At 42.2% G+C, this 72,089-nt stretch overlaps 2 protein-coding genes and 2 long non-coding RNA genes across 8 annotated transcripts; 2 read left to right on the forward strand and 2 right to left on the reverse strand.

Annotated features, from left to right (window-relative positions):
- The first annotated feature begins 13,752 nt into the window (after positions 1-13,752).
- On the forward strand, positions 13,753-17,077 carry LOC311116296. Of its 2 annotated transcripts, none has more exons than XR_014611393.1 (3): positions 13,753-13,881; positions 14,267-14,326; positions 16,003-17,077. It is a non-coding gene; the product is annotated as an uncharacterized lncRNA (long non-coding RNA). The 2 variants fall into 2 exon arrangements; XR_014611394.1 differs by lacking the exon at positions 16,003-17,077 and adding an exon at positions 14,862-15,064.
- A 6,049-nt stretch (positions 17,078-23,126) lies between these two features.
- On the reverse strand, positions 23,127-32,384 carry LOC311116295 (uncharacterized protein). Of its 2 annotated transcripts, none has more exons than XM_084191399.1 (3): positions 31,967-32,384; positions 26,426-26,591; positions 23,127-24,936 (listed from the first exon to the last, which is right to left on the reverse strand). In XM_084191399.1, the coding sequence occupies exons 1-3, from the start codon at positions 31,973-31,975 to the stop codon at positions 23,393-23,395; spliced, it is 1,719 nt and encodes a 572-aa protein (XP_084047525.1). In that variant the 5' UTR covers positions 31,976-32,384; the 3' UTR covers positions 23,127-23,392. The 2 variants fall into 2 exon arrangements, with proteins under 2 accessions (XP_084047525.1, XP_084047524.1); XM_084191398.1 differs by having other exon boundaries at positions 26,414-26,591.
- A 17,152-nt stretch (positions 32,385-49,536) lies between these two features.
- On the forward strand, positions 49,537-51,894 carry LOC311116298. Of its 2 annotated transcripts, none has more exons than XR_014611395.1 (3): positions 49,537-49,665; positions 50,051-50,110; positions 51,790-51,894. It is a non-coding gene; the product is annotated as an uncharacterized lncRNA (long non-coding RNA). The 2 variants fall into 2 exon arrangements; XR_014611396.1 differs by lacking the exon at positions 51,790-51,894 and adding an exon at positions 50,646-50,848.
- A 7,357-nt stretch (positions 51,895-59,251) lies between these two features.
- Positions 59,252-67,354, reverse strand: LOC311116297 (uncharacterized protein). 2 transcript variants are annotated; one of them, XM_084191401.1, is made up of 3 exons: positions 67,204-67,354; positions 62,467-62,632; positions 59,252-60,977 (listed from the first exon to the last, which is right to left on the reverse strand). In XM_084191401.1, exons 1-3 carry the CDS (start codon positions 67,210-67,212, stop codon positions 59,275-59,277), a joined length of 1,878 nt encoding a protein of 625 aa, XP_084047527.1. In that variant the 5' UTR covers positions 67,213-67,354; the 3' UTR covers positions 59,252-59,274. The 2 variants fall into 2 exon arrangements, with proteins under 2 accessions (XP_084047527.1, XP_084047526.1); XM_084191400.1 differs by having other exon boundaries at positions 62,455-62,632.
- Between the last annotated feature and the right edge of the window lie 4,735 nt (positions 67,355-72,089).

The raw sequence follows: 72,089 nt of genomic DNA on the forward strand, positions 1-72,089 counted from the left end.
AACGATTAGCAAAGCGTCAGCAAGCAGCAGCAGGCTGTTTACAATGAGAGTGGGCTCCTGAGTGCAAAGCTGTCATCCAGGCAAAGGGTGGCTACTTTGAAGAATCTCAAATACAAAATATATTTTGATTTGTTTAACACTTTTTTGGTTATTACATGATTCCATATGTGTTAATTCATAGTTTTGATGTCTTCACTATTATTCCACAATGTAGAAAATAGTTTAAATAAAGAAAAATCCTGGAATTAGTAGGTGTGTCTAAGCTTTTGACTGGTACTGTGTATATATGTAAATTGCTTTATTATTGTACATGTTTTGTTGCCTCTTTGGCCACCCACGGGCCAGGGCCCAGGGGCTTCAGTCCCGGTAAGCCCCTGCATTAATCCTGCCCTGATGGCGTCACACAATTATGCCAGGACCACAGCTCATGAAAAAAATCTATCTTCACAATAATTTAAGGGTTTCTTTGCAGTCTCTGTCCGCTGAAGAGAGTCTAGAGAAGTTAAATGGAATTTTGAAGTCGAAAGGAGATGGTTCCTCAATGTGGAAAAAAGTTAATGGATTAAATCGGGTTTTGGAGTAGTTTCTACCAACAGTCTCCTTTTTCTAGTGTTATGTTTATCCTAGGCTGCCTGTCATTTCATATTGTTCATTATTCCTAATAATTACTCTTTAGCTCTTGGAGTCCTGTCACGCCCTGGCTCTGGGGACTCTGTTATGTTGAGCCAGGGTGTGTAGAGTCTATGTTTTGTGTTTCTATGTTCAGGATCTAGTTCATTGTGTTTCTATGTTGGCCGGGGTGGTTCTCAATCAGAGGCAACGAGAATCAGCTGTTGCTTGTTGTCTCTGATTGGGAACCATACTTAGGCAGCCGTTTGGGCATTTGTGTTTGTGGGATCTTGTTCCGTGTAGGTTTGTGTATGACCGAGGACTTCACGTATCGTTTTGTTGTTTTTGTAAAGTACCTATTAAAGTATGTACTCATATCACGCTGCGCCTTGGTTCACTCATTATGACAAGTCCCAGGAAAAGCAACACTTATTTTGAGCTTTTTTGTTTACTACTACAGCTTGGTCTTGCTTGCTGAATGTAAAATAAAGAAACCAAAAGAACTGTGGCATATTCATTCCGTTGATTCTGTTGCTAAATGTTTCTTAATCGGAAGCAAATGAGACGGGGAGGAACCTACCTGAATTTGTCCAATAGAAACTCTAATTTTGCTCTGTTTGCTGTTTGGTTATAAACGGTTTCAGTAATAAATAAGCCCCTGGCTGTGAATTTGAAAGGAAAGGGAGAGAGCGCGATGGTGTGATCAAAGTCCATCATATGAGTAGCCTGCAAATGTACCTTTCTGGACCTTGTAAACTGTGGAGAATAGACCCATAACTGATCCAAATGGTTGCATAATCAGGCTAAGGCTGTACGGTACTCCCTGTATAAAGCTCCATCTTGTGTATTTTATTCCTTTTGTGTTACTATTACATTTTTAAACACTTGGCTCATAAGCAAGCATTTCACGGTAACGTCTACACCAGTTGTATTTGGCGCATGTGACGAATACAATTTGATTTGATTTGATGCAGTTATTTCGTCATGAATTCAAAACAGGATGCTTAAGCAGTTATAGTCATTCTCTTTACCGTAATCCGAGGGCTAATATCAATACTATGCATGCCAGTCTCTCTTGGCTAAAAGTAAAGGAAAGACTGAGTACAGCTACATGCACTAAATAATGCCATTATTGTGGATATAACAAAATGGCCGCTACTGACCAATCAGCATTCATTTGGGCGTGGTGTGGCAGATATACGCTTATAAATCAGACATGGATATTGATACACATGTTCCAAATACTGTCAAGACTCAACATATCTAAGCACATTCAGATCGACCACACGGTGGCGCTACAACAACCACATATTTATATCTCTTGATAATAATAATAATAATATGCCATTTAGCAGACGCTTTTATCCAAAGCGACTTACAGTCATAAGTGCATACATTTTTGTGTATGGGTGGTCCCGGGGATCGAACCCACTACCTTGGCGTTACAAGCGCCGTGCTCTACCAGCTGAGCTACAGAGGACCACATCCGTTTGACTCAGAGTGATGGAATATGGCACACGTTCTCAGGGGTGTGAGTATAGTTACCTGTAGCATATTGTTCTTTTTGACGTAATGGGGCCACCCTCCAGAGGACCTGGGCCTCCCTTGAAGAGACCCAGGACTCCAACCACAATGGATACATGGATACGTGGCTGGCACACAATGTGAGGAACCCGGAGGAGAGGGTACTCCTTTGTCATTCGCAGTCGGGCCATGTAAATATCAGGCAGGAGCTGTGTCCAGTGACGGGATGCTCCACCCATTTCAGCAGGCTGGACCGGCACATGGACTCACACATAGAGCTCAACAGAGCACAGAGGAGACAGGCTTTAGATGCGGTTAGGAGACGGCTGACAATGGAGCGGCTGGTGACGTTGAGAGCTTCGATCCCTGTCATCCCACTGGCGACCGACTTGGATATTGTGAAGGTTGCAAGGCATGAAGAGGAGGAGGACTTTTTAGATTCACCTCCTTTGGCAGAGGAAGAGGAGGACGTTGGCTTCAAAGTTTATTCCTGCAACTGCCAAGCGCCGATCCTGAGTGAGACCATCCAATTCATTAGAGGACCACCTGAAGCTGACCTTTGAGATTGCTTTTATACAGCTTTTTTTATATTTGTACCTGTCTATAGGGCCTGTATCGTGGTTATTATAGACTAGTATCATCATTAGTCCTGTACCAGTGTATAGGGCCTGTATCGTGGTTATTATAGACTAGTATCATCATTAGTCCTGTACCGGTGTATAGGGCCTGTATTGTGGTTATTATAGACTAGCATCATCATTAGTCCTGTACCGGTGTATAGGGCCTGTATCGTGGTTATTATAGACTAGTATCATCATTAGTCCTGTACCGGTGTATAGGGCCTGTATCGTGGTTATTATAGACTAGTATCATCATTAGTCCTGTACCGGTGTATAGGGCCTGTATCGTGGTTATTATAGACTAGTATCATCATTAGTCCTGTACCGGTGTATAGGGCCTGTATCGTGGTTATTATTACATTTTAGTCATTTAGCAGACGCTCTTATCCAGAGCGACTTACAGTTAAGTTAGTGAATACAATTTTTTTTTTATACTGGCCCCCCGTGGGAAACGAACCCACAACCCTGGCGTTGCAAACGCCATGCTCTATCAACTGAGCCACATCCCTGCCGGCCATTCCCTCCCGTACCCTGGACGACGCTTGGCCAATTGTGCGCCGCCCATGAGTCTCCCGGTCGCGGCCGGCTGCGACAGAGCCTGGATTCGAACCAGGATCTAGTGGCACAGTTAGCACTGCGATGCAGTGCCTTAGACCACTGCGCCACTCAGGATTAATATAGGCTAGTGTACCAGGAATGGTGAGGATAACTATGTCATGGTTATTTAGGCTAGCTTACCGGGAATGGTTAGGCTATCTATATTGTGGTTATTTAGGCTAGCTTACCGGGAATGGTTAGGCTATCTATATTGTGGTTATTTAGGCTAGCTTACCGGGAATGGTTAGGCTAACTATAGCATGGTTATTATAGGCTAGCTTACCGGGAATGGTTAGGCTAACTATAGCATGGTTATTATAGGCTAGCTTACCGGAAAGGCAGCTATAACTCTGAGGTAGATGCAGACGTCTCGCTCATTCAACTTCCGCATCTAGTTCAACATGCACTCAAGGGCTCCCCCTAGTGGGTCCGTCCAGGTGCGCTATGTGGTCAGTTTTGCAAGGACGTCTCTGTGAGGGTCATGGCTAGCATTCTAGCTAACCATCCACTAGTGGATAAAAAAACTGTAGTTGTGGTGTTTTGAGTCAGGTGTAGGGAGACCACTAGTGGATTAATAGACTGTAGTTGTGGTGTTTTGAGTCAGGTGTAGGGAGACCACTAGTGGATTAATAAAATAACTGCAGGATGAAAACAAGCCAACCAGATGACCTTTTCAGTTTCACTGAGTAACCCAGTGTGAATCATGTGTGTCTGTGTGTGTGCGTGCGTGTATGTTTGCGTTTGAGTAAACTATGTTTCCATGTGTGTACTCTGTGTGTGTTAGGTTAAAGCTATGATAACTCACACACCTCTTCTTTCAAGTGTTCCGACTGAAAATGTGTTGATGATGATGACGACGATGCTGGTTTGCGTGGTGTTGCAATGGTGTGAGTGTGAAGCATTGCCATGGTAGCTCGTCTCTCTCTCTCTCTGTGATTCTCAGTGCAGAAGTCCGGAGTGACCCAGCTCAAGCTTGTGATGTCCTTTTCTATCTAAGGACAAGCCATGCTGAAACCAATGATGTGAGATACTGATCCTTCTCTCTCAGGGTGTTAGGGTACAGGAGGATCCCTCCAGCTGTAGGGAGGTTGGTTGACGTGGTAGCAGAGATCAACAACATCACCACAGACCACAAACTGACCTACTTTTATCCTATCCCAGGTATTCCTTAAAGAGGTGGGGTTTCAAGTGTCTCCGGAAGGTAGTGAGTGACTCCGCTGTCCTGGCGTCGTGAGGGAGCTTGTTCCACCATTGGGGTGCCAGAGCAGCGAACAGTTTTGACTGGGCTGAGCGGGAACTGTGCTTCCGCAGAGGTAGGGGGGCCAGCAGGCCAGAGGTGGATGAACGCAATGCCCTCGTTTGGGTGTAGGGACTGATCAGAGCCTGAAGGTAAGGAGATGCCGTTCCCCTCACAGCCCGTAGGCAAGCACCATGGTCTTGTAGCAGATGCGGGCTTCAACTGGAAGCCAGTGGAGTGTGCGGAGGAGCGGGTTGATAACCATTACTATAAATGCTAAAAATCCAATCTTACTCAAACATATATCACTTGTTGACCTATCTCTCTGTGCTGGTACAGATCTACTACTCTCACCATTCCTCCCCCTTGACCCATCTTCCTCTACTTTCTTCACTGCCTCAGCATATGACAACTTCTGCACTACTCTTACCCTGGAAACCTCAACCTGCCTCTCTCGCACAGGACATTTCTGATCCCCAGCCCCATGGGCACCCCTGCAATTAGCACATACGACTACTTTCCCCAATGCTCCACATTCCTTTGTCTCATGCCCTTCTGTACACTTCTCACACCTTGGAACCTCCCTCCTACACACTGCTGCCACATGACCATAAGTTTGACACCTGTAACAACGTAATGTATTCGGCACATAAGCTCGTACAGGATAACTTATACAGTGCCTTGCGAAAGTATTCATCCCCCTTGGCGTTTTTCCAAAAAATTGATTTTTATTTTGAGTTCATGTAATGGACATACACAAAATAGTCCAAATTGGGGAAGTTTAATGAAAAAAATAACTTGTTTCAAAACATTCTAAAAAATACAATACGGAAAAGTGGTGCGTGCATATGTATTCACCCCCTTTGCTATGAAGCCCCTAAATAAGATCTGGTGCAACCAATTACCTTCCGAAGTCACATAATTAGTTAAATAAAGTCCACCTGTGTGCAATCTAAGTGTCACATGATCTGTCACATGATCTCAGTATATATACACACCTGTTCTGAAAGGCCCCAGAGTCTGCAACACCACTAAGCAAGGGGCACCACCAAGCAAGCGGCACCATGAAGAGCAAGGAGCTCTCCAAACAGGTCAGGGACAAAGTTGTGGAGAAGTACAGATCAGGGTTGGGTTATAAAAATATATCCGAAACTTTGAACATCCCACGGAGCACCATTAAATCCATTATTAAAAAATGGAAAGAATATGGCACCACAACAAACCAAAACACACGAACCAGTGAATAGTTATGCACGCTTATTTTTTGTTTGTTTAACAATAAAAAATATTTTGCATCTTCAAAGTGGTAGGCATGTTGTGTAAATCAAATGATACAAACTCCCCAAAAATCCATTTTCATTCCAGGTTGTAAGGCAACAAAATAGGAAAAATGCCAAGGGGGTGAATTCTTTCGCAAGCCACTGTATATCCTAACTTCAGTTTGTCGGGCAAAGACTCAACTTCAAAACTCAAAAGAACAGACAATGACTCTTCTGTTTCCCCACTCTCGCCACCCTGTTTGCGTCGCACCAAACGATGAGCATCACAAACACCGGGAATCTTCCCATTCAGTTGGTCAACTTTTACATTTACTGCTACCCCAGTAATCACTCCTTTCAATGGTGCCCTTTTCTTGAGAGCGAAACAATTCACATTTCTTGCCCCCATTTGTTTAACTCAGAGCGCCTTCTCCCTCTGACCAGCAGAAACACAAACAATTATCACTAGACCACTTCTGATTACCCTCACCGATTCCACTGTACCCAAATCAGTTTTCACCCACCCTGAAACCACAAATGGATCAGCCAAAAGACAATGGTCCATTTTTTCCAAAAACTTTACTCCTACTGTCACAGACTCATCTTTATCCTGACCCTCGGTGCAAGCCTCGGCCTCCGAGTACTTCACCACACCTACCACCTCCAATACTTAATCCTCATTCACTTCCATTTCTCCTCCTGTCTTCAGCTCACTTTGCTTACATTTCCTACCATTCTTCTTTAACAAACCTTCTCCCTTTTTTCTGCCATTTTTAACCCACTCAAGCTTACAATCTTCTTCCCTCTCTCTCTTAGATCTCCTCTGCCTCTCTTTTTCCCTCCAATATACGTCTCCTTATGATAATACTGCACTTCTCCTGACATACATCTTGTTCTTGCTTTCTCAAGGGATGCCATTTACAAGGCTCTCCAACCGAATCTTTGTCTAAAGTTAATTCCACCGTACTCCTCGCACCAGGGGAGTCTGGCATCGCTGCCTCAACCATATAGAGTTACTTTGTTGTCACAGTGTTCAGATAAGGATTAGGGGGTTGCCGGGAGAGAATTCCAGTCTCAAGGCTCCAATTGATGCACTCCTAGACCAGAGCAATCAAACATATATTTAAATACCGCAGAATATGCAGACATTTCCTGGATAACATTTTACGTGATCTGTAAAAGTCGAGTAATGTCAAAATAACGTTCAACAACACCCCCTTTCACTAAGACTCCTGTTGTCTGCTATCATCTACTTTAACCTGACAGCCACTTGGAACAGATGAGCAAAGAGGGAGTATCTCAACAGGCCTTTCTCTAGTGAGGGGATGTCTGGGAATTACTGGTTCTGTTTTTTTCAATGCTTCTATAATGGCAACTGCTGTACACTACCAGCACAGATATGACAAAGAGCTATTTATGCAAGTCTTTGCAACTTGTGAATCAAACCTAATTCAAAAGTAATTCCCTGGTCAAAAACTAAACTAAGCTACAGCCAAATATACTGTACTTATAACTAACCCCCTTTTATCAATGTATATAACTTGTATACAATAAAATAAAGATGTAATTTCAAAATAACAGTAAACATAATGCTTTATAGCTACAATATAGCTAACGTTCGCTAGCTAATGACAAGCTCATCTCTGCTGCCTGGATGCTTTCATGTTTCTCTCGTCTGGGTTTCTGCTGTTAGCTAGCACATGGACAAGCAGTAGCCTACTGCAGTAGTCAGACTACACCAATTACCAACATTTAATTTTTACACTGCACAAATATTTGAGAACAGTCAACCCTCGAATGTTAGCTAACTAACGTTACTTGATTGTAACATTGACACTGTCTGTTTGCGGACTACATGTTAACTAACGTTTTGGGGGTTTTCTTCATGTTTTTCACACAAAGAATGAATAAATCATTTAATAACAATCAAGTTAGTAACAAATAAAAATGATAAAGTGAAAGTCTTAGAAAGATGCTCACCTGAACCACATGAAGCCAGAGAGACAGAGGATGAGAACCACAACTACAATTCCTATAGATGCATTATTCTGTACTTCTGTACAGTGAGGGAAAAAAGTATTTGATCCCCTGCTGATTTTATACGTTTTCCCACTGACAAAGACATGATCAGTCTATAATTTTAATGGTAGGTTTTTTTGAACAGTGAGAGACAGAATAACAACAAAAAAATCCAGAAAAACACGTCAAAAATTGTATAAATTGATTTGCATTTTAATGAGGGAAATAAGTATTTGACCCCTCTGCAAAACATTACTTAGTACTTGGTGGCAAAACCCTTGTTGGCAATAACAGAGGTCAGATGTTTCTTGTAGTTGACCACCAGGTTTGCACACATCTTAGGAGGGATTTTGTCCCACTCCTCTTTGCAGATCTTCTCCAAGTCATTAAGGTTTCGAGCCTGATGTTTGGCAACTCGAACCTTCAGCTCCCTCCACAGATTTTCTATGGGATTAAGGTCTGGAGACACTCCAGGACCCTAATGTGCTTCTTCTTGAGCCACTCCTTTGTTGCCTTGGCCGTGTGTTTTGGGTCATTGTCATGCTGGAATACCCATCCACAACCCATTTTCAATGCCCTGGCTGAGGGAAGGAGGTTCTCACCCAAGATTTGACGGTACATGGCCCCGTCCATCGTCCCTTTGATGCGGTGAAGTTGTCCTATCCCCTTAGCAGAAAAACACCCCCAAATCATAATGTTTCCACCTCCATGTTTGACGGTGGGGATGGTGTTCTTGGGGTCATAGGCAGCATTCCTCCTCCTCCAAACACGGCAAGTTGAGTTGATGCCAAAGAGCTCGAATTTGGTCTCATCTGACCACAACACTTTCACCCAGTTTTCCTCTGAATCATTCAGATGTTCATTGGCAAACTTCAGACGGGCCTGTATATGTGCTTTCTTGAGCAGGGGGACCTTGCGGGCGCTGCAGGATTTCAGTCCTTCACGGCGTAGTGTGTTACCAATTGTTTTCTTGGTGACTATGGTCCCAGCTGCCTTGAGATCATTGACAAGATCCTCCCGTGTAGTTTTGGGCTGATTCCTCACCATTCTCATGATCATTGCAACTCCACGAGGTGAGATCTTTCATGGAGCCCCAGGCTGGGGGAAATTGACAGGTCTTTTGTGTTTCTTCCATTTGCGAATAATCGCACCAACTGTTGTCACCTTCTCACCAAGCTGCTTGGCGATGGTCTTGTATCCCATTCCAGCCTTGTGTACGTCTACAATCTTGTCCCTGACATCCTTGGAGAGCTCTTTGGTCTTGGCCATGGTGGAGAGTTTGGAATCTGATTGATTGATTGCTTCTGTGGACAGGTGTCTTTTATACAGGTAACAAGCTGAGATTAGGAGCACTCCCTTTAAGAGTGTGCTCCTAATATCAGCTCGTTACCTGTATAAATGACACCTTGGAGCCAGAAATCTTTCTGATTTAGAAGGGGTCAAATACTTATTTCCCTCATTAAAATGTGGATTTGGACAGCCAGTTGAAGCAAAAAGTAAAGTCATTTATTGCGTTTTCGGTTGCAATTGATGAAAGCACGGACATTACAGATGTTGCACAACTGGCCATTTTTTCATCCGCGGAGTTGATGACACATTGACCGTCACCGAGGAGTTCGTGGAGTTGGTGCCGATGACAGATACAACGACAGCAGCTGATATTTTTACCGCACTCGTCGGCGCGCTGGACAGGGTCGGAGTGGAATGGTCCCGCGCTGTCAGCCTGGCTACAGATGGTGCGCCCTCAATGATCAGGAAAAAAGCAGGCGTTGTGACAAAGTTCAGAGAGAAAGTGCAATCTGCAAATGGAGGACATGATTTTTTGACTTTTCACTGTATTTTGCACCAGGAGGCTTTGTGTTGCAAGTCATTAAAGATGGATAACGTCATGAAGGTGGTCATCCAAACTGTTAATTTCATCCGATCCAGAAGCCTGAATCACCGTCAGTTTGACAGCCTTCTCAGAGAGAAAGACCACATCTATGGCCTGCCATACCACACTGAGGTAAGATGGTTAAGCCGAGGTGCTGTGCTGAGGCGTTTCTTTGATTTACAAGAAGAAATTGAACAGTTCAAGGAAGAAAAGGGCAAACCAGTGTTAGAATTTCATTCCGCAGAATGGATGCCGGACCTTGCATTTATGGTGGATGTTACAGAGCACCTGAATAACTTGAACAAACAGCTGCAAGGGCGCAACAAAGTTGTCACGCAGTATTATGACAGCATACGTTCTTTCAAGTTGAAGCTGTCATTGTGGGAGACGCAACTTGCCGGTGGTGATGCAGCTCACTTCCCCTGTCTGAAAAATGTGTGCGCGACCCAACATGTGGCAGACATGAAGCGGTTCAAAGATAAAATAACTGGACTGTTACGGGAGTTTGAGCAACGCTTTCAGATTTATGTTTATATGTTTTTATGTTGATGTGCTATTGTTTTTAATTGATTTTATTTTATTTGTATATTTAAACTATTCTTGACTCTGTGGTTCTTGCACTTGTTTGGGGAACAGGATTTCATTATTTTTATCTACATTTCTGCCTGAGAAATGACACCCTGATATAGTTCTGTGATCTGTGAAACAGTTCTGTTAATCACTGAGGCATTGTGTGTTTGTGTGTTCTTTTTCTTTAGAATTTTCAAATAAACTTGACGTGTTTTATGATTAATAGTGATGTTGTGCTTGTACTATTTTGGACACACTGTCCTCAGGCTCCAGCTTTATGTTGTATCTTGATCGTATTAAAACAAAGAAAACAATCTGAAGTTGTTGTTTTTAAGTTATATATACCATGATTTTTCCGGTCCGGCCCACTTGGGAATAGATTTTCCTCCATGTGGCCCCTGAGCTAAAATGAGTTTGACACCCCTGTTTTAGATGCAGCGAAACGATTCCCACGCTGAGAGCAGTGGTACGGTTTCTCTCCGGTGTGAATCCGCTGGTGAGCTATCAATTCCTTCTGCTTAGCAAAACTCTTCCCACAGTCAGAGCAGCAGTGGTGAGGTTTCTTCCCTTTACGTCTCTGCTGATGTTTCTTGAGGTGTTCTGATCTGGAGAGACTGTTCTCTGTCTTGTCAGCATCGTGATGTTGTTGAAGCTCACCAGATGATAAGCCCCTGCCACTGAGAGGGCAACGATTAAGGCTGTCCCCTATGAACCGAAGACATTGAATAGTTAGGTTTTGCAAACATTGGTCCATAAACAGATGGGTCATTCCACAAAATGAATGTCTTTTGCATCCCTTTGATATTCTTTCAGTAGAAATTGTGCACCAATATTCAATTTGAAATCTCTGTTATATTAAATAAAGTGCCCTTTAATACAGAACACATGGAGAATTCAATTAATACGATTTTTCATATGAATAAAGACTTGCTAATGTGACAATTCTGCATTTTGAAAAGTCCCTCCATCAAGCCTGTGTAACTTCTAGAAAGATTTTAACCCACCTAATACAATCATTTCTCCAAGTTTTACCATCATTGAGTACGGTTACAAGTGCAGAATAATACGATTAATTTAAATAGTCAATTGGTATAAGAATTTGATTTAAACCTTGACATGCTTTGAATGAAGAACAATTTTCCTAATAATCCTGTTTACATGGACTCATCTGAAATTGCCAATCAAAATAAACATTCTACCACAGCCACCATGTATTTTTTTTAAGCATATTTAATTCTGAGTTTGGACAAATAAAGTTTGTATGTGAAATCTATTTCGAAGCTGCATATTTTCAGTTTTTCCAAACTCTATGCACTCGATCAAATGAAGGAAGCTTGCGCGGCTTGTGCTAGCACATGCACAGATTAAATACACAGCTATAACTCTGATTAAAGCGTTTACATGTCCTAATAATTCTAAACATTGCTCAGAAAACCAGGTGTCTTTAAGGCGTATGCTTACTTCGGTTATGACCTCACGGCAATTAAGATAAGCAGAGTAAGGTGTTTACATGACTAATGCCATACTCGGCCTACTGCCATAATCAGTTGAATCGGAAATTATTATTAGTGTGCATGTAAAGCCCTAGTTATTTGGTTACTTTGAAAGTCATTTCTAAACATTATTTATTTCATGTGATTAGTTATTAATTTACGCCTGTCCCCTCATGTTAAGGTCAACCCTGTTACATGAACTGAACACTTGTTTTAAACTGATCCCAAAATTTTTTTGCAAAATGCTTTTTTATTTAGTTGAACATGTGCTCTTTATGACAGAATGTTAAAATGAAGTGAAATCTTTCTTCTTTTTTACCACGTTACACTTCTCAAAATTGGGTGGAATGACCAGATATTTTCATCAATATATAATGAATCAATGAATTGTTACAGAAGCAGACTGTAGTCTAATCCATACACCATGGTTCTTACTTAATGAAATCAAATCTCCATGTTCCTCTTCTCCTTCTCCTCTCTCAGTTCCACTCTGCCCCGGTGTTTTCCTGCAGTCGACCAGACACAGCAGTAAAGTACCGGGAGGCGGTCGACCTGGGGTCTCCGGGAGAGTGGAGGGGGACGGGCTAGATTTGTCCTGTTGGCGGCAAGAAGTATTCTACATAGATTAACACTAAACCAAATATTTTATTAATTCAGTCTAAACCTCTGATTTGGGTGTATCCCTCGAATATCTAATTTTTCCTGAAATGTTCAATTGTTCACTACAACCCACAAATCTAAGAGCATTGGATTGGTGGAGGCATGGGCTAGTTTCCACCATATTTCTTATACCAGTCATTTCCTTTCAAACAGCGACTAAGAGGCAAAGCGAGAGGGATAACTGGGCCCAAAATCTGGTTTATGCCTTATTTGATCGAACATAAATTTCGTAACGATTAGGTTGTTAGGAGTGTATTGGTAAAAGTAGGACACCTGACATCCTGGCAACTTTGAGGGGGAAAAAACACTTATCTGGGAGTAGTGCCTGGTCGTCACTAGTTACCACAAACAAAGGTATAAACCACGCCCATTACTACAATCAATTTTACTAAAATTAGATTATAACCATAACCTTAACCAAACTTCTAACTTCATGCCTAACACTAAATAAATACAAATACTATATATTCGTGGCTGTGGTAACTAGTGGAAACCCGATTATCTGCCCTCTCATCGGCTCATCTTGCCTCTTCCCCATTCCATTTTTGAAGACATTTATTTTCTTCGTTAGAGCGGCCACTTGAGTATCTGGTCAAATAATGGATAATGTGTTCGAAATCAGTGAAGGAATGTGAACACTTTGGGAGAAAGGAGAGATAATAAGGTCAGAGTCACAGATTCCTAAATATGATATAGTAGTAGGCTACTTTGTTGAAGGAAAAAAAATCCCAACAACCGTAATTTTTTGTGTGCAGCCGTTTAAACCGAACACAGGAATGTGGAGGATCAAATTTGATGAAAACTAGACCTAGACATTTTATACAATACAGCAGGCCTATACTGTTAAAACCAGACTTACCCGATCCATTGTGGGAGCTACTGTTTCTTTGTATGACATTAAATGTTGTAGGCTACAGTACAGTTAGACTACTTTGTTGTAGTGTTCAGATAATGACTAGGTAGTTGCCGAGAGAAAATGACATTCTCAAGGCTGCAACGGATGCGCCCCTAGACTAGAGCAATCAAACATCAAAACTGAATTAAGTTAGGACAAATAAACGTCTCATGTAGCCTAATCTTACTTCAGAAAGTTCCTGGATAACATTTTACGTGATCTATAAAAGTCGAGTAATGTCAAGAAAACGTTCAACAACACCCCCTTTCACTAAGAATCCTGTTGTCTGCTATCGTCTACTTTAACCTGACAACCATTTGGAACACATTCACAAAGAGAGAGTATCTCAACAGGCCTATTTCTCCTGAGGGGGTGTCTGGGAATGACTGGTTCCGGTAATTCGCTGCTGCTATAATGGCAGCTGCTGTACACTACCAGTACAGATAGGACAACGAGCTATTTATACAAGTCTTTACAACGGGTGCATCCGTTTATTAATAAGTAATTCTACGGTCAAAAATAAACGTAAGTCTTTCTTCTAAAATAAGCTACAGCCAAATATACTGTATGTATAACTAACCCCCTTCTGTCTATGTATATAACTTGTATACAATAAAATAACGTTGTTATTTCAAAATAACAGTAAACATAATGCTTTATAGCTACAATATAGCTAACGTTAGCTAGCTAATGACAAGCTCATCTCTGCTGCCTGGATGCTTTCACGTTTCTCTCGTCTGGATGTATTGCTGCTAGCTACCACATGGACAAGCAGTAGCCTACTGCAGTAGTAAGACTACACCAATTACCAATATTTTACTTTTACACTACACAAATATATGAGAACAGTCAGCCCTCGAATGCTAGCTAACTAACGTTAGCATTGACACTGTCTGTGTGCGGACTACAGGTTTGGAGGCCACTCTAAAGATGAACCCTCTATCCTGACACCTCTGGAGCAGTGCTGCAGGTAAAACATGGGTGCATGCAGTGACATGTAAATCTTGAGGGGGTCAAAATAAATAACAAAGTGGGATGCATGTCAGCAAAGCCACAACACTAAACAATACATTAATTGCACTATACCTGTGACAAACGGTGCCCACAAACTGTTAGGGCCTGCATAAAGCTGTCCCAACAGCAGAGTCCCAACACCTTACTACTGCTACACCTGGCTATCACGGAGCCTTGTCTGGCAGCGATAACAGTTCATTCAGCCTCATTTTCTGCCTTTAAAAAAAACAATGAAAGCTCTTACAATATTTGATAACATTTCCCAAAAACAGGTTATAGGCTACATGGGCACGCCAAGTCAGATCAGTAGGTGAAAATAGACCAAATTATTAGGGTGAGACACGTGCTACTAACAGCTTACTGCACAACATACACTTAGTATTACTTTCTTAGCTACAGCATACATATCTCCCTGGCATATTACATCATTTATGCAGCAGCATAGAATACATTTTTGGACTCGCCTTGTTGTGTTTTGCTCACTTGAACAGGAAGGTGGCGCGGCGGTCCTTCGTGGGATTTTGCAGTTCCGAGTTAACAGTTGTTTTGAGCGCGACACAAATCATGCTTAATTGACAGCATGGCCAATGTTGAATGTTTCTAATCTTAGACTTGGGACCACACAGCCACTCCACTGAATAGCAGGCTAGTGATTGCTTTGCAATGCTTGCAGTTAGCCACTGATTCCTTCCAACTTGTGTAATGTTTATGTCCAATGGCCGATGAGCACCGATACGTTGAATGTTTCTAATCTTAGACTTGGGACCACACAGCCACTCCACTGAATAGCAGGCTAGTGATTGCTTTGCAATGCTTGCAGTTAGCCACTGATTCCTTCCAACTTGTGTAATGTTTATGTCCAATGGCCGATGAGCACCGATACGTTTTATCTATAATTTCTCTTCATTATTTCTCTTTCTATGACAAGGATTAAGGAGGATTTGCCAGTAGATTGTCGACTTGATTCATGATGATGACTGCTAGCTAAGATTTTGAAAGTATGATGTTGACATGATCAGTCCAATCAAAGCCACTGTAGATATAACGTGTTTTGACGTCATTTTATCTGTGGCCAATGACCTTGAGCGTTCTTGGATGGGCACTTCTAATGTAACTCTATGGCAGCACCCAAGGGGCTTGAATTTGAGGTCTATGCTTAGACTTGGCGGTGATGTAGTGTCCCCATGAGTGACAGAACACTGAGCCAATCACGGCGCAACGCTCCGTATTTTCTGCACTGCCTTACTTAAGAAAACAAAAAAGAGACCATGTTAGTATGCAGCTTTATTAACTCAATTATATATTTTACATTGTTTGCAAACTGATATTTAACACGTATTAATGCCAAAATAACATGTAAAACAGGCTAGCCCCCCCCCCCCCAAAAAAAATTATATTTACGTTTATTTTTTGAGTGGGGGGTTAAAAATGTGGGGCTCAAAACAGGCTCTGCCCCACCTGCCCTGAATGACGGGTCACCACTGGGTGCATGATTAAGTTGTGTTATAATGAATATATATACTCATATGTATAGCAGCTAGAGGAAAGAACATGATAAATGTAAAATATAATTTATTCCTCTTCTTTCTCAACTTCCACTCCATTTCTCTCTCGCTCTCTTTCTCCCTCTAGGATTCATCGCTCCACCCTCCTGCGTGTCTACGTCTCCTCTCCCTGCTACAGTCTCTGTGACGTCATGAGGGATTCTCTTTTCCACGATCCTCTATTCTCCGTGGCCCCTCTCTGAGCTGCACCTCTCTGCCCTGGACCGTCGCCTAGCGACCGTGCTCAGAACTGTGAGCCGTTGCCAGGAAGGACAGTGTAGCCGCCATGGAGGGGGCGAGGATGATGTCACTCATTATATGACCTTCGTTACACCTGTGACACATGCAGGGTACACTCTTAGAAAAAAAGGGTTCTTCGGCAGTCCCCATAGGAGAACCCTTTTGGGTTATACATGGAACCCAAGAGGTTCTACCTGGAACCGAAAGGGGTTCTTCAAAGGTTTCTTCTATGGAGAAAGCCGAAGAACCCTTTAAGGTTCTAGATAGCACCATTTTTTTGAAAGAGTGTAGTGTTGCCACGCACACTTCACGACAACACTTCAACCGTCAAAAGAAATTGTCACGACGCATGACTATGTCGATTATGATTTGTGTGACTTCATTGCGTCGGCAATCCACAAGAGTGACACGATGACATTTGGAGTTCCTGGTATCATTTGTTTGGCTTCTAACTGTTAGAGAAGATAGCTGCATCCCAAATGTCAACCAACATTATATAGAGAGTAGGATGCCATTTCAGACAGACTATGTGTAGGTCTATTCTAGTCTGGTGAATGGACGTGATGTTTAAATCACTGTGCACATTTATTGTTAGGCCTCATTAAATAAAGCTGATTATATTGTGTTATTTAATACATGGAGCGTATGTAGTGTATTAAGATTATGACTATTCTAGGGGAACCTGGGGGGGGATGTTTATCTTAGTTCAAATATAACCATTTGTAGGGTGACGCCCCAGGGGAGACAGGTGATTGGACAGCAGAGGGAGCAACCCATATTTTTGCATTCTTTATAAGTATAGGCTGGAGGCAGAGGGGGTTAGAACAGACAGATTATCTTTGGACACTGTTCTCCAGCCCTGCAGGGTCTGTAAACTTATGCTGACATCTTGTGATATAAATAAAACTTATGATCAAGGTTCAGTATGAGCGGACTCCTTTGTTTGACAGCAATAATTACCAGCATCGACAAGAGACGACACGCACTTAGTGAAATCAAGCCCAGCATATACTTTGGTTTAAAAAGGGATAGTTTCACCCAAAATCATTCTCATGATAAATATTGCATTTTGCAAAAAATCTAAACAATTTCTATGTTAATTGCTAGATGTGTATGAAGGCCAGATTCAGACTTGATATTTGTAGACTTAACATGGACAAGTCAATAAAACATGGACATTAGGCAATACTTTGGGACTTAAGTCGATGTTAAGTTCTCAAGTCTGAATCATGTCTGACGTGAACAAAAGTGTGGGTTTATAGTCTTGTACATTAATGAAGTTACAGAAATTATTTGCCAGTTTGTTTTGCCATGACCCATCACACTCTACAACATTATGGGCAACAGTTTCCTCTTGCTAAAACACACACAGAGCTAAAAAACAACCAGCGCAATGACCAGTTTGGTATATTATCTTGTCCCCTTTCAGATATACAAAGCAAAGCTTTTAGCCACAGCTCAGTCTCAAGCCATGAGCCTGCAACCCATGTAGAAATGTTCCAAGCTCTATAGTATACTATATTAAACCCTATAGTAGACCCTATGGTATACTATATTAAACCTTACTGTAGACCCTATAGTAAAATACACTGCTCAAAAAAATAAAGGGAACACTTAAACAACACAATGTAACTCCAAGTCAATCACACTTCTGTGAAATCAAACTGTCCACTTAGGAAGCAACACTGATTGACAATACATTTCACATGCTGTTGTGCAAATGGAATAGACAACAGGTGGAAATTATAGGCAATTAGCAAGACACCCCCAATAAAGGACTGGTTTTGCAGGTGGTGACCACAGACCACTTCTCAGTTCCTATGCTTCCTGGCTGATGTTTTGGTCACGTTTGAATGCTGGCGGTGCTTTCACTCTAGTGGTAGCATGAGACGGAGTCTACAACCCACACAAGTGGCTCAGGTAGTGCAGCTCATCCAGGATGGCACATCAATGCGAGCTGTGGCAAGAAGGTTTGCTGTGTCTGTCAGCGTAGAGGAGGCGCTACCAGGAGACAGGCCAGTACATCAGGAGACGTGGAGGAGGCCGTAGGAGGGCAACAACCCAGCAGCAGGACTGCTACCTCCGCCTTTGTGCAAGGAGGAGCAGGAGGAGCACTGCCAGAGCCCTGCAAAATCACCTCCAGCAGGCCACAAATGTGCATGTGTCTGCTAAACGGTCAGAAACAGACTCCATGAGGGTGGTAAGAGGGCCCGACGTCCACAGGTGGGGGTTGTGCTTACAGCCCAACACCGTGCAGGACGTTTGGCATTTGCCAGAGAACACCAAGATTGGCAAATTCGCCACTGGCGCCCTGTGCTCTTCACAGATGAAAGCAGGTTCACACTGAGCACGTGACAGACGTGACAGAGTCTGGAGACGCCGTGGAGAACGTTCTGCTACCTGCAACATCCTCCAGCATGACCGGTTTGGCGGTGGGTCAGTCATGGTGTGGGGTGGCATTTCTTTGGGGGGCCGCACAGCCCTCCATGTGCTCGCCAGAGGTAGCCTGACTGCCATTAGGTACCGAGATGAGATCCTCAGACCCCTTGTGAGACCATATGCTGGTGCGGTTGGCCCTGGGTTCCTCCTAATGCAAGACAATGCTAGACCTCATTTGGCTGGAGTGTGTCAGCAGTTCCTGCAAGAGGAAGGCATTGATGCTATGGACTGGCCCGCCCATTCCCCAGACCTGAATCCAATTGAGCACATCTGGAACATCATGTCTCGCTCCATCCACCAACGCCACGTTGCACCACAGACTGTCCAGGAGTTGGCGGATGCTTTAGTCCAGGTCTGGGAGGAGATCCCTCAGGAGACCATCCGCCACCTCATCAGGAGCATGCCCAGGCGTTGTAGGGAGGTCATACAGGCACGTGGAGGCCACACACACTACTGAGCCTCATTTTGACTTGTTTTAAGGACATTACATCAAAGTTGGATCAGCCTGTAGTGTGGTTTTCCACTTTAATTTTGAGGGTGACTCCAAATCCAGACCTCCATGGGTTGATAAATTTGATTTCCATTGATAATTTTTGTGTGATTTTGTTGTCAGCACATTCAACTATGTAAAGAAAAAAGTATTTAATAAGATTATTTCATTCATTCAGATCTAGGATGTGTTATTTTAGTGTTCCCTTTATTTTTTTGAGCAGTGTACAGTGGGGAAAAAATAGTATTTAGTCAGCCACCAATTGTGCAAGTTCTCCCACTTAAAAAGATGAGAGAGGCCTGTAATTTTCATCATAGGTACACGTCAACTATGACAGACAAATTGAGAAAAAAAATCCAGAAAATCACATTGTAGGAACTTTTATGAATTTATTTGCAAATTATGGTGGATAATAAGTACTTTTTTCCCCACTGTATATTAAACCCTATAGTATGGTCCCATGTAGTTCAGTTGGTAGAGCATGACGCTTGCAACGCCAGGGTTGTGGGTTCGATTCCCACGGCGGACCAGTATGAATAAAAACGTATGCACTCACTAACTGTAAGTTGTTCTGGATAAGAGCATCTGCTAAATGACTAAAAAAATGTATTAAAAAAATATTAGACCCTATAGTAAACTATATTAAACCCTATAGTATACTATATTAAACCCTATATACTATAGTATATTATATTAATATTTTATTAAATATATTATATTAGTGGTAATAATAAAAAGTAAGAATAAAAATATAAAGACTTTTACTTCTATGCTGCCGACAACACAGCTTTTAAAGACAATTTCCCTGATTACAATCACATTCACGGTAAATGCTGCGAATGCCAGCTTAAGTGTTATTTCCTTTAAAATTCAACACCGCACCATAATGCAACTTTGACTGAATCCCAGGCAGAGTCATCTTATGTTCAGGTCTTCTGGTGTTCAGAGTGCATCCATAATGGAACCCTATTCCCTACATAATGCACTAGAGGGAACAAGGTACCATTTGGGATGCAAACAAGATCATCTTCTATTCAGGTCTGGTTGTAGTCTTCTTGGTTCTGGGTTTGTTGACTGTGCTATAGAGCACAGAGGGGTCCTCCTCAGCTTCTTGTGCCTGAGGTCTGTTATGAAAGGAGACGCAACATGTCATCATCAATCTTCACTTCTGGGGTCTCATTTTAAGTCATCATGTAGATGTTAATACATTTAAACCAAACAACTGCTGGTCTGCTTAACATACAAGTGTTGTATGCATTCCTAATTGTCAAGCACAAGTACCATTTCATTTTAAAATTCTCTGAGATGTTGTAATGGCTGGACTTGCTCACCGAGTGGCAGCCCTGGGGCAGTTGAATTTCATAGCATCATACTGGACATCCTCATCCTCTTTCTGGGGTTGAGGCAGTTGGACAGTGGAGTACAGAGGCACTTCCTGGTTATTGGAGCAAGAGAGGTGGACATTGGCATAGTGAACTTCACCCTGCCCGTCTGTGCTGCATTAGGGGCCATGGACATGCCTGAGACATTGTCATACACTGGACTGAGTCTCCCTGGAGAGGAGAAACGACAGACAATAGAAGCATACCTTGGGACTATTCCATTGGTTCCATTGTGTCAGGCAAGATTAATCGAGCACTGATAAAAAGTTCTGAAATAAAACAAATACTTTTTGACCTCAACTCACCTGTCCATTCCCTGCTGTGTCCCTTGTGTCAGATTTGGAGTCTTTCTTCATGTTAAAAATGAATAAATAATGAATGAATCATAGAAAAACAATCAAGTTAGTAACAAATCATAATGATAAAGTGAAAGATAAATCTTAGAAAGATGCTCACCTGAACCACATGAAGCCAGAGAGACAGAGGATGAGAACCACAACTACAATTCCTAAAGCTGCATTCTTCTGTATGTCCCATCAGCTGCATTAAAACCTGGTAAAGGGGTTTACAATAAATATGTCTAGATCTTTTTTGAGCAAATGTATTCTAGAAGAGGCCTCTGGTCCATATAAAAAACAACATATAAATAAAATTAGAAGCAGATGTTGTTGAGCAGATAATGGATTCATTTATTGATCTATTGAATACATTAACACACACCTAGTATTGTTGAAACATTACTCTACATTATACAATTATTTAATGGATAATAAATCACATTTTATTTGTCACATACACGTGTTTAGCAGATGTTATAGCGGGTGTAGCGAAATGCTTGTGCTTCTAGCTCCGACAGTGCAGTAATATCTAACAAGTAATATCGAACAATTTCACAACATATACCCAATACACACGAAACTAGTAAGGAATGGGATTTAGGAATATATACATATATGGACAAGCAATGAGTTAATTAAATAAGATACAGCCTGAATACCCCCCACCCACCTCAACATCCCCCTCTACACACAAAGGCTTCACTATGACATTTTCCATGAGGACATTTGGCCATTTAAACGACACGTGTGTGCTTTCTGGTGTTTTTTCAGTGACCCTGAATGAGCGAATACAGAAGTAAGGTTTCTCTCCAGCGCGTGAGAATGAATTGACTTTAATAAGCATACTGAGTAGAACATCGTTAGATACAGTCGCAAATAGTTATATTTTTTAAGAGAAACGGGGCTGGCTGATAGGATTTAGTTCCTCGATCGCTGTTGCTGCCCAATACTCCAGTACAGTAGGTGGCCTCATGCACCATAACGTTGGATGACAACCGCCGATAAACCCCACAGAAGATGATCTATTTTCATTGTTAGGGTGGCCACTTGAGTATCTGGTCATATAATGGATAATCCCAACAAGTTTTACCGTCATGTTTTTTGTCCAGCCATTTGAACCGAACAAAGAAATGTGGAGGAGCAAAAATGATGAAAACTAGGCCTAGACATTTTATACAGCACAGCAGACCTATACTGTTAAAAGGAAACCAGACACACCGGATCCATCGTGGAAGCTATTGTTTCTTCAGCGTTTCTTCCTAAGACAAGAAATGTGTAGGCTACAGTACAGTTACTATGTTGTCACAGTGTTCAGATAAGGATTAGGGAGTTGCTGGGAGAGAATTCCAGTCTCAAGGCTGCAACTGATGCACCCCTAGACCAGAGCAATCAAACATCTATTTAAATATCCAAGCTCAATTACATTATGACAACATAACGTCTCACATCTCATTTAACTGACTTCAGAAAGTTCCTGGATAAAATTTTTCCTGATCTATAAAAGTCGAGTAAAGTCAACAAAACGTTCAACATCAACCCTTTCACTAAGAATCCTGTTGTCTGCTATCGTCTACTTTTACCTGACAGCAACTTGGAACAGAGTTCTATATTAGTCCAGATGTTCTCAAGGCTGTTGTTGCATCTCCCTCCCTTCAGCCTTAGAAACATAAAGATAGACAACAAACACACTTTATAACTGGTGAAAAACTACAACTGATACTTCAATTAAGCAGGAAAAAGTACTTATTATAACAGATGTGTAGCACTGTAAGACACGTGTTTCTCTGTTAATATACAATAAGGAAAGCTGAAAGAAATCCCAATTAAAATACGTTAAAATAAATGCAACAACATCATTTGACCACACTAATAGGCCTATGGCTTCTGTATTTCTATATGTCCCATCAGCTACACTAAAACCTGGTGAAGGGATTTACAATAAATATGTGAACATCTTTTAGGAGCAAACTAATTATACAAGAGGCCTATGGTCCTTAAATTTTGTTGATTATTATTAAAGTTTTAAAAAACGTTGACGTTGTTGAGCAGATAATATATTTAATTTATTGATCTATTGAATACATGAATACACACCTAGTATTGTTGAAACATTATTCTACATTATACAATTATTTAATGGATAATAGGAGTTAATGAAATAAGATACAGCCCTGAATACCCCCACCCCACAACACACATAGCACTCCTACTCCTAGACGCTTGACACATATCGATCCAGAGCTTCATATTATGCTACACAGGTTACCGTGGTAATCAGACATAGTAAACTGTTAGAGAATGGGAGATGGATGACTCTTTACAAGATGTTTTCTATTGAAACTTTATTTAGGGATCAGGAACTGTTGCCGGAGAAGAAGGAGATGAAAGAAAACATGTTTGTGCTTTCTGGTGTGTTTTCAATGACCCTGAATGAGCAAAGCTCTTTCCACATAGACAGGAGTAAGGTTTCTCTCCAGTGTGTGTGAGCTGGTGTGTTGTCAGGTGTCCTGAATTCCTGAAACTCTTCCCACACTGATCACAGCTATAAGGCTTCTCTCCTGTGTGTATGCGATGGTGTGCAGTCAGGGATCATGAATGATTGAAGCTCTTCCCACACTGATCACAGCTATAAGGCTTCTCTCCTGTGTGTATGCGATGGTGTCTAGTCAGGGATAATGAATGATTGAAACTCTTCCCACACTGATCACAACTATAAGGCTTCTCTCCTGTGTGTATGCGTTGGTGTGCAGTCAGGGATCCTGAATGATTGAATCTCTTCCCACACTGATCACAGCTATAAGGCTTCTCTCCTGTGTGTATGCGTTGGTGTGCAGTCAGGGATCCTGAATGATTGAAGCTCTTCCCACACTGATCACAGCTATAAGGCTTCTCTCCTGTGTGTATGCGCTGGTGTATAGTCAGGTGTGCTGATTGATTGAAGCTCTTCCCACACTGATCACAGCTATAAGGCTTCTCTCCTGTGTGTATGCGTTGGTGTGTAGTCAGGGCTCCTGATTCGTTGAAGCTCTTCCCACACTGATCACAGCTATAAGGCTTCTCTCCTGTGTGTATGCGTTGGTGTGTAGTCAGGGCTCCTGATTCGTTGAAGCTCTTCCCACACTGATCACAGCTATAAGGCTTCTCTCCTGTGTGTATGCGTTGGTGTGTAGTCAGGGCTCCTAGATGATTGAAGCTCTTCCCACACTGATCACAGCTATAAGGCTTCTCTCCTGTGTGTATGCGCTGGTGTAGAGTCAGGGTTCCTGAATGATTGAAGCTCTTCCCACACTGATCACAGCTATAAGGCTTCTCTCCTGTGTGTATGCGCTGGTGTGTAATCAGGGCTCCTGATTGACTGAAGCTCTTCCCACACTGATCACAGCTATAAGGCTTCTCTCCTGTGTGTATGCGCTGGTGTTTAGTCAGGGTTCCTGAATGATTGAAGCTCTTCCCACACTGATCACAGCTATAAGGCTTCTCTCCTGTGTGTATGCGCTGGTGTAGAGTCAGGTCTCCTGATTGACTGAAGCTCTTCCCACACTGATCACAGCTATAAGGCTTCTCTCCTGTGTGTATGCGCTGGTGTTTAGTCAGGGTTCCTGAATGATTGAAGCTCTTCCCACACTGATCACAGCTATAAGGCTTCTCTCCTGTGTGTATGCGCTGGTGTGTAATCAGGGCTCCTGATTGATTGAAGCTCTTCCCACACTGATCACAGCTATAAGGCTTCTCTCCTGTGTGTATGCGTTGGTGTGTAGTCAGGTCTCCTGATTGATTGAAGCTCTTCCCACACTGATCACAGCTATAAGGCTTCTCTCCTGTGTGTATGCGCTGGTGTACAGTCAGGGCTCCTGAATAATTGAAGCTCTTCCCACACTGATCACAGCTATAAGGCTTCTCTCCTGTGTGAATCCGCTCGTGAATCATCAATTCCGTCTGTTTAGAAAAACTCTTCCCACAGCCAGAGCAGCGGTGGTGAGGTTTCTTCCCTATAAGTCTCTGCTTGTGTTTAGTGAGACGTTCTGATCTGGAGTGACTCTTCTGGAGAGACGTCTTGTCAGAATCGTGTTGTTGTTGAGCCTCTCCAGATGATAAGCCCTTCCCACTGAGAGAGCAACAGTTAGGGCTGTCCCCTGTGAAACAAAGATAATTAATAGCATGGACATCTGAAATCAGGCTACCTGATGGGACTTTGATAAATGCTGAAAATTGCCAATCAAAATAGACAAACTATCACAGCGACCATGTTATTTTTGATAAGCATATTTGATTCCAATTTCGGACATACAAAGTTTGTGTGTGAAAACTATTTCTAAGATGCATACTTTCAGTTTTTCCTGAACTCACTGCACTCGCACAAAATAAGGACGCTAGTGCTGCTCGTGCTGAACATGCACAGATTAAATATGCCTCAATCTGATTAAGGCGTTTATGTGTCCTAATAATTCGAAAGATTGCTCAGAAAACCAGGTGTTTTTAACAGCGTTGCTTCGATTGTCACCTTAAGCCAATTAAGATAAGCAGAGTAAGGTGTTTACATGACTAATGCCATACTCAGCCTACTGCCATAACTAGTTTAATGTCCAATTATGAGTGTGCATGTAAACATACTCATTGTAAAGCACTAGTTATTTTGTTTCTTTGACAAAGTCATTTCTGAAGATTATTATGAATGTGATTAGTAATTAATTTACGTCTGTCCCTCACTTTAAGGTCAACCCCGTTACATGAACTGAACTCTAATTTTAATATGTTGAAACTATTCCTTAAAAAATATGTTTGCAAAAGAAACATTGAACATCTAATAGTCAAATCATAGAGTAAAAGCAGGTGAGCTAGTCCTAATCTTTGTCAATTTTATTCTGTTTTGTGGTGGAAAACTTTGCAAGTAAACCCCTTCACCCATACATAGACATGCTAGAAATGTTTTAACAAGTAAAACATTTTTGGAAGATTGCATTCAAAACAACCTTCCATTCCCTCTGTCACAAGCGGTTTTATGGCTGATTTAAAGGACTATTTCACCCATGTAATGCACTGGCTTTGTTGTTTTCAGCAGTCCCCTGTTACGTTCAACCATGTCACTTTATTTGGCACATAGCACTTAGTATAGTAATAGTTTTATTCAATGTCTTGAGATTGGAAAACATGTTTATGAAGTTGAACATGTGCTATTCATGACCAAATGATAATTAGGTGAATTCTTTTTTTTATTACACTTTTAAAAATGGGTGGAACTACCCAGATTCTCATTAATATATAATTAATCAATTAATGACTAAAGTGCATAAAGATGGCAGACTTATGACATTAAGTCATTGTTTTAGCACTCTCCATTGAGTTTTGAAACTACGGTGCGCGACATTGTTCAATGTTCCAATAAATCAACACAATCTACTTTTTCAGTTTTTCAAATTGCCGGCGTCTTGAAGCAAAAATTGGGATCATGTTTACTGTGCTAATGACCATACAAAAAAAACAGTAAAGGAGAGCAATGTACAAAACAGTGAACTTAGCAAAACGAGGAATTTGTGGTAAGTACATGCGGGCCGCCATCTTTATGCACCTCCACTATTGTTACAGAAGCAGACTGTAGTGTAATCTACACACCATGGTTCTTACTTAATGAAATCAAATCTCCATCTTCCTTCTCTTCTCCTCCTCCTCTCTCAGCTCCACTCTGCCCCGGTGTTTTCCTGCAGTCGACCAGACCCAGCAGTAAAGCGGTACCGGGAGGCGTTTGACCTGGGGACTCCTGGAGGGTGGAGGGGAACGGGCTAGCTTTGTCCTGTTGGCCACAATAAATATTAAACAGTTTATCATTAAACCAAACATTTGATTAATTTAGTCTACACCTCTGACTGATTTGGGTGCATCCCTAGAATATCTAATTCTTCCTGAAATGTTCAATCATTCACTACTTCCCACAAATCTAATAGCATTGGGTTGGTGGAGGCATGGGCTAGTCAGAGTTTCCACCATATTTCTTATACCAGTCATTTCCTTTCAAAACAGGAAGAGGCGACATGTGGCTTATTTGATCAAATATACGTTTCGTAATGATTAGGTTGTTACGAGTGTACTGATAAAAGTAGGTCACGTGACATGCTGGAAACTTTGTTGAACAGGAAAGTGGGGGTGGCTGTCAGGAGACGTATTACAGACCACTTGGCTGTGTACATGGCAGAGCTGATGGCCGTACTGTTGGCCTTGCTGTGGGTGGAGGAAGTCAAGCCAAACAGAGTAGTTATATGTTCTGACTCATGTGCTGTGTTGATAAGTCTGCAATCATTTAGCTCACATAGCAGGCAAGGCCTGCTATATGAGGGAATTCAAATTCATGCCTGGGTGAGACAGATGGGTGTCCATATAAGCTTTGCTTAGGTCCCGGCCCATGTGGGGGTGGAAGGGAATGAGGAAGTAGATGTGCTAGCTAAACAGGCCCTTAGGACACAGGAGGTGGAAGTGCCAATGAGCAAAGCAGAGGCTAAGGGAATGATATGGGCAGTGGTTATGCTGCAGTAGTTTATGTGTCGGGGGGCTGGGGTTAGTTGGTTATACCTGGAGTACTTCTCCTGTCTTATCCAGTGTCCTGTGTGAATTTAAGTATGCTCTCTCTAATTCTCTCGTTCTCTCTTTCTCTCTGAGAACCTGAGCCCTAGGACCATACGTCAGGACTACCGGGCATGATGACACCCTGCTGCCCCCAGTCCGCCTGGCCTTGCTGCTATTCCAGTTTCAACTGTTCTGCCTGCGGCTACGAAACCCCTACCTGTCCCAGACCTGCTGTTTTCAACTCTAAATGATCGGCTATGAAAAGCCAACTGAGAGACCTGAGCCCTAGGACCATACGTCGGGACTACCGGCCGTGGTGACTCCTTGCTATCCCCAGTCCGCCTGGCCTTGCTGCTATTCCAGTTTAAACTGTTCTGCCTGCGGTTATGGAACCCCTACCTGTCCCAGACCTGCTGTTTTAAACTCTAATGATCGGCTATGAAAAGCCAACTGAGATTTATTCCTGATTATTATTTGACCATGCTTGTCACTTATGAACATTTTTGAACATCTTGGCATGGTTCTGTTATAATCTCCACCCGGCACAGCCAGAAGAGGACTGGCCACCCCTCATAGCCTGGTTCCTCTCTAGGTTTCTTCCTAGGTTTTGCCTTTCTAGGGAGTTTTTCCTAGCCACCGTGCTTCTACACCTGCATTACTAGCTGTTTGGGGTTTTAGGCTGGGTTTCTGTACAGCACTTCGAGATATTAGCTGATGTAAGAAGGGCTATATAAAATAAAATTGATTGATTGATTGATTGGTGGTGCAGGAACAGTGAAAGAGTGACACTAAGGGCAGGCATCTATTCATTGTTTACATTTTAGTCATTTAGCAGGCAATGTTATCTAGAGTGACTTACAGGAGCAATTAGGGTTAAGTTGTTCAAAGGCACATTGACAGATTTTTCACCTAGTCGGCTCGGGTTACTGGCCCAACGCTCTAAACCACTAGGCTACCTGCCGCCCCTATTCCAGGTACAGAGTAAAGTAGGGGAGGATGGTAGGAATGGACAGAAGAGAGGAGGCCATCCTTACAAGGCTAAGGGTGGGACACAGCCAGCTGAATAAGTCATTAAATGTGGTCCTCTGTAGCTCAGCTGGTAGAGCACGGTGCTTGTAACGCCAAGGTAGTGGGTTCGATCCCCGGGACCACCCATACACAAAAAATGTATGCCTGCATGACTGTAAGTCGCTTTGGATAAAAGCGTCTGCTAAATGGCATATTATTATTATATAGGAAAGCATCCACCAGGAAGGTGTGATTAATGCCAGGAAACAGAGAAAGTGGAGCATGTGCTGATACAGTGCCCTCAATCTCACACAAATTATCAACGAACCTACCAGGTACAACCCTAAATCCGTAAACATGGGTACCCTCATAGATATCATCCTGACTAACTTACCCTCTAAATACACCTCCGCTGTCTTCAACCAGGATCTCAGCGATCACTGCCTTATTGCCTGCGTCCGTAACGGGTCCGCGGTCAAACGACCACCCCTCATCACTGTCAAACGCTCCCAAAAACACTTCAGCGAGCAGGCCTTCCTAATTAACCTTGCCCAGGTATCCTGGATGGATATAGATCTCATTCCGTCAGTAGAGGATGCCTGGTTGTTCTTTAAAAGTAATTTCCTCTCAATCTTAAATAGACATGCCCCATTCAAAAAATACAGAACTAAGAACAGATATAGCCCCTGGTTCTCCTCAGACTTGACTGCCCTTGACCAGCACAAAAACATCCTGTGGCGTACTGCATTAGCATCAAATAGCCCCCGCGATATGCAACTTTTCAGGGAAGTTAGGAACCAATATACACAAGCAGTTAGGAAAGCAAAGGCTAACTTTTTCAAACAGAAATTTGCATCCTGTAGCACTAACTCCAAAAAGTTTTGGGACACTGTAAAGTCCATGGAAAATAAGAGCACTTCCTCCCAACTGCCCACTGCACTGAGGCTAGGAAACACTATCACCACCGATAAATCTACAATAATCGAGAATTTCAACAAGCATTTTGCTACGGCTGGCCATGTTTTCCACCTGGCTACCACTACCCCGGCCACCAGCTCTGCACCCTCCGCTGCAACTTGCCCATGCCCCCCCCCCGCTTCTCCTTCACACAAATCCAGACAGCTGATGTTCTAAAAGAGCTGCAAAATCTGGACCCCTACAAATCATCTGGGCTAGACAATCTGGACCCTTTCTTTCTAAAACTAGCCGCCGAAATTGTCGCAACCCCTATTACTAGCCTGTTCAACCTCTCTTTCGTAACGTCTGAGATCCCCAGAGATTGGAAAGCTGCCGCGGTCATCCCCCTCTTCAAAGGGGGTGACACTCTAGATCCAAACTGTTACAGACCCATATCCATCCTGCCCTGCCCTTCAAAAGTTTTTGAAAGCCAAGTCAACAAACAGATCACCGACCATTTCGAATCCCACCGTACCTTCTCCGTTATGCAATCCGGTTTCCGAGCTGGTCATGGGTGCACTTCAGCCACGCTCAAGGTCCTAAACGATATTATAACCGCGATCGATAATAGACAGTACTGTGCAGCCGTTTTCATTGACCTGGCCAAGGCTTTCGACTCTGTCAACCACCGCATTCTTATTGGCAGACTAAATAGCCTTGGTTTCTCAAATGACTGCCTCGCCTGGTTCACCAACTACTTCTCAGATAGAGTTCAGTGTGTCAAATCGGAGGGCCCGTTGTCTGGACCTATGGCAGTCTCTATGGGGGTGCCACAGAGTTCAATTCTTGGGCCGACTCTTTTCTCTGTGTATATCAATGACGTCGCTCTTGCTGCTGGTGACTCTCAGATCCACCTCTACGCAGACGACACCAATTTGTATACATCTGGCCCTTCATTGGACACTGTGTTAATAACCCTCCAAACGAGCTTCAATTCCATACAACACTCCTTCAGTAGCCTCCAACTGCTCTTAAACACTAGTAAAACTAAATGCATGCTCTTCAACCGAACGCTGCTTGCACCCGCCCACCCGACTAGAATCACTACACTTGACGGGTCTGACCTAGAGTATGTTGACAACTACAAATATCTAGGTGTCTGGTTAGACTGTAAACTCTCCTTCCAGACTCACATTAAGAATCTCCAATCCAAAGTTAAATCTAGAATCGGTTTCCTATTTCGCAACAAAGCCTCCTTCACTCATGCTGCCAAACATGCCCTCGTAAAACTGACTATCCTACCGATCCTTGACTTCGGCGATGTCATTTACAAAATAGCCTCCAACACTCTACTCAGCAAATTGGATGTAGTCTATCACAGTGCCATCCGTTTTGTCTCCAAAGCCCCATATAATACCCACCACTGTGACCTGTACGCTCTTGTTGGCTGGTCCTCACTACATATTCGTTGCCAAACCCACTGGCTCCAGGCCATCTATAAATCACTGCTAGGCAAATCCCCGCCTTATCTTAGCTCATTGGTCACCATAGCAACACCCACCCGTAGTCTGCGCTCCAGCGGGTATATCTCACTGGTCATCCCCAAAGCCAACACCTCCTTTGGCCGCAATTCCTTCCAGTTCTCTGCTGCCAATGACTGGAACAAATTGCAAAAATCTCTGAAGCTGGAGACACTTATCTCCCTCACTAACTTTAAGCATCAGTTGTCAGAGCACCTTACCAATCACTGCACCTGTACACAGCCCATCTGAAATTAGCCCGCCCAACTACCTTATCCCTATATTGTTATTTATTTTGCTCATTTGTACCCCAGTATCTCTATTTGCACATCATCTCTTGCACATCTATCATTCCAGTGTTAATACTAATTGTAATTATTTTGCACTATAGCCTATTTTATTGCCTTACCTCCATAACTTGCTAAATTTGCACACACTGTATATATATGTATTTCTGTTGTATTTTTTGACTTTGTTTTGTTTTACCCCATATGTAACTCTGTGTTGTTGTTTTTATCGCACTGCTTTGCTTTATCTTGGCCAGGTCGCAGTTGTAAATGAGAACTTGTTCTCAACTGGTTTACCTGGTTAAATAAAGGTGAAATAAAATAAAATTAAAAAAAACAGTGTGGGCAGTATGATAGGGAGAGACAAACTCTGAGGGATATTGGGGTACATTAATTGAGTTTGATAAGCATTCTGAGTAGAACATTGTTAGATACATTCTCAAATATTTACATTTTTTAAGAGAAACGGGGCTGTCATATTGGATTTAGTTCCTCGATCCCTGTCTCTGGCCCACACTCCATTACAGTAGGTGGCGAAATGTACCATAACGTTGGATGCCAACCGCCGATAAACCCCACAGAATATGTATTTTGTGGCCACTTCCGAGTATCTGGTCATATAATGGATAATCAGATTTTAAAATCAGTGGAGGTGAACAAGTGAACACTTTGGGAGGAAGGAGAGATCATTAAGTACTAGACACAGATTCCTACACATGATATAGTAGTAGGTTACCTTGCTGAAGGTAAAAAAATCCCAAAAAGTTTTACAGTCTTTTTTTTGTTGCCCAGCCATTAACACGGAACAGAGGAATGTGGAGGATCAAATATGATAACAACTTGGCCTAGACATTTTATACAGCAGGCCTATACTGTTAAAAGGAAACCAGACTTACCAGATCCATTGGGGAAGCTATTGTTTCTTTAGCGTTTCTTCATCAGACATTCTGTCTCACACTGGTCATGCAGTAGCAAAATACACAGCTATCTCGATTCAAGAACTCATTGCAGAGATATTAGAGAAAGGAGGATCTAGGAATCTCATTCGTCAATGAATGGAGGAACGTATAACGCCTCACCCAGCAGACTGTCGAACAATCGCGTTCACGTTGTCATGCTGGTTCACGCGGTTGCCAAACGAATCGTAACGGTTGCTAAGCTAATAGTGACACAATCCCTTCTCAGAGTCTGGGTATGAGTCCAGAAACCTGCATATTTTCCTCCAAACTAGTTAATGTCACGATTCCAAAGCTATACGATATTACAGAAAACAAGTAAATTATCACACATCCCAGAAAAGATTTGCAATGACGAAATTCGTAAACTTCTTCTTCTTCAGTGGACGTTAATGGTGGTTGGCATCCAATATCTTGCATTACTGCCTCCAACTGGACTATAGTATAAATCCATTATACTTTAGCGACAGGCAGAAATGTATGCAATTACTGTATTTCCCCGGGAAGGGTCATGCTTTTTCAATTTCAGTCAGGGGGAAAGTTTAGTTGTTTTTTTTGTCCAGGGGAGGGTCAAGTCATTTGTAATTGATTAATTGTCAGTATTTGTCCCCATTTTGGAATTTACGTTTTGAATTACCATCTTACAACCTCTCTCTCTCTCTCTCTCTCTCTCTCTCTCTCTCTCTCTCTCTCTCTCTCTCTCTCTCTCTCTCTCTCTCTCTCTCTCTCTCTCTTCTCTCTCTCTCTTTTCTCTCTCTCAATTCAATTCAAGGGGCTTTATTGGCATGGGAAACATTTGTTAACATTTCCAAAGCAAGTGAATTAGATAATAAACAAAAGTGAAATAAACAAAAAAAGAAACAGTAAACATTACACTCACAGAAATTCCAAAAGATTAAAGACATTTCAGATGTCATATTATGTATATATACAGTGTTGTAACGATGTGCAAATGGTTAAAGTACAAAAGTTATTCACTGGGAGTTGCCCTTTTCTTGTGGGAACATTTCACAAATCTTGATGCTGTGATGACACACTATGGTATTTCACCCAGTAGATATGGGAGTTCATCAAAAATTGGGTTTATTTTCGAATTCTTTGTGGATCTGTGTAATCTGAGGGAAATCTGTGTCTCGAATATGGTCATACATTTGGCAGGAGGTTAGGAAGTGCAGCTCAGTTTCCACCTCATTTTGTGGGCAGTATGCACATAGCCTGTCTTCTCTTGAGAGCCAGGTCTGCCTACGGCGGCCATTCTCAATACCAAGGCTATGCTCACTGAGTCTGTACATAGTCAAAGCTTTCCTTAAGTTTGGGTCAGTCACAGTGGTCAGGTATTCTGCCGCTGTGTATTCTCTGTTTAGGGCCAAATAGCATTCTAGTTTGCTCTGTGTTTTTGTTAATTCTTTCCAATTTGTCAAGTAATTATATTTTTGTTTTCTCATGATTTGGTTGGGTCAAATTGTGTTGTTGTCCTGGGGCTCTGTGGGGTCTGTTTGTGTTTGTGAACAGAGCCCCAGGACCAGCTTGCTTAGGGGACTTTTCTCCAGGTTCATGTCTCTGTAGGTGATGGCTTTGTTATGGAAGGTTTGGGAATCGCTTCCTTTTAGGTGGTTATAGAATTTAACGGCTCTTTTCTGAATTTTGATAATTAGCAGGTATCGGCCTAATTCTGCTCTGCATGCATTATTTGGTGTTTTACATTGTACATGGAGGATATTTTTGCTGAATTCTGCATGCAGTCTCAATTTGGTGTTTGCCCCATTTTTTGAATTCTTGGTTGGTGAGCAGACTCCAGACCTCACAACCATAAAGGGCAATGGGTTCTATAACTGATTCAAGTAATTTTTGCCAGATCCTACTTGGTATGTCGAATTTTATGTTCCTTTTGATGGCATAGAAGGCCCTTCTTGCCTTGTCTATCAGATCATTCACAGCTTTGTGGAAGTTACCTGTGGCGCTGATGTTTAGGCCAAGGTATGTATAGTTTTCTGTGTGCTCTAGGGCAATGGTGTCTAGGTGGTATTTTGTATTTGTGGTCCTGGCGACTGGACCTTTTTTGGAACACCTGTGCAGAATCTGTGTAGAAGATCTCTCTCTCTCTCTCTCTCTCTCTCTCTCTCTCTCTCTCTCTCTCTCTCTCTCTCTCTCTCTCTCTCTCTCTCTCTCTCTCTCTCTCTCTCTCTCTCTCTCTCTCTCTCTCTCTCTCTCTCTCTCTCTCTCTCTCTCTCTCTCTCTCTCTCTCTCTCTCTCTCTCTCTCTCTCTAACTCTTCCTCTCAATTAAATGTCAATTCAAAGGGCTTTATTGGTATGGGAAACATATGTTTATATTGCCAAAGCAAGTGAAATAGATAATAAAGTGAATTAAACATTAAGAAAATGAACAGTAAACATTAAAATGAGAAAAGTTCCAAAAGAATAAAGACATCTCAAATGTCATATTATGTCCAAAAGGGAAAATAAATCAACATAAATATGGGTTTTATCTTCTGTGCATTTTATTTTGTTGTTGGTAACCAACTTTAAGGTGCAATACCGCCACCAACTGGACTGGAGTGTGGACCAGAGACAGTGAAGGTCTAAATCCTGCCCAATATTCTTGTCTCCCTAAGGAAACGAAATACATCATTAAATACTACATCCCCTGAAGCTTTCCCCAGCAGTTCACTTAATCCTGGCTCTTCAACCACATTACTCCTCAAAACTAATAACAATCGCTCCCTTTCCCTCACATATTTCTGGCACTGTTCCACTGTCTCCAGCTCCTCCTGACAATGATCACACCTCCCAGTCTGATATTTCCCCACCAGATTCAATGTACTATTGAGCCTTGTGTGTCCCAGTCTCAGCCTTGTGACTACACTTTCCTCCCTTCTCTCTCGGCCTGAGGACCTCCCTGTCTCCACCTTTTCCTGGATCTTATACACGTGTCTTCCCTTTCTCTCCTTGTTCCACAACTCTTACCATTTGTTTTTAACCACTGTTCTTATTAACCCCTTGGCTTCTGCTTTACTGATTGATAATTCCATCTCAACATTACACACGTGCTGATTGTCAAGTCACTTTTACCCCTACCTACATGTACATATTACCACAATTACCTAAACTACCTTGTACCCCTGCACATTGACTCGGTAAATAGCCTCGTTATTGTTATTTTATTGTGTTAATATTTTCCTTAGCTAATATCTTTCTTACTTTTTAACTCTGCATTGTTGGGAAAGGGCTCGGCAGTTACATTGTATGTGCTTGTGATAAAATGTAAACTTAAATCACAGTTATTTCTTTGAAACTATTGGTCCTCTGTGGCTAAATGATGCTCTCTGGTGTATTTTGAACATTGAGAGTGAGCTCCTGTGGTTGGATAAAATCATTTTAAAAAGAGGGAAGAAAATACATACTTTTTATTATATTGTTTTGCCTCTTGTGCTTCGGCCCAGCCCCTGACACACAATTGACCAGACACATTTACTTATTATGCAGTTTATTTGTTTATTTTTTCTTAATCAGTTACTCATCAAGGCATGTCCCCCCAGTTACCCATGTAGGCCTCCTACCTCTTCTCCTCCCCCAATCTGACGATTGCCACGTCTACTTCCGCTCCCCCTCTCCAACGCTCGATGTCGCCGGTCTACTAACCACCGGTCCTGGCAACCCATCATTACGCACACCTGGCAACCCTCATTACGTACACCTGTGCCTCATCATTAGGCACACCTGGACTTCATCACTTCCCTGATTACTTCCTTTTTATTTAGCCCTCTGTTGTCATCAGTCCTTAGGTGTTATTGGTTTTCCTCTCACGTTCAATACGCTTCCCATGTTTGTTCTTTTGTATCGGTTCAGTATTAAAACTCACCGTCTGCACCTGCTTTCTGACTCCCGGTGTATACGTTACAACGATTAGCAAAGCGTCAGCAAGCAGCAGCAGGCTGTTTACAATGAGAGTGGGCTCCTGAGTGCAAAGCTGTCATCCAGGCAAAGGGTGGCTACTTTGAAGAATCTCAAATACAAAATATATTTTGATTTGTTTAACACTTTTTTGGTTATTACATGATTCCATATGTGTTAATTCATAGTTTTGATGTCTTCACTATTATTCCACAATGTAGAAAATAGTTTAAATAAAGAAAAATCCTGGAATTAGTAGGTGTGTCTAAGCTTTTGACTGGTACTGTGTATATATGTAAATTGCTTTATTATTGTACATGTTTTGTTGCCTCTTTGGCCACCCACGGGCCAGGGCCCAGGGGCTTCAGCCCCGGTAAGCCCCTGCATTAATCCTGCCCTGATGGCGTCACACAATTATGCCAGGACCACAGCTCATGAAAAAAATCTATCTTCACAATAATTTAAGGGTTTCTTTGCAGTCTCTGTCCGCTGAAGAGAGTCTAGAGAAGTTAAATGGAATTTTGAAGTCGAAAGGAGATGGTTCCTCAATGTGGAAAAAAGTTAATGGATTAAATCGGGTTTTGGAGTAGTTTCTACCAACAGTCTCCTTTTTCTAGTGTTATGTTTATCCTAGGCTGCCTGTCATTTCATATTGTTCATTATTCCTAATAATTACTCTTTAGCTCTTGGAGTCCTGTCACGCCCTGGCTCTGGGGACTCTGTTATGTTGAGCCAGGGTGTGTAGAGTCTATGTTTTGTGTTTCTATGTTCAGGATCTAGTTCATTGTGTTTCTATGTTGGCCGGGGTGGTTCTCAATCAGAGGCAACGAGAATCAGCTGTTGCTTGTTGTCTCTGATTGGGAACCATACTTAGGCAGCCGTTTGGGCATTTGTGTTTGTGGGATCTTGTTCCGTGTAGGTTTGTGTATGACCGAGGACTTCACGTATCGTTTTGTTGTTTTTGTAAAGTACCTATTAAAGTATGTACTCATATCACGCTGCGCCTTGGTTCACTCATTATGACAAGTCCCAGGAAAAGCAACACTTATTTTGAGCTTTTTTGTTTACTACTACAGCTTGGTCTTGCTTGCTGAATGTAAAATAAAGAAACCAAAAGAACTGTGGCATATTCATTCCGTTGATTCTGTTGCTAAATGTTTCTTAATCGGAAGCAAATGAGACGGGGAGGAACCTACCTGAATTTGTCCAATAGAAACTCTAATTTTGCTCTGTTTGCTGTTTGGTTATAAACGGTTTCAGTAATAAATAAGCCCCTGGCTGTGAATTTGAAAGGAAAGGGAGAGAGCGCGATGGTGTGATCAAAGTCCATCATATGAGTAGCCTGCAAATGTACCTTTCTGGACCTTGTAAACTGTGGCGAATAGACCCATAACTGATCCAAATGGTTGCATAATCAGGCTAAGGCTGTACGGTACTCCCTGTATAAAGCTCCATCTTGTGTATTTTATTCCTTTTGTGTTACTATTACATTTTTAAACACTTGGCTCATAAGCAAGCATTTCACGGTAACGTCTACACCAGTTGTATTTGGCGCATGTGACGAATACAATTTGATTTGATTTGATGCAGTTATTTCGTCATGAATTCAAAACAGGATGCTTAAGCAGTTATAGTCATTCTCTTTACCGTAATCCGAGGGCTAATATCAATACTATGCATGCCAGTCTCTCTTGGCTAAAAGTAAAGGAAAGACTGAGTACAGCTACATGCACTAAATAATGCCATTATTGTGGATATAACAAAATGGCCGCTACTGACCAATAAGCATTCATTTGGGCGTGGTGTGGCAGATATACGCTTATAAATCAGACATGGATATTGATACACATGTTCCAAATACTGTCAAGACTCAACATATCTAAGCACATTCAGCTCGACCACACGGTGGCGCTACAACAAGCACACGTTTATATCTCTTGATAATAATAATAATAATATGCCATTTAGCAGACGCTTTTATCCAAAGCGACTTACAGTCATGCGTGCATACATTTTTGTGTATGGGTGGTCCCGGGGATCGAACCCACTACCTTGGCGTTACAAGCGCCGTGCTCTACCAGCTGAGCTACAGAGGACCACATCCGTTTGACTCAGAGTGATGGAATATGGCACACGTTCTCAGGGGTGTGAGTATAGTTACCTGTAGCATATTGTTCTTTTTGACGTAATGGGGCCACCCTCCAGAGGACCAGGGCCTCCCTTGAAGAGACCCAGGACTCCAACCACAATGGATACATGGATACGTGGCTGGCACACAATGTGAGGAACCCGGAGGAGAGGGTACTCCTTTGTCATTCGCAGTCGGGCCATGTAAATATCAGGCAGGAGCTGTGTCCAGTGACGGGATGCTCCACCCATTTCAGCAGGCTGGACCGGCACATGGACTCACACATAGAGCTCAACAGAGCACAGAGGAGACAGGCTTTAGATGCGGTTAGGAGACGGCTGACAATGGAGCGGCTGGTGACGTTGAGAGCTTCGATCCCTGTCATCCCACTGGCGACCGACTTGGATATTGTGAAGGTTGCAAGGCATGAAGAGGAGGAGGACTTTTTAGATTCACCTCCTTTGGCAGAGGAAGAGGAGGACGTTGGCTTCAAAGTTTATTCCTGCAACTGCCAAGCGCCGATCCTGAGTGAGACCATCCAATTCATTAGAGGACCACCTGAAGCTGACCTTTGAGATTGCTTTTATACAGCTTTTTTTATATTTGTACCTGTCTATAGGGCCTGTATCGTGGTTATTATAGACTAGTATCATCATTAGTCCTGTACCAGTGTATAGGGCCTGTATCGTGGTTATTATAGACTAGTATCATCATTAGTCCTGTACCGGTGTATAGGGCCTGTATCGTGGTTATTATAGACTAGTATCATCATTAGTCCTGTACCGGTGTATAGGGCCTGTATCGTGGTTATTATAGACTAGTATCATCATTAGTCCTGTACCGGTGTATAGGGCCTGTATCGTGGTTATTATAGACTAGTATCATCATTAGTCCTGTACCGGTGTATAGGGCCTGTATCGTGGTTATTATAGACTAGTATCATCATTAGTCCTGTACCGGTGTATAGGGCCTGTATCGTGGTTATTATTACATTTTAGTCATTTAGCAGACGCTCTTATCCAGAGCGACTTACAGTTAAGTTAGTGAATACAAAAAAAAATTTATACTGGCCCCCCGTGGGAAACGAACCCACAACCCTGGCGTTGCAAACGCCATGCTCTATCAACTGAGCCACATCCCTGCCGGCCATTCCCTCCCGTACCCTGGACGACGCTTGGCCAATTGTGCGCCGCCCATGAGTCTCCCGGTCGCGGCCGGCTGCGACAGAGCCTGGATTCGAACCAGGATCTAGTGGCACAGTTAGCACTGCGATGCAGTGCCTTAGACCACTGCGCCACTCAGGACTAATATAGGCTAGTGTACCAGGAATGGTGAGGATAACTATGTCATGGTTATTTAGGCTAGCTTACCGGGAATGGTTAGGCTAACTATAGCATGGTTATTATAGGCTAGCTTACCGGAAAGGCAGCTATAACTCTGAGGTAGATGCAGACGTCTCGCTCATTCAACTTCCACATCTAGTTCAACATGCACTCAAGGGCTCCCCCTAGTGGGGCCGTCCAGGTGCGCTATGTGGTCAGTTTTGCAAGGACGTCTCTGTGAGGGTCATGGCTAGCATTCTAGCTAACCATCCACTAGTGGATAAAAAAACTGTAGTTGTGGTGTTTTGAGTCAGGTGTAGGGAGACCACTAGTGGATTAATAGACTGTAGTTGTGGTGTTTTGAGTCAGGTGTAGGGAGACCACTAGTGGATTAATAAAATAACTGCAGGATGAAAACAAGCCAACCAGATGACCTTTTCAGTTTCACTGAGTAACCCAGTGTGAATCATGTGTGTCTGTGTGTGTGCGTGCGTGTATGTTTGCGTTTGAGTAAACTATGTTTCCATGTGTGTACTCTGTGTGTGTTAGGTTAAAGCTATGATAACTCACACACCTCTTCTTTCAAGTGTTCCGACTGAAAATGTGTTGATGATGATGACGACGATGCTGGTTTGCGTGGTGTTGCAATGGTGTGAGTGTGAAGCATTGCCATGGTAGCTCGTCTCTCTCTCTCTCTGTGATTCTCAGTGCAGAAGTCCGGAGTGACCCAGCTCAAGCTTGTGATGTCCTTTTCTATCTAAGGACAAGCCATGCTGAAACCAATGATGTGAGATACTGATCCTTCTCTCTCAGGGTGTTAGGGTACAGGAGGATCCCTCCAGCTGTAGGGAGGTTGGTTGACGTGGTAGCAGAGATCAACAACATCACCACAGACCACAAACTGACCTACTTTTATCCTATCCCAGGTATTCCTTAAAGAGGTGGGGTTTCAAGTGTCTCCGGAAGGTAGTGAGTGACTCCGCTGTCCTGGCGTCGTGAGGGAGCTTGTTCCACCATTGGGGTGCCAGAGCAGCGAACAGTTTTGACTGGGCTGAGCGGGAACTGTGCTTCCGCAGAGGTAGGGGGGCCAGCAGGCCAGAGGTGGATGAACGCAATGCCCTCGTTTGGGTGTAGGGACTGATCAGAGCCTGAAGGTAAGGAGATGCCGTTCCCCTCACAGCCCGTAGGCAAGCACCATGGTCTTGTAGCAGATGCGGGCTTCAACTGGAAGCCAGTGGAGTGTGCGGAGGAGCGGGTTGATAACCATTACTATAAATGCTAAAAATCCAATCTTACTCAAACATATATCACTTGTTGACCTATCTCTCTGTGCTGGTACAGATCTACTACTCTCACCATTCCTCCCCCTTGACCCATCTTCCTCTACTTTCTTCACTGCCTCAGCATATGACAACTTCTGCACTACTCTTACCCTGGAAACCTCAACCTGCCTCTCTCGCACAGGACATTTCTGATCCCCAGCCCCATGGGCACCCCTGCAATTAGCACATACGACTACTTTCCCCAATGCTCCACATTCCTTTGTCTCATGCCCTTCTGTACACTTCTCACACCTTGGAACCTCCCTCCTACACACTGCTGCCACATGACCATAAGTTTGACACCTGTAACAACGTAATGTATTCGGCACATAAGCTTGTACAGGATAACTTATACAGTGCCTTGCGAAAGTATTCATCCCCCTTGGCGTTTTTCCAAAAAATTGATTTTTATTTTGAGTTCATGTAATGGACATACACAAAATAGTCCAAATTGGGGAAGTTTAATGAAAAAAATAACTTGTTTCAAAACATTCTAAAAAATACAATACGGAGAAGTGGTGCGTGCATATGTATTCACCCCTTTTGCTATGAAGCCCCTAAATAAGATCTGGTGCAACCAATTACCTTCCGAAGTCACATAATTAGTTAAATAAAGTCCACCTGTGTGCAATCTAAGTGTCACATGATCTGTCACATGATCTCAGTATATATACACACCTGTTCTGAAAGGCCCCAGAGTCTGCAACACCACTAAGCAAGGGGCACCACCAAGCAAGCGGCACCATGAAGAGCAAGGAGATCTCCAAACAGGTCAGGGACAAAGTTGTGGAGAAGTACAGATCAGGGTTGGGTTATAAAAATATATCCGAAACTTTGAACATCCCACGGAGCACCATTAAATCCATTATTAAAAAATGGAAAGAATATGGCACCACAACAAACCAAAACACACGAACCAGTGAATAGTTATGCACGCTTATTTTTTGTTTGTTTAACAATAAAAAATATTTTGCATCTTCAAAGTGGTAGGCATGTTGTGTAAATCAAATGATACAAACTCCCCAAAAATCCATTTTCATTCCAGGTTGTAAGGCAACAAAATAGGAAAAATGCCAAGGGGGTGAATTCTTTCGCAAGCCACTGTATATCCTAACTTCAGTTTGTCGGGCAAAGACTCAACTTCAAAACTCAAAAGAACAGACAATGACTCTTCTGTTTCCCCACTCTCGCCACCCTGTTTGCGTCGCACCAAACGATGAGCATCACAAACACCGGGAATCTTCCCGTTCAGTTGGTCAACTTTTACATTTACTGCTACCCCAGTAATCACTCCTTTCAATGGTGCCCTTTTCTTGAGAGCGAAACAATTCACATTTCTTGCCCCCATTTGTTTAACTCAGAGCGCCTTCTCCCTCTGACCAGCAGAAACACAAACAATTATCACTAGACCACTTCTGATTACCCTCACCGATTCCACTGTACCCAAATCAGTTTTCACCCACCCTGAAACCACAAATGGATCAGCCAAAAGACAATGGTCAATTTTTTCCAAAAACTTTACTCCTACTGTCACAGACTCATCTTTATCCTGACCCTCGGTGCAAGCCTCGGCCTCCGAGTACTTCACCACACCTACCACCTCCAATACTTAATCCTCATTCACTTCCATTTCTCCTCCTGTCTTCAGCTCACTTTGCTTACATTTCCTACCATTCTTCTTTAACAAACCTTCTCCCTTTTTTCTGCCATTTTTAACCCACTCAAGCTTACAATCTTCTTCCCTCTCTCTCTTAGATCTCCTCTGCCTCTCTTTTTCCCTCCAATATACGTCTCCTTATGATAATACTGCACTTCTCCTGACATACATCTTGTTCTTGCTTTCTCAAGGGATGCCATTTACAAGGCTCTCCAACCGAATCTTTGTCTAAAGTTAATTCCACCGTACTCCTCGCACCAGGGGAGTCTGGCATCGCTGCCTCAACCATATAGAGTTACTTTGTTGTCACAGTGTTCAGATAAGGATTAGGGGGTTGCCGGGAGAGAATTCCAGTCTCAAGGCTCCAATTGATGCACTCCTAGACCAGAGCAATCAAACATATATTTAAATACCGCAGAATATGCAGACATTTCCTGGATAACATTTTACGTGATCTGTAAAAGTCGAGTAATGTCAAAATAACGTTCAACAACACCCCCTTTCACTAAGACTCCTGTTGTCTGCTATCATCTACTTTAACCTGACAGCCACTTGGAACAGATGAGCAAAGAGGGAGTATCTCAACAGGCCTTTCTCTAGTGAGGGGATGTCTGGGAATTACTGGTTCTGTTTTTTTCAATGCTTCTATAATGGCAACTGCTGTACACTACCAGCACAGATATGACAAAGAGCTATTTATGCAAGTCTTTGCAACTTGTGAATCAAACCTAATTCAAAAGTAATTCCCTGGTCAAAAACTAAACTAAGCTACAGCCAAATATACTGTACTTATAACTAACCCCCTTTTATCAATGTATATAACTTGTATACAATAAAATAAAGATGTAATTTCAAAATAACAGTAAACATAATGCTTTATAGCTACAATATAGCTAACGTTCGCTAGCTAATGACAAGCTCATCTCTGCTGCCTGGATGCTTTCACGTTTCTCTCGTCTGGGTTTCTGCTGTTAGCTAGCACATGGACAAGCAGTAGCCTACTGCAGTAGTCAGACTACACCAATTACCAACATTTAATTTTTACACTGCACAAATATTTGAGAACAGTCAACCCTCGAATGTTAGCTAACTAACGTTACTTGATTGTAACATTGACACTGTCTGTTTGCGGACTACATGTTAACTAACGTTTTGGGGGTTTTCTTCATGTTTTTCACACAAATGAATGAATAAATCATTTAATAACAATCAAGTTAGTAACAAATAAAAATGATAAAGTGAAAGTCTTAGAAATATGCTCACCTGAACCACATGAAGCCAGAGAGACAGAGGATGAGAACCACAACTACAATTCCTATAGATGCATTATTCTGTACTTCTGTACAGTGAGGGAAAAAAGTATTTGATCCCCTGCTGATTTTATACGTTTTCCCACTGACAAAGACATGATCAGTCTATAATTTTAATGGTAGGTTTTTTTGAACAGTGAGAGACAGAATAACAACAAAAAAATCCAGAAAAACACGTCAAAAATTGTATAAATTGATTTGCATTTTAATGAGGGAAATAAGTATTTGACCCCTCTGCAAAACATTACTTAGTACTTGGTGGCAAAACCCTTGTTGGCAATAACAGAGGTCAGACGTTTCTTGTAGTTGACCACCAGGTTTGCACACATCTTAGGAGGGATTTTGTCCCACTCCTCTTTGCAGATCTTCTCCAAGTCATTAAGGTTTCGAGCCTGATGTTTGGCAACTCGAACCTTCAGCTCCCTCCACAGATTTTCTATGGGATTAAGGTCTGGAGACACTCCAGGACCCTAATGTGCTTCTTCTTGAGCCACTCCTTTGTTGCCTTGGCCGTGTGTTTTGGGTCATTGTCATGCTGGAATACCCATCCACAACCCATTTTCAATGCCCTGGCTGAGGGAAGGAGGTTCTCACCCAAGATTTGACGGTACATGGCCCCGTCCATCGTCCCTTTGATGCGGTGAAGTTGTCCTATCCCCTTAGCAGAAAAACACCCCCAAATCATAATGTTTCCACCTCCATGTTTGACGGTGGGGATGGTGTTCTTGGGGTCATAGGCAGCATTCCTCCTCCTCCAAACACGGCAAGTTGAGTTGATGCCAAAGAGCTCGAATTTGGTCTCATCTGACCACAACACTTTCACCCAGTTTTCCTCTGAATCATTCAGATGTTCATTGGCAAACTTCAGACGGGCCTGTATATGTGCTTTCTTGAGCAGGGGGACCTTGCGGGCGCTGCAGGATTTCAGTCCTTCACGGCGTAGTGTGTTACCAATTGTTTTCTTGGTGACTATGGTCCCAGCTGCCTTGAGATCATTGACAAGATCCTCCCGTGTAGTTCTGGGCTGATTCCTCACCATTCTCATGATCATTGCAACTCCACGAGGTGAGATCTTTCATGGAGCCCCAGGCTGGGGGAAATTGACAGGTCTTTTGTGTTTCTTCCATTTGCGAATAATCGCACCAACTGTTGTCACCTTCTCACCAAGCTGCTTGGCGATGGTCTTGTATCCCATTCCAGCCTTGTGTACGTCTACAATCTTGTCCCTGACATCCTTGGAGAGCTCTTTGGTCTTGGCCATGGTGGAGAGTTTGGAATCTGATTGATTGATTGCTTCTGTGGACAGGTGTCTTTTATACAGGTAACAAGCTGAGATTAGGAGCACTCCCTTTAAGAGTGTGCTCCTAATATCAGCTCGTTACCTGTATAAATGACACCTTGGAGCCAGAAATCTTTCTGATTTAGAAGGGGTCAAATACTTATTTCCCTCATTAAAATGTGGATTTGGACAGCCAGTTGAAGCAAAAAGTAAAGTCATTTATTGCGTTTTCGGTTGCAATTGATGAAAGCACGGACATTACAGATGTTGCACAACTGGCCATTTTTTCATCCGCGGAGTTGATGACACATTGACCGTCACCGAGGAGTTCGTGGAGTTGGTGCCGATGACAGATACAACGACAGCAGCTGATATTTTTACCGCACTCGTCGGCGCGCTGGACAGGGTCGGAGTGGAATGGTCCCGCGCTGTCAGCCTGGCTACAGATGGTGCGCCCTCAATGATCAGGAAAAAAGCAGGCGTTGTGACAAAGTTCAGAGAGAAAGTGCAATCTGCAAATGGAGGACATGATTTTTTGACTTTTCACTGTATTTTGCACCAGGAGGCTTTGTGTTGCAAGTCATTAAAGATGGATAACGTCATGAAGGTGGTCATCCAAACTGTTAATTTCATCCGATCCAGAAGCCTGAATCACCGTCAGTTTGACAGCCTTCTCAGAGAGAAAGACCACATCTATGGCCTGCCATACCACACTGAGGTAAGATGGTTAAGCCGAGGTGCTGTGCTGAGGCGTTTCTTTGATTTACAAGAAGAAATTGAACAGTTCAAGGAAGAAAAGGGCAAACCAGTGTTAGAATTTCATTCCGCAGAATGGATGCCGGACCTTGCATTTATGGTGGATGTTACAGAGCACCTGAATAACTTGAACAAACAGCTGCAAGGGCGCAACAAAGTTGTCACGCAGTATTATGACAGCATACGTTCTTTCAAGTTGAAGCTGTCATTGTGGGAGACGCAACTTGCCGGTGGTGATGCAGCTCACTTCCCCTGTCTGAAAAATGTGTGCGCGACCCAACATGTGGCAGACATGAAGCGGTTCAAAGATAAAATAACTGGACTGTTACGGGAGTTTGAGCAACGCTTTCAGATTTATGTTTATATGTTTTTATGTTGATGTGCTATTGTTTTTAATTGATTTTATTTTATTTGTATATTTAAACTATTCTTGACTCTGTGGTTCTTGCACTTGTTTGGGGAACAGGATTTCATTATTTTTATCTACATTTCTGCCTGAGAAATGACACCCTGATATAGTTCTGTGATCTGTGAAACAGTTCTGTTAATCACTGAGGCATTGTGTGTTTGTGTGTTCTTTTTCTTTAGAATTTTCAAATAAACTTGACGTGTTTTATGATTAATAGTGATGTTGTGCTTGTACTATTTTGGACACACTGTCCTCAGGCTCCAGCTTTATGTTGTATCTTGATCGTATTAAAACAAAGAAAACAATCTGAAGTTGTTGTTTTTAAGTTATATATACCATGATTTTTCCGGTCCGGCCCACTTGGGAATAGATTTTCCTCCATGTGGCCCCTGAGCTAAAATGAGTTTGACACCCCTGTTTTAGATGCAGCGAAACGATTCCCACGCTGAGAGCAGTGGTACGGTTTCTCTCCGGTGTGAATCCGCTGGTGAGCTATCAATTCCTTGTGCTTAGCAAAACTCTTCCCACAGTCAGAGCAGCAGTGGTGAGGTTTCTTCCCTTTACGTCTCTGCTGATGTTTCTTGAGGTGTTCTGATCTGGAGAGACTGTTCTCTGTCTTGTCAGCATCGTGATGTTGTTGAAGCTCACCAGATGATAAGCCCCTGCCACTGAGAGGGCAACGATTAAGGCTGTCCCCTATGAACCGAAGAAATTGAATAGTTAGGTTTTGCAAACATTGGTCCATAAACAGATGGGTCATTCCACAAAATGAATGCCTTTTGCATCCCTTTGATATTCTTTCAGTAGAAATTGTGCACCAATATTCAATTTGAAATCTCTGTTATATTAAATAAAGTGCCCTTTAATACAGAACACATGGAGAATTCAATTAATACGATTTTTTATATGAATAAAGACTTGCTAATGTGACAATTCTGCATTTTGAAAAGTCCCTCCATCAAGCCTGTGTAACTTCTAGAAAGATTTTAACCCACCTAATACAATCATTTCTCCAAGTTTTACCATCATTGAGTACGGTTACAAGTGCAGAATAATACGATTAATTTAAATAGTCAATTGGTATAAGAATTTGATTTAAACCTTGACATGCTTTGAATGAAGAACAATTTTCCTAATAATCCTGTTTACATGGACTCATCTGAAATTGCCAATCAAAATAAACATTCTACCACAGCCACCATGTATTTTTTTTAAGCATATTTAATTCTGAGTTTGGACAAATAAAGTTTGTATGTGAAATCTATTTCGAAGCTGCATATTTTCAGTTTTTCCAAACTCTATGCACTCGATCAAATGAAGGAAGCTTGCGCGGCTTGTGCTAGCACATGCACAGATTAAATACACAGCTATAACTCTGATTAAAGCGTTTACATGTCCTAATAATTCTAAACATTGCTCAGAAAACCAGGTGTCTTTAAGGCGTATGCTTACTTCGGTTATGACCTCACGGCAATTAAGATAAGCAGAGTAAGGTGTTTACATGACTAATGCCATACTCGGCCTACTGCCATAATCAGTTGAATCGGAAATTATTATTAGTGTGCATGTAAAGCCCTAGTTATTTGGTTACTTTGAAAGTCATTTCTAAACATTATTTATTTCATGTGATTAGTTATTAATTTACGCCTGTCCCCTCATGTTAAGGTCAACCCTGTTACATGAACTGAACACTTGTTTTAAACTGATCCCAAAAAATTTTTGCAAAATGCTTTTTTATTTAGTTGAACATGTGCTCTTTATGACAGAATGTTAAAATGAAGTGAAATCTTTCTTCTTTTTTACCACGTTACACTTCTCAAAATTGGGTGGAATGACCAGATATTTTCATCAATATATAATGAATCAATGAATTGTTACAGAAGCAGACTGTAGTCTAATCCATACACCATGGTTCTTACTTAATGAAATCAAATCTCCATGTTCCTCTTCTCCTTCTCCTCTCTCAGTTCCACTCTGCCCCGGTGTTTTCCTGCAGTCGACCAGACACAGCAGTAAAGTACCGGGAGGCGGTCGACCTGGGGTCTCCGGGAGAGTGGAGGGGGACGGGCTAGATTTGTCCTGTTGGCGGCAAGAAGTATTCTACATAGATTAACACTAAACCAAATATTTTATTAATTCAGTCTAAACCTCTGATTTGGGTGTATCCCTCGAATATCTAATTTTTCCTGAAATGTTCAATTGTTCACTACAACCCACAAATCTAAGAGCATTGGATTGGTGGAGGCATGGGCTAGTTTCCACCATATTTCTTATACCAGTCATTTCCTTTCAAACAGCGACTAAGAGGCAAAGCGAGAGGGATAACTGGGCCCAAAATCTGGTTTATGCCTTATTTGATCGAACATAAATTTCGTAACGATTAGGTTGTTAGGAGTGTATTGGTAAAAGTAGGACACCTGACATCCTGGCAACTTTGAGGGGGAAAAAACACTTATCTGGGAGTAGTGCCTGGTCGTCACTAGTTACCACAAACAAAGGTATAAACCACGCCCATTACTACAATCAATTTTACTAAAATTAGATTATAACCATAACCTTAACCAAACTTCTAACTTCATGCCTAACACTAAATAAATACAAATACTATATATTCGTGGCTGTGGTAACTAGTGGAAACCCGATTATCTGCCCTCTCATTGGCTCATCTTGCCTCTTCCCCATTCCATTTTTGAAGACATTTATTTTCTTCGTTAGAGCGGCCACTTGAGTATCTGGTCAAATAATGGATAATGTGTTCGAAATCAGTGAAGGAATGTGAACACTTTGGGAGAAAGGAGAGATAATAAGGTCAGAGTCACAGATTCCTAAATATGATATAGTAGTAGGCTACTTTGTTGAAGGAAAAAAAATCCCAACAACCGTAATTTTTTGTGTGCAGCCGTTTAAACCGAACACAGGAATGTGGAGGATCAAATTTGATGAAAACTAGACCTAGACATTTTATACAATACAGCAGGCCTATACTGTTAAAACCAGACTTACCCGATCCATTGTGGGAGCTACTGTTTCTTTGTATGACATTAAATGTTGTAGGCTACAGTACAGTTAGACTACTTTGTTGTAGTGTTCAGATAATGACTAGGTAGTTGCCGAGAGAAAATGACATTCTCAAGGCTGCAACGGATGCGCCCCTAGACTAGAGCAATCAAACATCAAAACTGAATTAAGTTAGGACAAATAAACGTCTCATGTAGCCTAATCTTACTTCAGAAAGTTCCTGGATAACATTTTACGTGATCTATAAAAGTCGAGTAATGTCAAGAAAACGTTCAACAACACCCCCTTTCACTAAGAATCCTGTTGTCTGCTATCGTCTACTTTAACCTGACAACCATTTGGAACACATTCACAAAGAGAGAGTATCTCAACAGGCCTATTTCTCCTGAGGGGGTGTCTGGGAATGACTGGTTCCGGTAATTCGCTGCTGCTATAATGGCAGCTGCTGTACACTACCAGTACAGATAGGACAACGAGCTATTTATACAAGTCTTTACAACGGGTGCATCCGTTTATTAATAAGTAATTCTACGGTCAAAAATAAACGTAAGTCTTTCTTCTAAAATAAGCTACAGCCAAATATACTGTATGTATAACTAACCCCCTTCTGTCTATGTATATAACTTGTATACAATAAAATAAAGTTGTTATTTCAAAATAACAGTAAACATAATGCTTTATAGCTACAATATAGCTAACGTTAGCTAGCTAATGACAAGCTCATCTCTGCTGCCTGGATGCTTTCACGTTTCTCTCGTCTGGATGTATTGCTGCTAGCTACCACATGGACAAGCAGTAGCCTACTGCAGTAGTAAGACTACACCAATTACCAATATTTTACTTTTACACTACACAAATATATGAGAACAGTCAGCCCTCGAATGCTAGCTAACTAACGTTAGCATTGACACTGTCTGTGTGCGGACTACAGGTTTGGAGGCCACTCTAAAGATGAACCCTCTATCCTGACACCTCTGGAGCAGTGCTGCAGGTAAAACATGGGTGCATGCAGTGACATGTAAATCTTGAGGGGGTCAAAATAAATAACAAAGTGGGATGCATGTCAGCAAAGCCACAACACTAAACAATACATTAATTGCACTATACCTGTGACAAACGGTGCCCACAAACTGTTAGGGCCTGCATAAAGCTGTCCCAACAGCAGAGTCCCAACACCTTACTACTGCTACACCTGGCTATCACGGAGCCTTGTCTGGCAGCGATAACAGTTCATTCAGCCTCATTTTCTGCCTTTAAAAAAAACAATGAAAGCTCTTACAATATTTGATAACATTTCCCAAAAACAGGTTATAGGCTACATGGGCACGCCAAGTCAGATCAGTAGGTGAAAATAGACCAAATTATTAGGGTGAGACACGTGCTACTAACAGCTTACTACACAACATACACTTAGTATTACTTTCTTAGCTACAGCATACATATCTCCCTGGCATATTACATCATTTATGCAGCAGCATAGAATACATTTTTGGACTCGCCTTGTTGTGTTTTGCTCACTTGAACAGGAAGGTGGCGCGGCGGTCCTTCGTGGGATTTTGCAGTTCCGAGTTAACAGTTGTTTTGAGCGCGACACAAATCATGCTTAATTGACAGCATGGCCAATGTTGAATGTTTCTAATCTTAGACTTGGGACCACACAGCCACTCCACTGAATAGCAGGCTAGTGATTGCTTTGCAATGCTTGCAGTTAGCCACTGATTCCTTCCAACTTGTGTAATGTTTATGTCCAATGGCCGATGAGCACCGATACGTTGAATGTTTCTAATCTTAGACTTGGGACCACACAGCCACTCCACTGAATAGCAGGCTAGTGATTGCTTTGCAATGCTTGCAGTTAGCCACTGATTCCTTCCAACTTGTGTAATGTTTATGTCCAATGGCCGATGAGCACCGATACGTTTTATCTATAATTTCTCTTCATTATTTCTCTTTCTATGACAAGGATTAAGGAGGATTTGCCAGTAGATTGTCGACTTGATTCATGATGATGACTGCTAGCTAAGATTTTGAAAGTATGATGTTGACATGATCAGTCCAATCAAAGCCACTGTAGATATAACGTGTTTTGACGTCATTTTATCTGTGGCCAATGACCTTGAGCGTTCTTGGATGGGCACTTCTAATGTAACTCTATGGCAGCACCCAAGGGGCTTGAATTTGAGGTCTATGCTTAGACTTGGCGGCGATGTAGTGTCCCCATGAGTGACAGAACACTGAGCCAATCACGGCGCAACGCTCCGTATTTTCTGCACTGCCTTACTTAAGAAAACAAAAAAGAGACCATGTTAGTATGCAGCTTTATTAACTCAATTATATATTTTACATTGTTTGCAAACTGATATTTAACACGTATTAATGCCAAAATAACATGCAAAACAGGCTAGCCCCACCCCCCCCCCCAAAAAAAATATATACGTTTATTTTTTTGGGGGGGGGGGGTTAAAAATGTGGGGCTCAAAACAGGCTCTGCCCCACCTGCCCTGAATGACGGGTCACCACTGGGTGCATGATTAAGTTGTGTTATAATGAATATATATACTCATATGTATAGCAGCTAGAGGAAAGAACATGATAAATGTAAAATATAATTTATTCCTCTTCTTTCTCAACTTCCACTCCATTTCTCTCTCGCTCTCTTTCTCCCTCTAGGATTCATCGCTCCACCCTCCTGCGTGTCTACGTCTCCTCTCCCTGCTACAGTCTCTGTGATGTCATGAGGGATTCTCTTTTCCACGATCCTCTATTCTCCGTGGCCCCTCTCCGAGCTGCACCTCTCTGCCCTGGACCGTCGCCTAGCGACCGTGCTCAGAACCGTGAGCCGTTGCCAGGAAGGACAGTGTAGCCGCCATGGAGGCGAGGATGATGTCACTCATTATATGACCTTCGTTACACCTGTGACACATGCAGGGTACACTCTTAGAAAAAAAGGGTTCTTCGGCAGTCCCCATAGGAGAACCCTTTTGGGTTATACATGGAACCCAAGAGGTTCTACCTGGAACCGAAAGGGGTTATTCAAAGGTTTCTTCTATGGAGAAAGCCGAAGAACCCTTTAAGGTTCTAGATAGCACCATTTTTTTGAAAGAGTGTAGTGTTGCCACGCACACTTCACGACAACACTTCAACCGTCAAAAGAAATTGTCACGACGCATGACTATGTCGATTATGATTTGTGTGACTTCATTGCGTCGGCAATCCACAAGAGTGACACGATGACATTTGGAGTTCCTGGTATCATTTGTTTGGCTTCTAACTGTTAGAGAAGATAGCTGCATCCCAAATGTCAACCAACATTATATAGAGAGTAGGATGCCATTTCAGACAGACTATGTGTAGGTCTATTCTAGTCTGGTGAATGGACGTGATGTTTAAATCACTGTGCACATTTATTGTTAGGCCACATTAAATAAAGCTGATTATATTGTGTTATTTAATACATGGAGCGTATGTAGTGTATTAAGATTATGACTATTCTAGGGGAACCTGGGGGGTGATGTTTATCTTAGTTCAAATATAACCATTTGTAGGGTGACGCCCCAGGGGAGACAGGTGATTGGACAGCAGAGGGAGCAACCCATATTTTTGCATTCTTTATAAGTATAGGCTGGAGGCAGAGGGGGTTAAAATCAAATCAAATCAAATCAAATTTTATTGGTCACATGCGCCGAATACAACAGGTGCAGACATTACAGTGAAATGCTTACTTACAGCCCTTAACCAACAGTGCATTTATTTTAAACAAAAAAGTAAGAATAAAACAACAACAAAAAAGTGTTGAGAAAAAAAGAGCAGAAGTAAAAAATAAAGTGACAGTAGGGAGGCTATATATACAATAGAATAAAGTGACAGTATGGAGGCTATATATACAGGGGGGTGCCGTTGCATAGTCAATGTGCGGGGGCACCGGCCAGTTGAGGCAGTTGAGGCAATATGTACATGTGGGTAGAGTTAAAGTGACTATGCAGAACAGACAGATTATCTTTGGACACTGTTCTCCAGCCCTGCAGGGTCTGTAAACTTATGCTGACATCTTGTGATATAAATAAAACTTATGATCAAGGTTCAGTATGAGCGGACTCCTTTGTTTGACAGCAATAATTACCAGCATCGACAAGAGACGACACGTACTTAGTGAAATCAAGCCCAGCATATACTTTGGTTTAAAAAGGGATAGTTTCACCCAAAATCATTCTCATGATAAATATTGCATTTTGCAAAAAATCTAAACAATTTCTATGTTAATTGCTAGATGTGTATGAAGGCCAGATTCAGACTTGATATTTGTAGACTTAACATGGACAAGTCAATAAAACATGGACATTAGGCAATACTTTGGGACTTAAGTCGATGTTAAGTTCTCAAGTCTGAATCATGTCTGACGTGAACAAAAGTGTGGGTTTATAGTCTTGTACATTAATGAAGTTACAGAAATTATTTGCCAGTTTGTTTTGCCATGACCCATCACACTCTACAACATTATGGGCAACAGTTTCCTCTTGCTAAAACACACACAGAGCTAAAAAACAACCAGCGCAATGACCAGTTTGGTATATTATCTTGTCCCCTTTCAGATATACAAAGCAAAGCTTTTAGCCACAGCTCAGTCTCAAGCCATGAGCCTGCAACCCATGTAGAAATGTTCCAAGCTCTATAGTATACTATATTAAACCCTATAGTAGACCCTATGGTATACTATATTAAACCTTACTGTAGACCCTATAGTAAAATACACTGCTCAAAAAAATAAAGGGAACACTTAAACAACACAATGTAACTCCAAGTCAATCACACTTCTGTGAAATCAAACTGTCCACTTAGGAAGCAACACTGATTGACAATACATTTCACATGCTGTTGTGCAAATGGAATAGACAACAGGTGGAAATTATAGGCAATTAGCAAGACACCCCCAATAAAGGACTGGTTTTGCAGGTGGTGACCACAGACCACTTCTCAGTTCCTATGCTTCCTGGCTGATGTTTTGGTCACGTTTGAATGCTGGCGGTGCTTTCACTCTAGTGGTAGCATGAGACGGAGTCTACAACCCACACAAGTGGCTCAGGTAGTGCAGCTCATCCAGGATGGCACATCAATGCGAGCTGTGGCAAGAAGGTTTGCTGTGTCTGTCAGCGTAGAGGAGGCGCTACCAGGAGACAGGCCAGTACATCAGGAGACGTGGAGGAGGCCGTAGGAGGGCAACAACCCAGCAGCAGGACTGCTACCTCCGCCTTTGTGCAAGGAGGAGCAGGAGGAGCACTGCCAGAGCCCTGCAAAATCACCTCCAGCAGGCCACAAATGTGCATGTGTCTGCTAAACGGTCAGAAACAGACTCCATGAGGGTGGTAAGAGGGCCCGACGTCCACAGGTGGGGGTTGTGCTTACAGCCCAACACCGTGCAGGACGTTTGGCATTTGCCAGAGAACACCAAGATTGGCAAATTCGCCACTGGCGCCCTGTGCTCTTCACAGATGAAAGCAGGTTCACACTGAGCACGTGACAGACGTGACAGAGTCTCGAGACGCCGTGGAGAACGTTCTGCTACCTGCAACATCCTCCAGCATGACCGGTTTGGCGGTGGGTCAGTCATGGTGTGGGGTGGCATTTCTTTGGGGGGCCGCACAGCCCTCCATGTGCTCGCCAGAGGTAGCCTGACTGCCATTAGGTACCGAGATGAGATCCTCAGACCCCTTGTGAGACCATATGCTGGTGCGGTTGGCCCTGGGTTCCTCCTAATGCAAGACAATGCTAGACCTCATTTGGCTGGAGTGTGTCAGCAGTTCCTGCAAGAGGAAGGCATTGATGCTATGGACTGGCCCGCCCATTCCCCAGACCTGAATCCAATTGAGCACATCTGGAACATCATGTCTCGCTCCATCCACCAACGCCACGTTGCACCACAGACTGTCCAGGAGTTAGCGGATGCTTTAGTCCAGGTCTGGGAGGAGATCCCTCAGGAGACCATCCGCCACCTCATCAGGAGCATGCCCAGGCGTTGTAGGGAGGTCATACAGGCACGTGGAGGCCACACACACTACTGAGCCTCATTTTGACTTGTTTTAAGGACATTACATCAAAGTTGGATCAGCCTGTAGTGTGGTTTTCCACTTTAATTTTGAGGGTGACTCCAAATCCAGACCTCCATGGGTTGATAAATTTGATTTCCATTGATAATTTTTGTGTGATTTTGTTGTCAGCACATTCAACTATGTAAAGAAAAAAGTATTTAATAAGATTATTTCATTCATTCAGATCTAGGATGTGTTATTTTAGTGTTCCCTTTATTTTTTTGAGCAGTGTACAGTGGGGAAAAAATAGTATTTAGTCAGCCACCAATTGTGCAAGTTCTCCCACTTAAAAAGATGAGAGAGGCCTGTAATTTTCATCATAGGTACACGTCAACTATGACAGACAAATTGAGAAAAAAAATCCAGAAAATCACATTGTAGGAACTTTTATGAATTTATTTGCAAATTATGGTGGATAATAAGTACTTTTTTCCCCACTGTATATTAAACCCTATAGTATGGTCCCATGTAGCTCAGTTGGTAGAGCATGACGCTTGCAACGCCAGGGTTGTGGGTTCGATTCCCACGGCGGACCAGTATGAATAAAAACGTATGCACTCACTAACTGTAAGTTGTTCTGGATAAGAGCATCTGCTAAATGACTAAAAAAATGTATTAAAAAAATATTAGACCCTATAGTAAACTATATTAAACCCTATAGTATACTATATTAAACCCTATATACTATAGTATATTATATTAATATTTTATTAAATATATTATATTAGTGGTAATAATAAAAAGTAAGAATAAAAATATAAAGACTTTTACTTCTATGCTGCCGACAACACAGCTTTTAAAGACAATTTCCCTGATTACAATCACATTCACGGTAAATGCTGCGAATGCCAGCTTAAGTGTTATTGCCTTTAAAATTCAACACCGCACCATAATGCAACTTTGACTGAATCCCAGGCAGAGTCATCTTATGTTCAGGTCTTCTGGTGTTCAGAGTGCATCCATAATGGAACCCTATTCCCTACATAATGCACTAGAGGGAACAAGGTACCATTTGGGATGCAAACAAGATCATCTTCTATTCAGGTCTGGTTGTAGTCTTCTTGGTTCTGGGTTTGTTGACTGTGCTATAGAGCACAGAGGGGTCCTCCTCAGCTTCTTGTGCCTGAGGTCTGTTATGAAAGGAGACGCAACATGTCATCATCAATCTTCACTTCTGGGGTCTCATTTTAAGTCATCATGTTGATGTTAATACATTTAAACCAAACAACTGCTGGTCTGCTTAACATACAAGTGTTGTATGCATTCCTAATTGTCAAGCACAAGTACCATTTCATTTTAAAATTCTCTGAGATGTTGTAATGGCTGGACTTGCTCACCGAGTGGCAGCCCTGGGGCAGTTGAATTTCATAGCATCATACTGGACATCCTCATCCTCTTTCTGGGGTTGAGACAGTTGGACAGGGGAGTACAGAGGCACTTCCTGGTTATTGGAGCAAGAGAGGTGGACATTGGCGTAGTGAACTTCACCCTGCCCGTCTGTGCTGCATTAGGGGCCATGGACATGCCTGAGACATTGTCATACACTGGACTGAGTCTCCCTGGAGAGGAGAAACGACAGACAATAGAAGCATACCTTGGGACTATTCCATTGGTTCCATTGTGTCAGGCAAGATTAATCGAGCACTGATAAAAAGTTCTGAAATAAAACAAATACTTTTTGACCTCAACTCACCTGTCCATTCCCTGCTGTGTCCCTTGTGTCAGATCTGGAGGCTTTCTTCATGTTAAAAATGAATAAATAATGAATGAATCATAGAAAAACAATCAAGTTAGTAACAAATCATAATGATAAAGTGAAAGATAAATCTTAGAAAGATGCTCACCTGAACCACATGAAGCCAGAGAGACAGAGGATGAGAACCACAACTACAATTCCTAAAGCTGCATTCTTCTGTATGTCCCATCAGCTGCACTAAAACCTGGTAAAGGGGTTTACAATAAATATGTCTAGATCTTTTTTGAGCAAATGTATTCTAGAAGAGGCCTCTGGTCCATATAAAAAACAACATATAAATAAAATTAGAAGCAGATGTTGTTGAGCAGATAATGGATTCATTTATTGATCTATTGAATACATTAACACACACCTAGTATTGTTGAAACATTACTCTACATTATACAATTATTTAATGGATAATAAATCACATTTTATTTGTCACATACACGTGTTTAGCAGATGTTATAGCGGGTGTAGCGAAATGCTTGTGCTTCTAGCTCCGACAGTGCAGTAATATCTAACAAGTAATATTGAACAATTTCACAACATATACCCAATACACACGAAACTAGTAAGGAATGGGATTTAGGAATATATACATATATGGACAAGCAATGAGTTAATTAAATAAGATACAGCCTGAATACCCCCCACCCACCTCAACATCCCCCTCTACACACAAAGGCTTCACTATGACATTTTCCATGAGGACATTTGGCCATTTAAACGACACGTGTGTGCTTTCTGGTGTTTTTTCAGTGACCCTGAATGAGCGAATACAGAAGTAAGGTTTCTCTCCAGCGCGTGAGAATGAATTGACTTTAATAAGCATACTGAGTAGAACATCGTTAGATACAGTCGCAAATAGTTATATTTTTTAAGAGAAACGGGGCTGGCTGATAGGATTTAGTTCCTCGATCGCTGTTGCTGCCCAATACTCCAGTACAGTAGGTGGCCTCATGCACCATAACGTTGGATGACAACCGCCGATAAACCCCACAGAAGATGATCTATTTTCATTGTTAGGGTGGCCACTTGAGTATCTGGTCATATAATGGATAATCCCAACAAGTTTTACCGTCATGTTTTTTGTCCAGCCATTTAAACCGAACAAAGAAATGTGGAGGAGCAAAAATGATGAAAACTAGGCCTAGACATTTTATACAGCACAGCAGACCTATACTGTTAAAAGGAAACCAGACACACCGGATCCATCGTGGAAGCTATTGTTTCTTCAGCGTTTCTTCCTAAGACAAGAAATGTGTAGGCTACAGTACAGTTACTATGTTGTCACAGTGTTCAGATAAGGATTAGGGAGTTGCTGGGAGAGAATTCCAGTCTCAAGGCTGCAACTGATGCACCCCTAGACCAGAGCAATCAAACATCTATTTAAATATCCAAGCTCAATTACATTATGACAACATAACGTCTCACATCTCATTTAACTGACTTCAGAAAGTTCCTGGATAAAATTTTTCCTGATCTATAAAAGTCGAGTAAAGTCAACAAAACGTTCAACATCAACCCTTTCACTAAGAATCCTGTTGTCTGCTATCGTCTACTTTTACCTGACAGCAACTTGGAACAGAGTTCTATATTAGTCCAGATGTTCTCAAGGCTGTTGTTGCATCTCCCTCCCTTCAGCCTTAGAAACATAAAGATAGACAACAAACACACTTTATAACTGGTGAAAAACTACAACTGATACTTCAATTAAGCAGGAAAAAGTACTTATTATAACAGATGTGTAGCACTGTAAGACACGTGTTTCTCTGTTAATATACAATAAGGAAAGCTGAAAGAAATCCCAATTAAAATACGTTAAAATAAATGCAACAACATCATTTGACCACACTAATAGGCCTATGGCTTCTGTATTTCTATATGTCCCATCAGCTACACTAAAACCTGGTGAAAGGATTTACAATAAATATGTGAACATCTTTTAGGAGCAAACTAATTATACAAGAGGCCTATGGTCCTTAAATTTTGTTGATTATTATTAAAGTTTTAAAAAACGTTGACGTTGTTGAGCAGATAATATATTTAATTTATTGATCTATTGAATACATGAATACACACCTAGTATTGTTGAAACATTATTCTACATTATACAATTATTTAATGGATAATAGGAGTTAATGAAATAAGATACAGCCCTGAATACCCCCACCCCACAACACACATAGCACTCCTACTCCTAGACGCTTGACACATATCGATCCAGAGCTTCATATTATGCTACACAGGTTACCGTGGTAATCAGACATAGTAAACTGTTAGAGAATGGGAGATGGATGACTCTTTACAAGATGTTTTCTATTGAAACTTTATTTAGGGATCAGGAACTGTTGCCGGAGAAGAAGGAGATGAAAGAAAACATGTTTGTGCTTTCTGGTGTGTTTTCAATGACCCTGAATGAGCAAAGATCTTTCCACATAGACAGGAGTAAGGTTTCTCTCCAGTGTGTGAGAGCTGGTGTGTTGTCAGGTGTCCTGAAATCCTGAAGCTCATCCCACACTGATCAGAGCTATAAGGCTTCTCTCCTGTGTGTATGCGATGGTGTCTAGTCAGGGATAATGAATGATTGAAACTCTTCCCACACTGATCACAACTATAAGGCTTCTCTCCTGTGTGTATGCGTTGGTGTGCAGTCAGGGATCCTGAATGATTGAAGCTCTTCCCACACTGATCACAGCTATAAGGCTTCTCTCCTGTGTGTATGCGTTGGTGTGCAGTCAGGGATCCTGAATGATTGAAGCTCTTCCCACACTGATCACAGCTATAAGGCTTCTCTCCTGTGTGTATGCGCTGGTGTATAGTCAGGTGTGCTGATTGATTGAAGCTCTTCCCACACTGATCACAGCTATAAGGCTTCTCTCCTGTGTGTATGCGTTGGTGTGTAGTCAGGGCTCCTGATTCGTTGAAGCTCTTCCCACACTGATCACAGCTATAAGGCTTCTCTCCTGTGTGTATGCGTTGGTGTGTAGTCAGGGTTCCTGAATGATTGAAGCTCTTCCCACACTGATCACAGCTATAAGGCTTCTCTCCTGTGTGTATGCGCTGGTGTGTAATCAGGGCTCCTGATTGATTGAAGCTCTTCCCACACTGATCACAGCTATAAGGCTTCTCTCCTGTGTGTATGCGCTGGTGTAGAGTCAGGTCTCCTGATTGACTGAAGCTCTTCCCACACTGATCACAGCTATAAGGCTTCTCTCCTGTGTGTATGCGCTGGTGTGTAATCAGGGCTCCTGATTGATTGAAGCTCTTCCCACACTGATCACAGCTATAAGGCTTCTCTCCTGTGTGTATGCGCTGGTGTGTAATCAGGGCTCCTGATTGATTGAAGCTCTTCCCACACTGATCACAGCTATAAGGCTTCTCTCCTGTGTGTATGCGCTGGTGTTTAGTCAGGGTTCCTGAATGATTGAAGCTCTTCCCACACTGATCACAGCTATAAGGCTTCTCTCCTGTGTGTATGCGCTGGTGTGTAATCAGGGCTCCTGATTGATTGAAGCTCTTCCCACACTGATCACAGCTATAAGGCTTCTCTCCTGTGTGTATGCGCTGGTGTAGAGTCAGGTCTCCTGATTGACTGAAGCTCTTCCCACACTGATCACAGCTATAAGGCTTCTCTCCTGTGTGTATGCGCTGGTGTTTAGTCAGGGTTCCTGAATGATTGAAGCTCTTCCCACACTGATCACAGCTATAAGGCTTCTCTCCTGTGTGTATGCGCTGGTGTACAGTCAGGGCTCCTGAATAATTGAAGCTCTTCCCACACTGATCACAGCTATAAGGCTTCTCTCCTGTGTGAATCCGCTCGTGAATCATCAATTCCGTCTGTTTAGAAAAACTCTTCCCACAGCCAGAGCAGCGGTGGTGAGGTTTCTTCCCTATAAGTCTCTGCTTGTGTTTAGTGAGACGTTCTGATCTGGAGTGACTCTTCTGGAGAGACGTCTTGTCAGAATCGTGTTGTTGTTGAGCCTCTCCAGATGATAAGCCCTTCCCACTGAGAGAGCAACAGTTAGGGCTGTCCCCTGTGAAACAAAGATAATTAATAGCATGGACATCTGAAATCAGGCTACCTGATGGGACTTTGATAAATGCTGAAAATTGCCAATCAAAATAGACAAACTATCACAGCGACCATGTTATTTTTGATAAGCATATTTGATTCCAATTTCGGACATACAAAGTTTGTGTGTGAAAACTATTTCTAAGATGCATACTTTCAGTTTTTCCTGAACTCACTGCACTCGCACAAAATAAGGACGCTAGTGCTGCTCGTGCTGAACATGCACAGATTAAATATGCCTCAATCTGATTAAGGCGTTTATGTGTCCTAATAATTCGAAAGATTGCTCAGAAAACCAGGTGTTTTTAACAGCGTTGCTTCGATTGTCACCTTAAGCCAATTAAGATAAGCAGAGTAAGGTGTTTACATGACTAATGCCATACTCAGCCTACTGCCATAACTAGTTTAATGTCCAATTATGAGTGTGCATGTAAACATACTCATTGTAAAGCACTAGTTATTTTGTTTCTTTGACAAAGTCATTTCTGAAGATTATTATGAATGTGATTAGTAATTAATTTACGTCTGTCCCTCACTTTAAGGTCAACCCCGTTACATGAACTGAACTCTAATTTTAATATGTTGAAACTATTCCTTAAAAAATATGTTTGCAAAAGAAACATTGAACATCTAATAGTCAAATCATAGAGTAAAAGCAGGTGAGCTAGTCCTAATCTTTGTCAATTTTATTCTGTTTTGTGGTGGAAAACTTTGCAAGTAAACCCCTTCACCCATACATAGACATGCTAGAAATGTTTTAACAAGTAAAACATTTTTGGAAGATTGCATTCAAAACAACCTTCCATTCCCTCTGTCACAAGCGGTTTTATGGCTGATTTAAAGGACTATTTCACCCATGTAATGCACTGGCTTTGTTGTTTTCAGCAGTCCCCTGTTACGTTCAACCATGTCACTTTATTTGGCACATAGCACTTAGTATAGTAATAGTTTTATTCAATGTCTTGAGATTGGAAAACATGTTTATGAAGTTGAACATGTGCTATTCATGACCAAATGATAATTAGGTGAATTCTTTTTTTTATTACACTTTTAAAAATGGGTGGAACTACCCAGATTCTCATTAATATATAATTAATCAATTAATGACTAAAGTGCATAAAGATGGCAGACTTATGACATTAAGTCATTGTTTTAGCACTCTCCATTGAGTTTTGAAACTACGGTGCGCGACATTGTTCAATGTTCCAATAAATCAACACAATCTACTTTTTCAGTTTTTCAAATTGCCGGCGTCTTGAAGCAAAAATTGGGATCATGTTTACTGTGCTAATGACCATACAAAAAAAACAGTAAAGGAGAGCAATGTACAAAACAGTGAACTTAGCAAAACGAGGAATTTGTGGTAAGTACATGCGGGCCGCCATCTTTATGCACCTCCACTATTGTTACAGAAGCAGACTGTAGTGTAATCTACACACCATGGTTCTTACTTAATGAAATCAAATCTCCATCTTCCTTCTCTTCTCCTCCTCCTCTCTCAGTTCCACTCTGCCCCGGTGTTTTCCTGCAGTCGACCAGACCCAGCAGTAAAGCGGTACCGGGAGGCGTTTGACCTGGGGACTCCTGGAGGGTGGAGGGGAACGGGCTAGCTTTGTCCTGTTGGCCACAATAAATATTAAACAGTTTATCATTAAACCAAACATTTGATTAATTTAGTCTACACCTCTGACTGATTTGGGTGCATCCCTAGAATATCTAATTCTTCCTGAAATGTTCAATCATTCACTACTTCCCACAAATCTAATAGCATTGGGTTGGTGGAGGCATGGGCTAGTCAGTTTCCACCATATTTCTTATACCAGTCATTTCCTTTCAAAACAGGAAGAGGCGACATGTGGCTTATTTGATCAAATATACGTTTCGTAATGATTAGGTTGTTACGAGTGTACTGATAAAAGTAGGTCACGTGACATGCTGGAAACTTTGTTGAACAGGAAAGTGGGGGTGGCTGTCAGGAGACGTATTACAGACCACCTGGCTGTGTACATGGCAGAGCTGATGGCCGTACTGTTGGCCTTGCAGTGGGTGGAGGAAGTCAAGCCAGACAGAGTAGTTATATGTTCTGACTCATGTGCTGTGTTGATAAGTCTGCAATCATTTAGCTCACATAGCAGGCAAGGCCTGCTATATGAGGGAATTCAAATTCATGCCTGGGTGAGACAGATGGGTGTCCATATAAGCTTTGCTTAGGTCCCGGCCCATGTGGGGGTGGAAGGGAATGAGGAAGTAGATGTGCTAGCTAAACAGGCCCTTAGGACACAGGAGGTGGAAGTGCCAATGAGCAAAGCAGAGGCTAAGGGAATGATATGGGCAGTGGTGGTGCAGGAACAGTGAAACAGTGACACTAAGGGCAGGCATCTATTCATTGTTTACATTTTAGTCATTTAGCAGGCAATGTTATCTAGAGTGACTTACAGGAGCAATTAGGGTTAAGTTGTTCAAAGGCACATTGACAGATTTTTCACCTAGTCGGCTCGGGTTACTGGCCCAACGCTCTAAACCACTAGGCTACCTGCCGCCCCTATTCCAGGTACAGAGTAAAGTAGGGGAGGATGGTAGGAATGGACAGAAGAGAGGAGGCCATCCTTACAAGGCTAAGGGTGGGACACAGCCAGCTGAATAAGTCATTAAATGTGGTCCTCTGTAGCTCAGCTGGTAGAGCACGGTGCTTGTAACGCCAAGGTAGTGGGTTCGATCCCCGGGACCACCCATACACAAAAAATGTATGCCTGCATGACTGTAAGTCGCTTTGGATAAAAGCGTCTGCTAAATGGCATATTATTATTATATAGGAAAGCATCCACCAGGAAGGTGTGATTAATGCCAGGAAACAGAGAAAGTGGAGCATGTGCTGATACAGTGCCCTCAATCTCACACAAATTATCAACGAACCTACCAGGTACAACCCTAAATCCGTAAACATGGGTACCCTCATAGATATCATCCTGACTAACTTACCCTCTAAATACACCTCCGCTGTCTTCAACCAGGATCTCAGCGATCACTGCCTTATTGCCTGCGTCCGTAACGGGTCCGCGGTCAAACGACCACCCCTCATCACTGTCAAACGCTCCCAAAAACACTTCAGCGAGCAGGCCTTCCTAATTAACCTTGCCCAGGTATCCTGGATGGATATAGATCTCATTCCGTCAGTAGAGGATGCCTGGTTGTTCTTTAAAAGTAATTTCCTCTCAATCTTAAATAGACATGCCCCATTCAAAAAATACAGAACTAAGAACAGATATAGCCCCTGGTTCTCCTCAGACTTGACTGCCCTTGACCAGCACAAAAACATCCTGTGGCGTACTGCATTAGCATCAAATAGCCCCCGCGATATGCAACTTTTCAGGGAAGTTAGGAACCAATATACACAAGCAGTTAGGAAAGCAAAGGCTAACTTTTTCAAACAGAAATTTGCATCCTGTAGCACTAACTCCAAAAAGTTTTGGGACACTGTAAAGTCCATGGAAAATAAGAGCACTTCCTCCCAACTGCCCACTGCACTGAGGCTAGGAAACACTATCACCACCGATAAATCTACAATAATCGAGAATTTCAACAAGCATTTTGCTACGGCTGGCCATGTTTTCCACCTGGCTACCACTACCCCGGCCACCAGCTCTGCACCCTCCGCTGCAACTTGCCCATGCCCCCCCCCCCGCTTCTCCTTCACACAAATCCAGACAGCTGATGTTCTAAAAGAGCTGCAAAATCTGGACCCCTACAAATCATCTGGGCTAGACAATCTGGACCCTTTCTTTCTAAAACTAGCCGCCGAAATTGTCGCAACCCCTATTACTAGCCTGTTCAACCTCTCTTTCGTAACGTCTGAGATCCCCAGAGATTGGAAAGCTGCCGCGGTCATCCCCCTCTTCAAAGGGGGTGACACTCTAGATCCAAACTGTTACAGACCCATATCCATCCTGCCCTGCCTTTCAAAAGTTTTTGAAAGCCAAGTCAACAAACAGATCACCGACCATTTCGAATCCCACCGTACCTTCTCCGCTATGCAATCCGGTTTCCGAGCTGGTCATGGGTGCACTTCAGCCACGCTCAAGGTCCTAAACGATATTATAACCGCGATCGATAATAGACAGTACTGTGCAGCCGTTTTCATTGACCTGGCCAAGGCTTTCGACTCTGTCAACCACCGCATTCTTATTGGCAGACTAAATAGCCTTGGTTTCTCAAATGACTGCCTCGCCTGGTTCACCAACTACTTCTCAGATAGAGTTCAGTGTGTCAAATCGGAGGGCCCGTTGTCTGGACCTATGGCAGTCTCTATGGGGGTGCCACAGAGTTCAATTCTTGGGCCGACTCTTTTCTCTGTGTATATCAATGACGTCGCTCTTGCTGCTGGTGACTCTCAGATCCACCTCTACGCAGACGACACCAATTTGTATACATCTGGCCCTTCATTGGACACTGTGTTAACAACCCTCCAAACGAGCTTAAATTCCATACAACACTCCTTCAGTAGCCTCCAACTGCTCTTAAACACTAGTAAAACTAAATGCATGCTCTTCAACCGAACACTGCTTGCACCCGCCCACCCGACTAGAATCACTACACTCGACGGGTCTGACCTAGAGTATGTTGACAACTACAAATATCTAGGTGTCTGGTTAGACTGTAAACTCTCCTTCCAGACTCACATTAAGAATCTCTAATCCAAAGTTAAATCTAGAATCGGTTTCCTATTTCGCAACAAAGCCTCCTTCACTCATGCTGCCAAACATGCCCTCGTAAAACTGACTATCCTACCGATCCTTGACTTCGGCGATGTCATTTACAAAATAGCCTCCAACACTCTACTCAGCAAATTGGATGTAGTCTATCACAGTGCCATCCGTTTTGTCTCCAAAGCCCCATATAATACCCACCACTGTGACCTGTACGCTCTTGTTGGCTGGTCCTCACTACATATTCGTCGCCAAACCCACTGGCTCCAGGCCATCTATAAATCACTGCTAGGCAAATCCCCGCCTTATCTTAGCTCATTGGTCACCATAGCAACACCCACCCGTAGTCTGCGCTCCAGCGGGTATATCTCACTGGTCATCCCCAAAGCCAACACCTCCTTTGGCCGCAATTCCTTCCAGTTCTCTGCTGCCAATGACTGGAACAAATTGCAAAAATCTCTGAAGCTGGAGACACTTATCTCCCTCACTAACTTTAAGCATCAGTTGTCAGAGCACCTTACCAATCACTGCACCTGTACACAGCCCATCTGAAATTAGCCCGCCCAACTACCTCATCCCTATATTGTTATTTATTTTGCTAATTTGTACCCCAGTATCTCTATTTGCACATCATCTCTTGCACATCTATCATTCCAGTGTTAATACTAATTGTAATTATTTTGCACTATAGCCTATTTTATTGCCTTACCTCCATAACTTGCTAAATTTGCACACACTGTATATATATGTATTTCTGTTGTATTTTTTGACTTTGTTTTGTTTTACCCCATATGTAACTCTGTGTTGTTGTTTTTATCGCACTGCTTTGCTTTATCTTGGCCAGGTCGCAGTTGTAAATGAGAACTTGTTCTCAACTGGTTTACCTGGTTAAATAAAGGTGAAATAAAATAAATTGAAAAAAAACAGTGTGGGCAGTATGATAGGGAGAGACTGAAACTCTGAGGGATATTGGGGTACATTAATTGAGTTTGATAAGCATTCTGAGTAGAACATTGTTAGATACATTCTCAAATATTTACATTTTTTAAGAGAAACGGGGCTGTCATATTGGATTTAGTTCCTCGATCCCTGTCTCTGGCCCACACTCCATTACAGTAGGTGGCGTAATGTACCATAACGTTGGATGCCAACCGCCGATAAACCCCACAGAATATGTATTTTGTGGCCACTTCCGAGTATCTGGTCATATAATGGATAATCAGATTTTAAAATCAGTGGAGGTGAACAAGTGAACACTTTGGGAGGAAGGAGAGATCATTAAGTACTAGACACAGATTCCTACACATGATATAGTAGTAGGTTACCTTGCTGAAGGTAAAAAAATCCCAAAAAGTTTTACAGTCTTTTTTTTGTTGCCCAGCCATTAACACGGAACAGAGGAATGTGGAGGATCAAATATGATAACAACTTGGCCTAGACATTTTATACAGCAGGCCTATACTGTTAAAAGGAAACCAGACTTACCAGATCCATTGGGGAAGCTATTGTTTCTTTAGCGTTTCTTCATCAGACATTCTGGCTCACACTGGTCATGCAGTAGCAAAATACACAGCTATCTCGATTTAAGAGCTCATGGCAGAGATATTAGAGAAAGGAGGATCTAGGAATCTCATTCGTCAATGAATGGAGGAACGTATAACGCCTCACCCAGCAGACTGTCGAACAATCGCGTTCACGTTGTCATGCTGGTTCACGCGGTTGCCAAACGAATCGTAACGGTTGCTAAGCTAATAGTGACACAATCCCTTCTCAGAGTCTGGGTATGAGTCCAGAAACCTGCATATTTTCCTCCAAACTAGTTAATGTCACGATTCCAAAGCTATACGATATTACAGAAAACAAGTAAATTATCACACATCCCAGAAAAGATTTGCAATGACGAAATTCGTAAACTTCTTCTTCTTCAGTGGACGTTAATGGTGGTTGGCATCCAATATCTTGCATTACTGCCTCCAACTGGACTATGGTATAAATCCATTATACTTTAGCGACAGGCAGAAATGTATGCAATTACTGTATTTCCCCGGGAAGGGTCATGCTTTTTCAATTTCAGTCAGGGGGAAAGTTTAGTTGTTGTTTTTTTTGTCCAGGGGAGGGTCAAGTCATTTGTAATTGATTAATTGTCAGTATTTGTCCCCATTTTGGAATTTACGTTTTGAATTACCATCTTACAACCCCCCCCCTCTCTCTCTCTCTCTCTCTCTCTCTCTCTCTCTCTCTCTCTCTTCTCTCTCCTCTCTCTCTCTTTTCTCTCCTCTCTCTCTCTTTTCTCTCTCTCAATTCAATTCAAGGTGCTTTATTGGCATGGGAAACATTTGTTAACATTTCCAAAGCAAGTGAATTAGATAATAAACAAAAGTGAAATAAACAAAAAAAGAAACAGTAAACATTACACTCACAGAAATTCCAAAAGATTAAAGACATTTCAGATGTCATATTATGTATATATACAGTGTTGTAACGATGTGCAAATGGTTAAAGTACAAAAGTTATTCACTGGGAGTTGCCCTTTTCTTGTGGGAACATTTCACAAATCTTGATGCTGTGATGACACACTATGGTATTTCACCCAGTAGATATGGGAGTTCATCAAAAATTGGGTTTATTTTCGAATTCTTTGTGGATCTGTGTAATCTGAGGGAAATCTGTGTCTCGAATATGGTCATACATTTGGCAGGAGGTTAGGAAGTGCAGCTCAGTTTCCACCTCATTTTGTGGGCAGTATGCACATAGCCTGTCTTCTCTTGAGAGCCAGGTCTGCCTACGGCGGCCATTCTCAATACCAAGGCTATGCTCACTGAGTCTGTACATAGTCAAAGCTTTCCTTAAGTTTGGGTCAGTCACAGTGGTCAGGTATTCTGCCGCTGTGTATTCTCTGTTTAGGGCCAAATAGCATTCTAGTTTGCTCTGTGTTTTTGTTAATTCTTTCCAATTTGTCAAGTAATTATATTTTTGTTTTCTCATGATTTGGTTGGGTCAAATTGTGTTGTTGTCCTGGGGCTCTGTGGGGTCTGTTTGTGTTTGTGAACAGAGCCCCAGGACCAGCTTGCTTAGGGGACTTTTCTCCAGGTTCATGTCTCTGTAGGTGATGGCTTTGTTATGGAAGGTTTGGGAATCGCTTCCTTTTAGGTGGTTATAGAATTTAACGGCTCTTTTCTGGATTTTGATAATTAGCAGGTATCGGCCTAATTCTGCTCTGCATGCATTATTTGGTGTTTTACATTGTACATGGAGGATATTTTTGCTGAATTCTGCATGCAGTCTCAATTTGGTGTTTGCCCCATTTTTTGAATTCTTGGTTGGTGAGCAGACTCCAGACCTCACAACCATAAAGGGCAATGGGTTCTATAACTGATTCAAGTATTTTTTGCCAGATCCTACTTGGTATGTCGAATTTTATGTTCCTTTTGATGGCATAGAAGGCCCTTCTTGCCTTGTCTATCAGATCATTCACAGCTTTGTGGAAGTTACCTGTGGCGCTGATGTTTAGGCCAAGGTATGTATAGTTTTCTGTGTGCTCTAGGGCAATGGTGTCTAGGTGGTATTTTGTATTTGTGGTCCTGGCGACTGGACCTTTTTTGGAACACCTGTGCAGAATCTGTGCAGAAGATCTCTCTCTCTCTCTCTCTCTCTCTCTCTCTCTCTCTCTCTCTCTCTCTCTCTCTCTCTCTCTCTCTCTCTCTCTCTCTCCAACTCTTCCTCTCAATTAAATGTCAATTCAAAGGGCTTTATTGGTATGGGAAACATATGTTTACATTGCCAAAGCAAGTGAAATAGATAATAAAGTGAATTAAATATTAAGAAAATGAACAGTAAACATTAAAATGAGAAAAGTTCCAAAAGAATAAAGACATCTCAAATGTCATATTATGTCCAAAAGGGAAAATAAATCAACATAAATATGGGTTTTATCTTCTGTGCATTTTATTTAGTTGTTGGTAACCAACTTTAAGGTGCAATACCGCCACCAACTGGACTGGAGTGTGGACCAGAGACAGTGAAGGTCTAAATCCTGCCCAATATTCTTGTCTCCCTAAGGAAACGAAATACATCATTAAATACTACATCCCCTGAAGCTTTCCCCAGCAGTTCACTTAATCCTGGCTCTTCAACCACATTACTCCTCAAAACTAATAACAATCGCTCCCTTTCCCTCACATATTTCTGGCACTGTTCCACTGTCTCCAGCTCCTCCTGACAATGATCACACCTCCCAGTCTGATATTTCCCCACCAGATTCAATGTACTATTGAGCCTTGTGTGTCCCAGTCTCAGCCTTGTGACTACACTTTCCTCCCTTCTCTCTCGGCCTGAGGACCTCCCTGTCTCCACCTTTTCCTGGATCTTATACACGTGTCTTCCCTTTCTCTCCTTGTTCCATTTACATTTACATTTTTAGTCATTTAGCAGACGCTCTTATCCAGAGCGACTTACAGTTAGTGAATACATATTTTTTTATACTGCCCCCCCATGGGAATCGAACCCACAACCCTGGCGTTGCAAACGCCATGCTCTATCAACTGAGCTACATCCCTACCGGCCATTCCCTCCCCTACCCTGGACGACGCTTGGCCAATTGTGCGCCGCCCATGAGTCTCCCGGTCGCGGCCGGCTGCGACAGAGCCTGGATTCGAACCAGGATCTCTAGTAGCACAGTTAGCACTGCGATGCAGTGCCTTAGACCACTGCGCCACTCAGGAGACTCATATCACGCTGCGCCTTGGTTCCACAACTCTTACCATTTGTTTTTAACCACTGTTCTTATTAACCCCTTGGCTTCTGCTTTACTGATTGATAATTCCATCTCAACATTACACACGTGCTGATTGTCAAGTCACTTTTACCCCTACCTACATGTACATATTACCACAATTACCTAAACTACCTTGTACCCCTGCACATTGACTCGGTAAATAGCCTCGTTATTGTTATTTTATTGTGTTAATATTTTCCTTAGCTAATATCTTTCTTACTTTTTAACTCTGCATTGTTGGGAAAGGGCTCGGCAGTTACATTGTATGTGCTTGTGATAAAATGTACACTTAAATCACAGTTATTTCTTTGAAACTATTGGTCCTCTGTGGCTAAATGATGCTCTCTGGTGTATTTTGAACATTGAGAGTGAGCTCCTGTGGTTGGATAAAATCATTTTAAAAAGAGGGAAGAAAATACATACTTTTTATTATATTGTTTTGCCTCTTGTGCTTCGGCCCAGCCCCTGACACACAATTGACCAGACACATTTACTTATTATGCAGTTTATTTGTTTATTTTTTCTTAATCAGTTACCCATCAAGGCATGTCCCCCTAGTTACCCATGTAGGCCTCCTACCTCTTCTCCTCCCCCAATCTGACGATTGCCACGTCTACTTCCGCTCCCCCTCTCCAACGCTCGATGTCGCCGGTCTACTAACCACCGGTCCTGGCAACCCATCATTACGCACACCTGGCAACCCTCATTACGTACACCTGTGCCTCATCATTAGGCACACCTGGACTTCATCACTTCCCTGATTACTTCCTTTTTATTTAGCCCTCTGTTGTCATCAGTCCTTAGGTGTTATTGGTTTTCCTCTCACGTTCAATACGCTTCCCATGTTTGTTCTTTTGTATCGGTTCAGTATTAAAACTCACCGTCTGCACCTGCTTTCTGACTCCCGGTGTATACGTTACAACGATTAGCAAAGCGTCAGCAAGCAGCAGCAGGCTGTTTACAATGAGAGTGGGCTCCTGAGTGCAAAGCTGTCATCCAGGCAAAAGGTGGCTACTTTGAAGAATCTCAAATACAAAATATATTTTGATTTGTTTAACACTTTTTTGGTTATTACATGATTCCATATGTGTTAATTCATAGTTTTGATGTCTTCACTATTATTCCACAATGTAGAAAATAGTTTAAATAAAGAAAAATCCTGGAATTAGTAGGTGTGTCTAAGCTTTTGACTGGTACTGTGTATATATGTAAATTGCTTTATTATTGTACATGCTTTGTTGCCTCTTTGGCCACCCACGGGCCAGGGCCCAGGGGCTTCAGCCCCGGTAAGCCCCTGCATTAATCCTGCCCTGATGGCGTCACACAATTATGCCAGGACCACAGCTCATGAAAAAAATCTATCTTCACAATAATTTAAGGGTTTCTTTGCAGTCTCTGTCCGCTGAAGAGAGTCTAGAGAAGTTAAATGGAATTTTGAAGTCGAAAGGAGATGGTTCCTCAATGTGGAAAAAAGTTAATGGATTAAATCGGGTTTTGGAGTAGTTTCTACCAACAGTCTCCTTTTTCTAGTGTTATGTTTATCCTAGGCTGCCTGTCATTTCATATTGTTCATTATTCCTAATAATTACTCTTTAGC

Source organism: Coregonus lavaretus (genome assembly GCF_964263955.1).
Source record: "Coregonus lavaretus genome assembly, contig: HAP1_SCAFFOLD_2834, whole genome shotgun sequence".
Classification (NCBI taxonomy): Eukaryota; Metazoa; Chordata; class Actinopteri; order Salmoniformes; family Salmonidae; genus Coregonus; species Coregonus lavaretus.

Coding starts and splice junctions, on each gene's coding strand:
- LOC311116295 (XM_084191398.1), bottom strand. Junction 24,937..26,413: donor TTCATTAAGTAAGAACCATG/GTGTGTAGATTA, acceptor TTTGTTTCACAG/GGGACAGCCCTAACTGTTGC.
- LOC311116297 (XM_084191400.1), bottom strand. Junction 60,978..62,454: donor TTCATTAAGTAAGAACCATG/GTGTGTAGATTA, acceptor TTTGTTTCACAG/GGGACAGCCCTAACTGTTGC.